The following is a 72,089-nucleotide window of genomic DNA, read 5'->3' as shown; positions in this document are numbered from 1 at the left end:
CCTTCATGGGTAAAGGCTCCTGCTGGAAAGTCTGCATTGAGTTTGATTCCTGGGACCCTCATAGTGGAAGAAAAGAACTACTTCTGTAAACTGTCCCCTGGCATCCATACGTAGAACATGGAAGGCATATGTACACACAGACACACATACAAATCAAAATATGTATGTACATATGTATGTATATACACAATTAAAAGTTAAAGATAGGATGCTTTCTTCTATTCTAGATGACCAAAGGTTTTACTGTATTTTATTTTTACAACTGTTGAGAAAATTCATCAAAAAGATATTTTAATAGAAACACCTGCCATTGCTGTTAGTGCAAAGGTCCCAAGGCAGGATGCTGCTGTGGTTTCTTAGAAGCAGGACACAGAGGATGGAGCTTCTGTGCATACCACCATCCTTTAATCGAATTCCTGTAGAGAGTGCAGCTGTAGTGTTTATTGAATGCATACATCACAGAAGAACACACAAAAAGGGGGGTTTGGCTTCACTAAACCCTGCCTTTTCCATCACACTACCCTCACTCTGGAAGATGAACCCTTACAAGACTTAGATCAGTCTAACAAGACTAAAATAGATTCTGTGAATGAATGTCCATTAAGGATTCTGCACCAAGTCCCATCAACTGTTTACCTCTCCATGGACAAATATCCTTCCATGATCATTTACAAGAAACAACAGTGACACACAGTGGCTGGTGGTGTGCACCAGTCATGGTCTTTTTACAGATAGCTCAGGAGGTATGGCAGATATTTCTCAGAGTTTCTTTCTTTGCAAAGTTGGTTGCCTTGTTAATTCAGGCAGGTATTAACTACCCAATATATTCAGCATGTCCCTCATTGTAAGCTGTCAGCCCATGACACAACATCACATAATGTGACGTTACATGATACATAATGCCCGAGTTAAAAAAAATCCTAGAGACACTTCTTTCAGTGAAATAGGAGGTAGGTAATCTGAATATTTGGGGTAATTGGCTCTAGGAAGAGAGAGGCATCATTATCTCAGGCTCCCTAGTGAGCGTTAATTAGCCATATTGCTTCATTGTGTGACAAAGAGAGGCCCCTAGTAGTGCTAAATCTATAATGACACCCTGGCCTTAGGAGACCAGGTATTTTAAACTACCTTGACTGACTGACATGTACAGTTGGAAATGCCTCTCCTCTGAGGGGCAGGAGTTTGTTGCTGTGATGCAGGGAGGGTCCTTTCCTTATCTCACCCCTCCCCCAAACAACCCCCCACCTGGGGAAATCATCGGTATTCAGGGCAACAGGGCTGCATTCTACCTGCCCTGTGAGAACACTGCCTGTGCTTCTGATGCATCAGGTTCTGCAGACAAAGCTTCAGCAGCCTTTAGCATCTGTCGAGGGACCATGCCAGCTCAGAAGGGCTTGTTGGGGTCATACTGGCCCTTTGAATTCTTTGTGTCTCCCTATAGCAGGAAGGCTATTTGCAGGGTGGAAATGTTCCTAATGGTGGACTAGAAATCAGCATTTTAAACTTTAGTTCAGTAAAAGTAATTTCAGACACCGGCTGGTAGCAGCGGACAAGGCACCAGCACAAAGGTTTCGCTGTTTCACCCAAGATAAGATATCATGACTTTCACACGGGAAGGTAATGCTACTTCTGAAGATGAGGAAATGCTCCATGATTCTAATTTTAGCCATACTGCGACTGAATTTCCATACACCGTTGTGTCCTTCAACTGCTGTTCCTGGATAACAAACTCGAAGCCTAGAAAGACAGATGGCCAAGGTCATAGGACAGTCTGAAGCCAAGGGCCAGAGGAAATTGCATGGATGGGTTTATATATGACACCAGACTCTCAGAATGATGCCAGGACCTGGAGGGAGTCAAGATCTGTGCTTTCTAACAGGGTGAGCTCAACATCTCTCTAATTTCCAGCATCTGCCACTCAGTGACCCAACTGATTTTAATTAAAGGTGGACCATTTTCAGTGAGTTCTGAGTCTATGACCGATGGATCCAAGGTCTGAGTTAAGTGTATAGCTGACAGCAGCATTAGCTGGCTATCAGTAGATGGCCTAAATACAAGAAGGTAAAAGAACTCAAAAGAAAGCAAGATACAAAATCAAATCGAGACTTCTGACTTCGAATATCTTTTGGTGATATAGCATTTAGCTGTTTAAATTTTTTTTTGCAAGCTTCCATTTGTAAGAAAAAATGCTAGGAAATGAATACATTATAGCAGGACTTGGCCATATTCTCTCTGTGTCCCCTTATACAGGGTATAGGGAATTCCCCATCATAGGTCACAATAGGTGCTCATTTCTATAACACTGATGTGCTCTCCACATTGGGATTACACCTTTGTCATGTTTTTCATGTCCCCAGTCCTGGGACTGCTCTGACAGATCTAAGAAATAACTAGGTTATCACAGGGAAGATTCATGTATATTTAGTGACTTCCGCAAGTGAGCATATGCTCTTCCGAGCCTACTACCCTGCTTCAGGGTTGTATCAAAATCTCAGATGCATTAGGCAGTTCAGTTGTTTGGACATTTGTGGTCACTGTCAGAAGTCGTTGGCTTAGTTCCTATGTTTCTTGGTTGGCATTAAGAATGAAAACCACATGTGTTCAGCCAATCTTATTTTATTACATACATGTATGAAATTCCTAAGAATGGGGAAAATTAAAAAAAAATGAAAACCATGACTAAATTCTCCTCTGTTTCAAAAAGAGTGAGGTACTTATGTACCAATGCTAAGCAAAAATATGTGCTCTCCATCCAACCAGTATAGTTCTAAGCCATGTTTATATACATACATACATACATACATACATACATACATACATACAGGACAAAACAGTGTCAACTCTTGGTGTGGTTACTACTGCTTCAAGATTTGATTTGCAGAGCCATCTCTGCAAATCTACAACGTAAGTCACTCCTACCAGAGAAATGAAACAATTTTGAAATGTAGTTGCAGAACAAATATCACTCAAAATATAGGGATTTAGATTTTCTATAATAAGAGATTTTTCTTAGTTCCTTTGGATGTTAGGCTGAGGACCTGTGTGAGAATCCTTCCTGATGTGACTAATTTAGACATCAAAACATAACAAAGGCCTCACTGTTGGGGCAAAAGCAACACAGTGATCTTCAGGAAAAGGTCATTTCCCCCACTGTTGAGCCCAGGAACCACCAGCCTTCCTTAGTTCTTTCAAAAGAGAAATTGAGAGAGGCTGAGAAACAAAGTATCATTTGGCTGCTGCATATCCTTCCTGGGGGAACACGTGTTTACATTTGGCTGAATTACTCAACTGCACAGTGGTTATTGAAGAGGTAAAGATGCATTAATACTGAGCTGTAGGCAACCACATGTTGATAACGAGCCCATTGTGTCTTGGCTTGTGGAAAGGAATGTGAAGCTGCCTCTTTCTCTGTCGTTTTTCCTTCTGACAGTCCTGATGCACTGCCGCAGGCTGCCTAAAAATAATAGCATGGGGTTAACTGACAATTGCAGGTATGTTTACACTGGTATGCTAATATTAGCATGCTGCCTAATAATATAGCTGGAGCTGATGCAGTATGCACACAAGCAACATTTATTTCTTCATTAGAGATGAACAAGTATTAAAAAAAAAAACCAAAGGTGCTTTTTTCTCATGATTGATAGAAGGATTTGGAGCCATCTCAATAATTTGACACCAAGAACTGATTTTTTTCAAAACTTTTTCTATGTGAATTGACAGAAAAATAGCCTGAAAAAGATATCACAGAACACTCATACACTCTACGTTTTCATACAAACATCCATGGACACATGTACATGAGTGTGTGTACTTAATACCTATATACACACATATGCATGCACACATTTGTATGCTATACCCACATGAAAACACCTCTATGTGTGCACTCTGCAATTATATGCATGCACTCACCTCTGTGTGTATCCAACACATGTGTGCATGCACATATATGTGTATTCCACATCAATGTGTACACACTTACCTGTGTGTACCCTACACTCTGTGTGCCCATGCTCATATGAACAAACTTATCACTTGTGTGTACTCGCGTACATATACTACAAACATTGTATGCCTGCTATTAGAAACCTTTCAATCTGGAAATGTAGTAGATAACCTCTTGTCTTGGTATCAGTAAATCAAGTATTAGAATCATTCCTGGTTACTTTTCTAAACTGCTATTTGATTTTGCCTCTTGATTTCAGTTCCCTGTAAGCATCATTCTTTTGTTTAAAATTTTGGTTGATTGATGCAATCAGTTTCCTTGCTTTCTGCACCATTATGCTTATATTGGCTCTACTTATAGACTCTGTTGTTTTGTCTTGGAGTTAATCAATGGGAGTCACCAGCATAGTATCTGAGTGACTTTGCAGAATACATATTCCCCAGCCACGTCACACCACAAAGTCCTCTAGCACACTATGTGGTCCCGTCTCAAAGCTGAGTTCTCAAGCAGGCCTAGACCTCTCATCCCTGGTCAGGATCAGGGAACAACTTCCCGTTGTTAGTAGTCCATGGTTTTCTTCATGCCCTATTTTATTTTTATTGTAACCCTCCTGTTAACCTTGTAAATCATTCTTTGTGGAACCCTCTTTAGTTATCTGTGTAAGTGTGATTTTAGTTTCTTGAGTTGATGATGATGTTGCATTCAAGCACTGTGGTGGTCTTGTATTATGGAAGTGAATAAAACCCAGTTCTTTTCTCAAGGAGTAGAACCCAGTGAGAGTATTATGTATGGGTCCAGGGAGAAGCTTTGACAAAGACTACTTCAAATTGAGAATAAAGCAAGGAAAGGCTTTTGGAAGGCATGGTGCTTGATGTGAAACTTTTGTAAGGTACAGATACGTAAAAATAGAAAGAACATAAGAAGACATAATAAGCATTACTCTGTTTCAACTGTAACTTTACCAACTTAAAAACAGTTCTCCTAAATCCACTTCCACACCTCTCTCCTTGCATTGATCTGAAATTGTCTAAATGACATACTTTTACCAATATTTAGAATATCAACACACTATCACCATCCTCCCAGGCAGCAATGAGTGATCTTCAATATGGTATTCAAAACTGTATGTTTGTAGAATAAATGTTCCCTTTCCAGCCTCTTTGTTTGGGCTTCTATCAAGTATGACCAATCTATTTGATATATGGATAATTGCTTCTACTCTTTAGTTTCTTTCCTTGTGCATAATTGTTTTCTTTAAATGTCATTGTGGGAGAAAACGTCTGTTATTTAAAACTAAAGAATTTCCTTCACTTTAATTTCTAGGCTAAATTTGTGCTTTTCTGTATTTTCTGTAACTTGGAGGCTAAGGCTAGAGTCTAATATGACCCAGTTCACTTTTGGCTTTGGCAGAGGACAGGATGTCGTCAGACATTGTTGGTATACACGTCTGCCAGAAGAAATTGAAGTCTAACTGAGCCCTACTCCCTGATGTCAAGAGCCATTGACAATCATTGCCCTGTGGTTTCTGAACTTCAGTGTTAATCAGTGTCATTGAGGACTTGTTAGATCCAGGGTTGCTGTACTGACCTCAGGGTTTCTGATCAGTAGGTCTGAGGTGTGAATGAGAATTGGGTCCAGTTGCTTCTGAGGCAAAGACTCCTCACATGGTGAGAACTACTCAGCTGAACTAACTAATTCATTAAGGGACAGTGTCATCATTTTCCAGCCAAGACTGAGTTGGGATTAGAGACTTCCCCAAGGATCCTTAGGGTCCATAATTGGGAATTCTTGTTTGTTTGTTTGTTTTTTGCTGGTGACATACCCAACTTAGAGTATACATTCTTAGGGATAGAAGCATTTATTATGTCTAGTCAAGTCATTGTTGATAGACATTTTGGAAGACAGGTCTAGAAGACTTTCAAAAAGCAAAATAATTGTGAGGCAATACTGATGGTCAAAATACGAATTCAAAGACACATCTCAGTGTTGGGGAAGTCCTGTGTATATGTCAATAAATTACTGCTGGCCAATAGGAATCTAGATAGGTGGGGCTAGGAGTCCAGGAGGATTCTGGGAAGGAGAAACACAGAGAGTTCGAGATGTAACGCCATGGGGTAGGAGGCCCGGAAATTTCTCCGGTAAGAGACGTACTTAGATTAACAATTATGGGGTAATTACTTAAGTCAGAGCTAGCCAGTAAGAAACAAGCAAGGCCAACAGCTTCATAATTAATATAGCCTCCTGTGTGTTTATTTGGGGACTACAAAGCGGCAGAGCCCAGGTGACTGGCGGGTGATAAACCAAAGTGGCTAGCAAAGAAAAAGCTTCTCTTAACATAATGGGATTCCACTTCTGACACCAAACTGTAGCTCCAATTGACGCTGTAACGATAAGTGACACACAATTACTGAAAGTAAAACTAAGTATTTATTGTAGAAATTACTCACGAGATACCAAACAAGTAACCCAGATGAGACAAGCAGTTTTCCACTGCCGAACCGGAAGCCGAACTCCGGGAAAAGAGACCGAGACTTCCTGTGTGCTGTCTTTTATACCTTCCCCCGTAACACCCCCTAGCCATGCCCAAAAGTGGGCCTGGCTAGTGACGTAGTTCCGCCTACGTACATATATGTTTTTATGTCCAGCCGTATACGTCTTTAGTCCTGCCTAAAGTGGGTGTGGTTAGCGGTGTGGTAAACCGCCCTTTTATTACCTCATCTGTATGCGCCTCTGGTAAGTCACACGTTTAATGGCGGCATACAGACTTCCTCCTACATCTCAGGACTACTTATTTCCTATTTTACAACTCAGACTTTGGTGACACCATAATTCTTATTAGCTTGTCTCACATCAGTGATGCAATAACGCCAGAATCACAATACTAACACATTCAGTAATGGTATAATTTTCCACTCTAGTGTAATTTAAGTTATATTTTCTTATCTTACTCTTGTCATCCTGGTGATTTACAATCAAATCACAACATTTTAAAAGTCACTTGAAGATGGGTAGTGGTGACCACACCTTTAATCCCAGTAATCAGGAGGCAGAGGCAGGAGAATCTCTGTGAATTCAAGGCCACTCTGGTCTACAAAGCTACACAGAGAAGCCCTGTCTTGACAAACCAAAAAAAAAAAATAGTCACTTGAATTGGGTTATAGTTAGGTCAGTTTTACACTGTTAATTTTTACTTTTTAGAGACTGCATTTTATAAATTAATCTTTTTGGGGATGGAGAGAAAATTCAATGGGTAAGAGTGCTTGCTCTGTCACCATGAGGTTCTGAGTGTGAATCCTTAGCACTCAAGTAAAAAGCTTGGCAAGGCTATGTGTAGCTCTGATCCCAACACTAGCAAGAGGAGACAGGTGGGTTCAAAGAGCTTCCTGATCAGACATCTGTAAAAGGAAGCTTTCTCCTTGAGAGAAGCCTTCCCGCCAGCCTGGTTCCAGAGCCGCTTCCGTCCCAAATAAACACACAGGAGGCTATATTAATTATGAAGCTGTTGGCCTTGCTTGCTTCTTACTGGCTAGCTCTGACTTAAGTAATTACCCCATAATTGTTAATCTAAGTATTTCTCTTACCAGAGAATAGTTCCGGGCTCCTACCCCATGGCGTTACATGTCGACTCTCTTGTGTTTCTCCTTCCCAGAATCCTCCTGGATTCCTAGCCCCACCTATCTAGATTCCTATTGGCCAGACAATGCTTTATTGACATATACACAGGACTTCCTAACATCTTCTCTTTTCTGTTTAAACAAAAAGAAAGGTCTTAACTTTAACATAGTCAAATTGTATATGACAGAACAGTTATCAAGTAAGAACACAGTTACAACATTTTGTCTATTAACATTTAGCAAGATCTAAAGAAAATATCATCCATCCCATCCTTGTGAGTCCAAAGTCCTATATGTAGCTTATCTTTTATCATAACTAAGGAAAACTATAATTATAACTATCTGTCTTCAACTCTATCAAAGACCACAGAAGGATAATATATAAACACTAGGATTGACAGAGATATCTGTCTGGACAGTCACCCGAAGTTCCTCTGTAACGTTGGGGCATCCATCTTCAGCCCATAGGCCACAATGTGTCTGGAACACTTCTCAGCAAAGCAGGAAATTTCAAACCGTCCATCTGCATTGGCAGTCTGTCAGTCATTTTTCTGTGTCCTGCAGAATGTCCTGTAGACTCTTCCATGAAGCAGGAACCCTGTAAGACTGAGTTCAGCAGTCACTTTTCTGTGGGTCCTGCATGTTCAGTTTATACAGCAACAGTCAAACAGTCTAGGCAAGAGCAGTTTCTTGCCCAAATGGCTAATCTTGCCATGTTGAAAGCAAACTCCATAACAAGTTTCTTCAATGCCCATTTTCCTCTCAGACGTAATTGGTGCTGCCAGGAGCAGACATTTCTCATTGTTAAGAAAAGCCCTAAACCATTTTAAATGTTATTTTCTGAAGGTCTTTGAGAGGTTTGAAGACTGTTTATCTATCTCAAATATATTTCTGTATATCTAGAAAACCTAACTTACCTAACTATAAATTTTGACTATTATAAGTAACTATCTATAGTCTGTATTCAATTATGCATTACGTTTTAAAAGATCAGTATAAGCACAATACTTAATCAAGGGGAGAAATATACATATCACAAAATTGACCTTGAATTCATATCAATAAAGGAAAAACAATACCCATAACATAATTCCCCTTTTTACCATTAACAAGAGATCGGCTGTGATCATTAGCCAATTATAAACAATCCCATTTAAATGAAAACAAAGATTTATAAACAAGATGGGAATCAGGACGTCGCTCATTCCAAACTGCTTCATGCTGGAAGGGGGCACTGTTCATACCATGGGGATCATGACAAAACTCAGAAACCTGTATAAGTCCGTATTTATGGGGTCTGTAAAACTCCATCATCTTACCTGTTTCAGTTGTTGGAACAACTGGTCCACTGCTGATGAAAAAGGACAAACTGCAGCAGAAACCCACTGGAATACAGAGAAGACTTCTGAACTGAACCAACCGGTGTATTTTAAGGATGTTATGACCTCAGTCTGGAAACCAGGATATGTGTTACGTTGGGGAAGGGGTTATGCTTTTGTTTCCACAGGAGAAGAAAAGCTTTGGGTTCCTGTGGGAACACCAGACCTTGAGCAGAGACCCACTTCCCCTTCTGCCTGGGAGTAGGCAGCTGTAAGACAATGTTTAGTAAAAACATGTTTACTAAAAATGATACAATAGGTTCCTGGCCACTTCCCCTTCTGCCTGGGAGTAGGCAGCTGTAAGACAATGTTTAGTAAAAACATGTTTACTAAAAACGATACAATAAGTTCCTGGGAAAGGCCTTCCCACAGAAACCGCCCTGACCTCGACCTTGTCCAAAGACTAACCGCACCTTCAAAAACCCACACACATCCACCTCTGGTGAGAGCAGAACCAGCCAGGGGAGAGGAGAGAGCAGAGGCTTCTCTGGTGGGAGCCTTTCTTAGGAGGTTTTCTTGAACCTTTTTGGAGCCTGTTTAAAGTTCTCTTTATATCATTGAACGAGTCTCTGTGTTATCAATACCCGACACCCTCCGCACGTTCTCGGACACAGGCCGCGCAGCAGACGTGACAATTGGAGGTCCCACCGAGATCGTGAAAGCGAGGTAAGTGGACGGGGTTAAGAAACTATGGGGAATAGTTCCGGGAAGCTAGAATCATTACAGTATCAACTAAAAAAGTTACTTAAAGAACATGGGACTGCAGTCAAGTCTAAAACCCTAGAAGGCTTTCTAAAATCGATCGAACGAGCCAGTCCATGGTTCATTACTGGGGAAGCTTAAACATTCCAGATTGGGAGGAGGTTCGCCGTGATCTTCATAGACTTTTACGAAAAGAGGGATCTGAGTCCTTGCCCCCTACGACATTCTCCTTATGGAGATTAGTGAGGGGAGCACTTTTGACAGATAAGGTTCGTCACCGCCAGGTAGTTCAGGACACAAAAGAGGCTTTTTTAGAGTTACAAGAGACTGAGACTCAAGCCTCCTTGAGTTCAGGGGCAGAGAGTGATGATGAAGAGACCGTGACTGAAACTAGAGGCTCCATTGTTAGTGAGGATGAGGAGGAGTCTCTTAGTAACAACAAAAAACGGGTAGACATCTCCGGGCGCGACCCAAAAGAAGGACTCCGGTCAGAATCGGTTATATCCTTCTCTATCAGATCTAGAAAATGGAAGTAGCTCAGACTCAGACTCGTCACAGTCTGAAAAAGAACGGTTACTTGCTGAGATCGCGGCCCTTAAAAAAGAACTAAAAAAGATTCTAATTAAGGAAAGACAGGACAGGGAGAGAAACCCTTCCCCATACTCTGAAAAAGGGACTCCTCCTATGAGATAACCCAGTCCTTCTTGGACCTGGAGGGAAGACCCAGAGGAGGGGTCCAATGCTGCCCGGTGGTGGCCCCGGTAATGGAAGTTCCAGACCCGAACAATTCTCGACAGGTCATTCGGCGCCATGACCCTTTAAGTTTCAAAGATATAAAACAACTGAAAGAGGCAACTTTAAATTATGGAGCACAGGCTCCCTTTACACTTTCCTTAATGGAATCTTTTGCGTTTCTTAATTTGACACCTGGCGATTGGCAGCAGCTTTGCAGAGCAGCTCTGTCGGGGGGAGATTATTTGATTTGGAGAGGTGAGTTTCAGGAAAGATGCAGCCAGACAGCCCAAAGGAATGCACAGGCCGGACAGCCCCAGAGAAATGTGGAGATGCTTACCGGGAGTGGTCAATATGCCACCATTCAGCAACAAATACAATATGACATCGCAGTCTATGCCCAAGTGGCAGCAGCGGCCCAAGGGGCTTGGAAAGCATTGCCTTCCAAGGAAGGAGGGGATCATCTGTCCAAAGTCCTTCAAGAACCTTCCGAACCTTTTCAAGACTTTGTAGACCGTCTCAGTCAGGTAGCAGAAAGAATATTTGGGGGCATTGGGCCTGCGATGCCAGTCATAAAGCAGATGGCATTTGAAAATGCAAATAAATATTGTAAGGAAGCCCTTCGTCCCTATCGCAATAAAAGTCTAAATGACTATATCCGGATCTGTAGGGACATTGATGGGAACTTCATCCAGGGCCAAGTGTTAGCTGCTGCTATTCGGCCCCAAGTGGGGAAAGAAAGACCTACTCTGGGAGGGAGAAAAACATGTTTTAGCTGCGGTAGGGAGGGACACTTCCGTAGAGAGTGCCCTCAAAATAGTACTACGGGTCTCAAGAGACCTGGTTTATGCCCCGTTGTCGAAGGGGATATCATTGGGCCAATAACTGCTACTCTAAAACTGACAGGGAGGGAAATTTCCTTTCTGCTAATAATAATCAGGGAAACGGGAGGAGGGCCCCGCCCCAGGGCCCCAAAACCAATGTGTACGGGGCAATAACCCCTGCTCTGGGCAGTGGCAGGACTCATTTTCTCCCCCAGAGCAACCCCTTCATATCTCAGACCTCCTTAGAGCCACCTCAGGGAGTGCAGGATTGGACCTCGCTCCCTCTGCCCGGGCAATCCTAACACCGGAAATGGGGATCCAGGCCCTCCCTACTGGGGTGCATGGGCCATTGCCCCCAGGCACGGTCGGACTACTTTTGGGACGGTCCAGTACTATTCTTCGAGGCATCCAGGTACACCCCGGTGTTATAGACCAGGATAGTGAGGGGGAGGTTAAAATAATGACATCAGTGGGCAGTGGGGTTGTTGCCATCCCTGCAGGAGAACGGATTGCTCAGATACTCCTTCTCCCTACAGCTCCTTGTGAGGCTAGAAAAATTAAAGAGAAAAGGGGCAACCAAGGTTTTGGAAGTACCGGCCCGGCAGCATTTTGGGTAGCCACTATGGAGAACCGCCCCAGCTTACATTAAAGATAGAAGGCAAGTCCTTTAGGGGCGTCTTAGATTCTGGGGAAGATTTCTCTGTCCTCTCAGATAAATTCTGGCCCCCCACCTGGCCGAAAGAGGAAGGGACAGTGACCCTCCAGGGAATAGGACAGGCTGTGCCCCAAAAAAGCCTCAGAATCTTAAAGTGGCAAGACTCTGAAGGCCACACAGGGCTTTTCCAGCCATATGTTTTGCCTGGCCTCCCTATTAACCTCTGGGGACGGGACCTCATGCAAGAAATGGGAGTGGTCCTCACCACTCAGGCACCCAAGTCCAAAAGCAGGGGCCCCCAGATGATGCAAGGGAGGGGCTGGAGCCCGGGGAGGGAACTAGGTAAACTAGAACAGGGAGAGGTTTGCCCTGTGGCATCCCTCCCTTTGGAGACCAGGGCCCCAGGGGATAGGAAGGGTTTTGGCCATTTTTGATGAGGGTCACTGTTGCGCCGCCAGCCCCCATACCCATCACATGGCTATCAGATGATCCGGTATGGGTGGAATAGTGGCCCTTACCAGCAGAGAAACTAAGGGCGGCTCACCAGCTAGTTCAAGAACAATTGGAGGCAGGTCATTTGGTTCCTTCCACGTCCCCTTGGAATACCCCTATATTTGTAATAAAAAAATCTTCAGGGAAATGGAGGTTACTACAAGACTTGAGGGCCGTGAATGCGACCATGCAGCCTATGGGGGCTCTGCAGCCTGGCTTGCCCGTGCCTGTGGCCATTCCTAAAGACTGGCATTTGATTGTCATTGATTTGAAGGATTGCTTCTTTTCTATTCCCTTGCATTCTCAAGATAGTCCTCGGTTTGCGTTTAGCCTTCCTGCGATTAACTTTAGGGAGCCTGCCCTTCGCTTCCAATGGGTGGTGCTCCCCAAGGGATGGCTAATAGTCCAACTATATGCCAGATTTATGTAGCTGCCTGTTTAGATCCCCTCAGACGTAAGTTCCCTGATCTTTACATTATCCACTACATGGATGATATTCTTTTGGCCGCGGCCGAAGAAAGACAATGTTACATAGCCTTTGCAGAGCTACAGGAACTTCTGGAGGCTCAGCGGATTTATTTTGGCTCCTGAAAAGATCCAAAAGAGACCCCTTATACTTATTTGGGTCATCAAATTCAACAAACTGGCCTCCGGCCACAAAGACTCCAAATCGATTGTTCAAATTTAAAAACACTTCATGATTGGCAGAGATTCTTGGGAGAGGTGCAATGGTTTCGCCCTTCTCTTTCTATTAAAACAGGGGCTCTTAAAGCGCTTTATGATATTCTTCCTGGAGATCCTGCTCCAACTTCCCTAGACAGATTACCCCAGAGGCCAGGGAAGCCCTACAATTGCTGTTAAGAAGTATAGAGCAAGCCCACCTTTGGCGTATAGATTATGGGCAGCCCCTTGTTCTGGTTGTACTTTCATCTAGCTTTTCGCCCACTGCCGTGTTTTGGCAGACTGGTCCTATTTATTGGGTACATTTGTCAGCCTCCCTAAGAAGGTAGTGACCCCTTACTATGATCTCATTTTACAATTGTTGTGGAAGGCACACAAGTTTAGCATTCAAACCTTTGGAAAGAGTCCTGATAAAATTATCCTTCCTTATGGTAAGGAGGAGGTGGAACATCTACAGATCTTCCATGATGGGTGGACCCTGTTTATTACATCTACAGGCGCACAGTTTGATAACCAATATCCCAACAGCCCCTTGATGTCTTTTTTCAAACAACACCCTGTGATCTTTCCCAAGATTTTAAAGGAGAACCCTCTAGTTGGAGCTCGCTCAGTCTTTACAGACGGCTCCTCCAAGGGTTTCGCAGTGGTGGTTTCTTCTCAGGTGCAGAAGAGGGTACCCATAGGGCAGATGTCAGCACAAGCTGCCGAGTTGTTTGCATGCTTGATGGCTTTCCAAATATTTGAGGGAGAGCCCTTTAATTTATATACGGATAGTGTTTATGTTGCCAACATTGTTAGACCTTTAGAAACTTCTCCATATGTTCTTCCAACCTCCCAGGTTCGTTCCTTATTAGTTCAGGTCCAACATCTTATTTGGCAGCACATCCACCCTGTTTATGTGGGATTTATTCGTGCACATACTAACCTTCCAGGACCCCTTACCCAGGGCAATCAAATTGCTGACTCCTTGACCCGCCCTAGGGTCTTATTTACTCAGGAGCAGCTGGCCCACCAGCTCCATGAGAGGTATCATCTAAATGCCCGCTCCATTAAATTTCACACTGGGTGCCCCTTATCCATAGCTACACAGATTACCTCTCAGTGCCCTGATTGTGCCCCTTATCATAATTCTCCCAATGAGGGGGTAAATCCCCGGGGCCTCAGGGCCAACCATCTCTGGCAAATGGATGTCACTCACCTGCCGCAGGCAGGGAAATTAAAATATATGCATGTCTCTGTGGATACGTATTCTAAACTGATTTTTGCCTCTCTCCACTCAGGAGAGAAGATTAAAGATGTTATTTCTCATTGCCTGCAGGCCTTTGCCTACATGGGCGTACCCGATGCCCTAAAAACGGACAATGGCCCTGCCTATGCCAGCAATCGCTTTGCTGCCTTTTGCAGGGACATCACATTGTCCATTCTTTTGGTATTCCTCACAACCCCACGGGACAGGCTATTGTGGAGCGCACCCATGCCACTCTCAAACAGTATTTTAAGAAAATAAAAAAGGGGGAGTATGTTACCTCCCCAATATTCAGTTATCCACCATACTTTACATTTTAAATTTTTTGACCATAGATCATAATAATTTGTCTGCTATGGAGAGACATTGGAACAAACCCTCCCAGTCCTTGGGATGGGTCAGATGGAAGGATTTGATTACAGGAAAATGGCAGCCACCCACTCCCCTACTAGCTAGGGTCCGAGGGGCTGTTTGTGTTTTCCCTCCAGGAAGTGAGAAGCCCATTTGGGTCCCCGAACGGTGCATCAGGCATGTCGACCCCAATACTACTCCGGATACTAGTAATGCTCACCATGCTAAAGATGATCCAACCATTGCTGAACACTCAGGTAAGGGAAATATGGGCGTTGGTGAGGATTCCCCCCCCATGTTGATGCCAGTTAGTCATTCCAGCTCCCTGTTCATCAATTTTTATAACACCAATAATACATTGGAAGCGGCTGCTGCCAATGAGATTAAAAAGTCAGAAACTAGACATTCTGAGTTTCCCCCCTCCTAAGCCTGATACCAGGGTCAGGAAGTAGGGGAATCCAAGAGATTCCCAGCGGCATATGCTTTTAATCCCAACACACCTTTATGCAAGTCCCAGGACAGCCTCCAAACAATACAGAGAAACCCTGACTCAAAAAAAAAATTGGTACTGGTATTAATTAAAGAAAAAGACAAAGACAAAGGTATATGGAATGGAAAATTTTGTTTACATTTAAGTTCTATTTTGTGAGTCATCTCTAAAAACTTTTGGCCAAAAGCCTGGCCTCTCTTCCTTGCATCTACAGAGTTACAAGGAGTAGGTACGGCTGTACCCCATGACTGTAGCTCAAATGGAGGAATGATAAAGAACATACAGGACTTTTTAACCCTTTTAGTTCAAGGATTTGCTGGAGTTGTTCTTTTACATAGATTTCAATTAAGGGAGCTTCATTGCAACAGACTAATCATGACCTAGGGAAAAAGGATGACTGAAAGATGCATGTATGTTCTGAATGTATGGTGTGGCCACACCGGTATGTATGAAATGGGATTGCGAATGCGTGAGTGTGAACTGCTTATATGATTAAAAGGATACTTAAATCCCTTCAAAAAATAGTTCAGAAGCTACCTAGATTGCTTTATATATAGCCAAAAGGAACATCCAGCCAGTCTGTTAATGTTTTAACAGAAAAATTTAAGATGCAAATGAGGCCTTGTCAGCTAGTGAGAGCTCTACAGGTTAGATTGGGAAAGACTGCTTACAGACTTCAAATAATTTTCAAAAGTTATTTGGACACAGTATAGTTTACAATCTTTGAGTGATTTTCAGAAGTTTTTGGGAAATATTTAATGGATATGTCCTTTTTAATGGGCATCTACAAATAATCTAAGTAGTAATCCCAATTTACCTAGATAGTTAACCAAGGAGGGTAGACAAATCCTTCTACTGTTATGGTCCAGCTTCAACAGTTCAAAAAAGAAAAAAATTTTTTAGAAAATAAAAAAGGGGAATAATGCCCCCAGTCCCCACATGACTCATCAAATAATACACTCCTCATTTAAAAATTTTATAATGTGAATGCCAGTGAGCTTCAGACAGATTCTGGCATGATGGAACTTGAGCAACCATTGCTCAGGTCAAATGGAGACATCCATACACTAGACAGTGGAGAAGACCCTAATTTGGGGTCGAGGGCATGTTTGTGTTTTCTTGCAGGAAAAGAATAAAGCTTCGGCAACTGTCAGACCATTTAGTGAGATGCATGGAGCAGAGAAAAACTGGACCTGAGACCATGGGAGCCTACCTAAGCCAGTTTGAGTGAGATCTCCTAAATCAGTGTTCCTGATCCTTGATGTCATCAAATCTACAGCCCAAGAAAGAAAGAAAACAGTCGGTTCGAGATTTCCAGTTTCTCAACAGACCTGCTGCATCAACCTTCCGGACCCATGAGTTTTCATCATGAAGCCAACAGAGAAAAAAGGACCCATTTAAAGCATTTGGACATTGGTATGGACTATGATGAGTGGCAAAAGCCTCTTTTCAATATTTGAACAGGACATGGTCACTTGAAATATCAGACTTGATGGTTCCTATTTCTGGAATCACGACTAGGCCAGTGTATTTTTCTGGAGAAATGCAACTTGTCCTAATGCGACAACTATTGTTCATATTTTTCGTAATGCTACATGTGTAACATCAATGATTGTACCTAATGTATCTGTGCAAGTGCACTTTCTAAATGCTTTCCTGAGCAGATCTTGAAACGATTGGAAACTTTATCAAATTGTAAATGTAAATCACATGCGGGTTACCCTTGTAACAGATGAAGGCTGGTAGAATGTTATGGCCCAGATCTGGTGATGGGTATGGTGATGGAGAGGCGCTATGTCAATGGGGGTCCTGGAAATGGTGGCAGTGGCAGTAGGCATTCTGGCTTTATGCCGAGCTCAAACGTGCCTTGTTCCAGAGGCAAGAGATCCGTAACCAAGTATTGCTTAGCTTAGCCCATGGCAATCCCGATAGCCATGAAGGTTGGTTACAGATGATTTAAGGTTGGGGTATCTCCGATGACGGGCAACCTGTGGGGAAGACCCCTCCCACCTAAAACAGGGGTTCAAGGTCCCCCAAAGACGGGAAAGGGAGGGTGACCCTACTTGACCTAAGCCAGGAGTGCCTCATTTGAAAATAAAAAGGGGTGAATTGTGGGAACACCAGACCTTGAGCAGAGACCCACTTCCCCTTCTGCCTGGGAGTAGGCAGCTGTAAGACAATGTTTAGTAAAAACATGTTTACTAAAAATGATACAATAGGTTCCTGGCCACTTCCCCTTCTGCCTGGGAGTAGGCAGCTGTAAGACAATGTTTAGTAAAAACATGTTTACTAAAAACGATACAATAAGTTCCTGGGAAAGGCCTTCCCACAGAAACCGCCCTGACCTCGACCTTGTCCGAAGACTAACCGCACCTTCAAAAACCCACACACATCCACCTCTGGTGAGAGCAGAACCAGCCAGGGGAGAGGAGAAAGCAGAGGCTTCTCTGGTGGGAGCCTTTCTTAGGAGGTTTTCTTGAACCTTTTTGGAGCCTGTTTAAAGTTCTCTTTATATCATTGAACGAGTCTCTGTGTTATCAATACCCGACACCCTCCGCACGTTCTCGGACACAGGCCGCGCAGCAGACGTGACAGGTTCCATCAAAATTAATTAAAATTCGATCAGAACAGAAAACATCTCAGGAGGAGGAAGATAACAGCCCATCTACAAATTCATAGTCCACCATGGGTAAAGTGACCTCCTAAAAGGAAAGAGAAGTGTTTTGTTTTTTGTCTTCACAAGTAAACTCAGCAAAGAATACTGGACATATGGATTCCTGTAGAAGAATGAATAGCTACCCTGAGGATCATCAAACAAACAGTAACTCACTGTGTGGTATCAAAGTCTAAATCTCTCTATATTGTTTTTTCATAGTACCCTTTTATCTTTATTTCTTCACATACCTCAGTCCCCATTCATTTAACTGAAGCTGTCTTTGGAGTTGGATTGCCTCTCCTACTCTAAACTCAAGCATATTATTTAAATACAATTCAGAATTTCTGTATTATATCAAAGAGCCATTGATATAAGACAGAAGAAAATAAAATTAGGGACTGTTATCTGTGGATTTCTTTTTCTGAACAGTCTAATTTCCTCCAGGTTTTCCATCTTCCCTATTGTCACCTCTTCTGTATGCATACATATGAAAGTTAAAATATTTCTTTGTTAACATTAATGTTTGAGTTTTCCAGAGAATAAGGGATTTCCTGACAGCAATCTTCAACTGCTTCAGAAAGGGAATGAGGATCCACTTCTTTGACTTCACCTGATTCGACTGGAGGCATCTGAACTGCCCCACATCATTGACTCCACCTGACAAGCACTATCCTGAAATTGGCTTGAAACTACATCACTCTACACAACTCCGGATCAAGAAACTGAAACAGCACATCTTCTACAATCTGGCCAGAGCTTCAGATGAGAGCTTCAATCAACACTAGAACCCCAGTCAGGAACTACAATCAAGCATCTCCTGCCATACAGAGACTGTCTGATCTACGGAGATTTTGTTATACTAACATTTTTTTCTCACAGGTCCCCATGAGATTATCATCGTCCCATCTCAGCAGGAAGTAGTTTTGAAAATTCCACTCCCCCTCTCCCTACTATTGATATTATAAGATAGTTTACACCTGTTAGTGTTAGTTTTCAATTATTTTAGAGTTGGGATTGGAAGGAGGTGTTCATATTTGGGTGTTTCTTTCAGATAAGTTTAGGTTTAGATAGAATAGATGTTTGATACATTTTGTTCATGGACACAAGTTAGTTGTCCTTTTTTAGACTAAAAGGAGGAAGTCTGTATGCCGCCATTAAACATGTGACTTACTAGAGGCGCATACAGATGAGGTAATAAAAGGGCGGTTTACCACACCGCTAACCACACCCACTTTAGGCAGGACTAAAGATGTATACGGCTGGACGTAAAGACGTATACGTACGTAGGCGGAAGTACGTCACTAGCCAGGCCCACTTTTGGGCATGGCTAGGGGGCATTACAGGGGAAGGTATAAAAGACAGCACACAGGAAGTCTTGGTCTCTTTTCCCGGAGTTCGGCTTCCGGTTCGGCAGTGGAAAACTGCTTGTCTCATCTGGGTTACTTGTTTGGTATCTTGTGAGTAATTTCTACAATAAATACTTAGTTTTACTTCCAGTAAGTGTCGCGTATCGTTACAGTGTCCCTTGGAGCATACAGACATCCTTGCCAATGTGATAAATATCCAGGTTAATGAGAGACACTGTCTCAAAGCCATAAGGCAGGGAGCTATAGAGGAAGACTTCTTACATCATTTTCTGGCCTCCACATGTACCTACACACTTACATGCACATATTATTCATGAATACTATCCGCATACAAACATGAATAATTTAAGCCTGGTTCATAATAATGTAAAGTCTCTATATACCCTTAACATGAAATCTTTTGATAGGGTCACTCTCTGTGTAGCCTAGGATGGCCATGAGCTTGCAATGTTTCTACCTCAGGTTCACTGAATGCAGGAAATATAGGAACCTACTTGCCTGGTTGAAAAAGAAAATTTTAAAGTAAGGTGTAATCAAAGAATATGTATTGTCTTTCTCATCTCTAATTGTTCTTTTACTCCTAAGCAAATTTAAGTATTTAAACATTTTTTACACTTTTTATTATATATTTAAATTAGAAACAAGCTTGCTTCCCTTGTCAGTCCCAGCTCCCTCTCCCTTCCCTCCATGCCTGCTCCCTCCCTCCAGTCCCCCGGGCCCCCACCCAATCCCCACTCCATTCCCCATGGAGGCTAAGGCCCACCCCAAAGTGTCCAGATTGAGAAATAATCCTTCATTGTGGGATGGGTCCCCAAAGTCCATTTGTGTGGCAGGGATAAATACTGGTCTACTATCCCAAAACCCCATAGATTGCCTGAGTCTCCTCACTGACACCCACATTCAAGGGGCCTGGATCAGTCCCATGCTGGCCTCTGAGCCATCAGTCTGATGTCCAAGATCTCCCCTTTGTTCAGGTCAGTTGTTTCTCTGGGATTCACCAACTCAGTCTTGAACCTTTGCTCATTATGCCTCCCTCTCTGTCACTGGGTTCCAGGAGTTCAGTTCAGTGTTCAGCTGTGGGTGTCTGCCTCTGCTTCCGTCTATCACTGGATGGAGGTTCTAGGATGGTATGTAAGATAGACGTCAAAATTATTATTAGGAAGGGGCATTTAAAGTAGTCTCTTCACTACTGCTTAGTTTGCCAGTTGGTGTCATCCTTGTACATCTCTGGAGTTTGCATTAGTGTCAGATCTCCCCTCAAACCTAGAATGGCTCACTCTATTATATCTCTCATCCTACTCTCCTCTATTCTTCCCTCAACTCAACTTTCCTGCTCCCCCATGTCCTCTTCTCCCTTCCTCTTGTCTCCCTCTCTTTTTCCCGGCTCGCTTTCCTCTTCCCCACCTTGTGCTCCCAATCTGCTCAGGAGATCTTGCCTCATTCCACCTTCTCTGGGTTACCATGTATATCTCTCTTAGGGTCCTTCATGTTTCCCTGCCTCTTTGGCAATGGGATTGTAGACTAGCACTCCCCTGATTCATGTCTAAAATCCATTTATGAGTGAGTACATACCATGTTTGTCTTTTTGTGACTGGGTTACCTCACTCAGGATGGTTTCGTCTAGTGCCATCCATTTGCCTGCAAATTTCAAGATTTCATTGTTTTTTTTTTTTGCTGAATAGTATTCCATTGCGTAAATGTACCACAGTTCTCTATCCACTCTTCAGTTGAGGGGCATCTAGGTTGCGTCCAGGTTCTGGCTATTACAAATAGTGCTGCTATAAACATAGTGGAACAGATATCCTTGTATGAATGTTCATCTTTTGGATATATGTCTAAAAGTGGAATTTCTGGGTCTTGTGGTAGACTGATGCCCATTTTCCTGGGGAATCTCCATACTGATTCCCATAGTGGCTGTACAAGTTGGCACTCCTACCAGCAGTGGAGGAGTCTTCCACTTTCTCCACATCCTCTGCAGCATAAACTGTCGTGGTGTCATTGATTTTAGTCTTTTTGACAGGAGTAAGTATCTCAGAGTTGTTTTGATTTGCATTTCCCTGATTGCTAGGTATATTGAGCACTTTCTTAAGTGTCTCTTGGCCATTTTAGTCTCCTCTATTGAGAATTCTCTATTTAGTTCTGTAGCTCACTTTTAATTGGATCCTTTGGTGCTTTGGAGACTTGCTTCTTAAGTTCTTTGTAGATTTTGGAGATCAGCCATCTGTCAGATGAGATATCTTTTCCCATTCTTTGGACTGCCTTTTTTTGTCTTGTTGACTGTGTCCTTTGCCTTGCAGAAGCTTCTCAGCTTAAGCAGGACCCATTTATTAATTGTCGATCTCAGTGTCTGTGCTACTGGTGTTATGCTCAGGAAGTGGTCTCCTGTACCAATTCGTTCAAAATATACCTCCCACTTTCTCGTCTAACAGATTCAGTGTGACTGAATTTATTTTGAGGTCTTTGATCCATTTGGACTTAAGTTTTGTGCATGTCGACATGGATCTCTCTGCAGTCTTCTACATGCCAGCATCCAGTTATGCCAGCACAATTTGTTTAACATGCCTTCTTTTTTCCATTGCATAAATTTTAGCTTCTTTGTCAAAAACCAAGTGTTCATACGTGTGTGGGTTAGTATGAGGATTTTCAGTTTGATTGCATTGGTCTACCTGTTTATTTTTGTGCCAATACCAAGCTGTTTTCAGGACTATAGCTCTATAATAGAGCTTGAAGTCAGGGATGATGACGCCTCCAGACGTTGCCTTGTTGAACAGGGTGGTTTTGGCTATCCTGGATCTTTTGTTTTTCCATATAAAGTTGAGAATTGTTCTTTCAAGGTCTGTGAAGAATTGCTCTGGAATATCAATGGGGATAGCATTGAATCTGTAGATGGCTTTTGGCAAGATTGCCATTTTTACTATGTTGATCCTACCTGTCCAAGAGCGTGGGAGATCTCTCCATTTTCTGGTGTCTTCTTTAATTTCTTTCTTTAAAGACTCTAAGTTATTGAGATACAGGTCTTTCATTTGTTTGGTTAGGGTTACCCCAAGGTATTTTATATTGTTTGTGGCAATTGTAAAGGGTGATGTTTCTCTCATTTCTTGCCCAGCCCTTTTATCATCTGTATATAGTAGGGCTACTGATTTTCTTGATTTGGTCTTGTATCTTGCCATTGTGCTGAAGGTATTTATCAGTTGTAGGAATTCCCTGGTAGAGTTTTTCGTGTCACTTATGCAAACTATCATATTATCTGAAAATAGTGCAAGTTTGACCTCTTCCTTACCAATTTGTATTCCCCTGATCTCCTTTTGTCTTATTGCTCTGGCTAGAACTTCAAGTACAATACTGAAGAGGTATGGAGAGAGTGGGCTGCCTTGTTTTGTTCCTGATTTTAGAGGAATTTCTTTGAGTTTCTCTCCATTTAGTTTGATGTTGGCTGTTGGTTTGCTGCATATAGCTTTAATTTTGTTTAGGCATGTTCCTGTTACTCCTGATCTCTCCAAGACCTTTATCATGAAGAGGTGTTGGATTTTGTCAGCATCTAGTAAGGTGATCGTGTGATTTTTGTTTCTTAACTTGTTTATATGGTGGATTACACTGATAGATTTTCATATGTTGAACTATCCCTGCATCCCTGGGATGAAACCTGCTTGATTATGGTGAATGAGTTTTCTGATGTGTTCTCGGATCTGAATTGCCAGTATTTTATTGAGTATTTTTGCACCAATGTTCATGAGGGATATTGGTCTGAAGTTCTGTTTCTTAGTTGTGTTTTTGTGTGGCTTGGGTATCAAGGTAATTGAAGCCTCGTAAAAAGAGTTTGGCAAAGAACCTTCTGCTTCTATTGCATGGAATACTTAAACATTTTTAATGGCATTTAGAAAGGTTGTAAATTTTACTTTAATGATGACATCTACATGGACACTTCTGTATAAATTCCTCCCCCTCCCTTCTCTTTTGGCCATTGTATACACTAACAGAGTGTACCATGGCTTCACTATCCCTCTTTGCTTCCATTCATCCAGTAATTTTTGTTACATCCTCACAGATTCAATGAATCTCTGTGGAATATGCTGTTATATTGTCTCTCTTTTTATGCTGGCGACAGACCTGTGTCTTTATAGTATATAGCTATTTTATTCTCACAACCATCAGCCTTGGTTCTTCAGGAAAACTTTGGATTCTTCCATTAGTCCATATTTCAAAGGCTGATACTTAGGTCTGTTCCATGAAATTGGTCTTTGATAAATTCTTTAGAAAAGATCTTTGTGAATAGGATTCACTAAGTACTTGAATATTCATAACAAAATTTAGCCTGTATATATTAAAATTTATATATTTGATCATGTATTCTGCTATTAGACAACTCAAATGTAAAACATTGTTATGTTCAGTAGATTTATTGCTGAAATGCCTGATCATAATTGATTTTTCTGTCCACTTTTGAGGTGTCTGGATGTCCAATATCATCTATCTATCTATCTATCTATCTATCTATCTATCTCTGTATCAATCTCTCTATATCTCTCTATCATCTATCTTCTATTAAGCACTTACCACTTATCTTTTAGCATTTTCAATATTTTTGATGTCTCTCAATGTTGGTCATGGTGGATTTAACTCAGTTTTGTGGTTTGTTCTTTCAATATTTAGTTTCAAGTTCTTCTAAAAAAAGTCCTTGATGTATTTTGTATCTATTCTGCTTATTGCTTTTGTTTTGTTTTTCAGAGGCTACTATACTTATGCCAGACCTCTACTCATCACTCAAATTTGAATATATTTTAATCTATCTTCATCACTTTTGCTATGTATAAAAGTTTCTATATTTCCATTAAGATATATTTTATTGTGCTTGTTTGCTTTCTCATTTACTCGTAACATTCAAGAAATAGATTTCCTTTTGATTTAAATCCTTTTTGAATTTTTAATGTCTATTTTCAAGTAGTCCTTTTCTCAAATTACTTAGCATGTAAGTTTTGAAATTCTAGCATGTTGTGTAATGGGTTCTATAGTTTTATTAATTTTTAATATTTTGGGATGCTTGTTATTCAGTCTCATAGGCAAATCTTCCTGTTGTGGCCCTAATACACAGGGGATTCTGTTCATTATTTACTGTTGTTTTAGCATCCGTTTTATTTGTTATTCCCTACTGATTCTTTCCTGTTGTTCATTAGGAAGAAAATTGCTTTCCCTGCACTTTCAGAATGTAGAACAGAATAAGAGTCCCTTTCATCATTATGAATATGGCTGGTCTTAGACTACCCTAAACACCACTACTCTTTGAGTCTTCTCAGTTTTTGTGTGTTTGTTTTATTTTTGTGTTTTAGAGACAAGGTTTCTCTGTGTAGCCCTGGCTGTCCTGGAACTTGCTCTATATACCCAGCTGGCCTCAAACTCAGAGATTCACCAACTTTTGCCTCCTGAGTGCTGGGATTAAAGGTGTGCATCACCAGGCCCAGCTTAGTCGTCTCAATTTTTATCTTGATCTTGTCTTCTATGATACTCTAGCCTCTGTTCTTATGGTCTTTAACCTACTAGCAACTACTTAGTTCTAATCTTTAATAAGAATCCTCTTTATAGGTCCTAGAACCTCAAATTTTCTAGGAACACTGGGTCATACTTTCAATTTATTGCAATAATCCTTAAGTGGGAAGTTTTCAAAGCCTCCTTCCCCCCCTTATCCCTTCCTATGACTCCAGAAAATACGTCGGAATTTTTAGCTGCTGGCAGATTACACTTTCTCAGCATCTGCACTCAGAGTTGTCCCGTATATTCATTACACTATGCAGGTTTTGTTGTTTTTATGCTTTACCCCACCTATATATATATTGAAGTCAGTGGATACTCTAGCTTCTTTTCTTGTTGTCGTCACACATTATCTGATAAAAGTCACTTAAGGAAGGAAGGTTTTAATTTGGCCTGCCATTTGAGGAACGAGAGTCAACCGAAATTTGGGAAGATCTTCTTTCATCATTTAGAACTCTCTGGAGACCTTTTCATAAATATGCCAAAGTTTGTAATTTAGATGACTCTAGTTCACATCAAGTTGTCATTTAAGATTAGCCATCACATTGGGTGAGTTTGGAACCTATGTTTCTCTAGAGTTAGTCTGCATAGTGTTCTTTTTCTTATTGTAGCTCCCTTGACTATCTCAATGGAAGGATTCATGGACCCGCTGGTCTTCTAGAATACTGCTGCAGCTGTTGGTTGGCAAACTGATGAGGTGCATTGGAAAGGAATCTTGGAAGGAGGGGGTAGATGAGAAAGGCAGGGCTTCCAATTAAAACAAGCATAAGGGAAGGTATTAAAGTGTGAAACACCTTGACACAATAGTAGGGCTGTATTCTGTTCAGCATGCTCTACTAAGAGGTGAGTGTGAGGTAATGGAAGGAATGAATGTCTGAAACAGATGGGCCTTCATCACAACGAGTCATGTGTGCTAACCTGGCAGGTCTGAACATTAAGTTATAGGGAGCCATTGAGGATGTAAAGTGAGGAAGTGACATTAGATGAATAATTTTAAAAAACTTTCTCTGTCAAGAGGTGTTGAGAACCATCTTGAAGTTGTCTGGGTGATAGGCAAGACCCTTCCACTTACCCTCTGTTGGGCAACTAGATTGAAATGAGAGTAGTGAGGAACTAAACCAGGGCAGTGCTAATGGAGCAATGATGCTGCTTTCTTGGTGAGAGCTGAATGTGAAGAGATGACTTTGGATGAACCAGGAAGCATAGGATGGGTTAGAGTCTTGCATAATATTGTTGTTTCTATAATATTAGCAGTTTCACTTTTTTGGTTCTTCTTGTTTGATTGTTGTGATGCTTCTCAAAGTGCCACTGCTGATTAGTTCCCTGACTTTTATCAAAATTGTGTATAAAATGTGAAGGCTTGATGTTATTTTTTATTTATGCACACCTGAACTGACTATGAATGAATTATGTTACATAGTTACATAAGTACATACTACTAAAAATGTCAACATTCCAGTTTTCTTCGTTGACGCCAGAGAGAAATTAGACAGAAGCGGAAGGAGGCAGAAGGTAGCAATGGATATACTGAGCTAAATTATGACCTCACACAAATTTAGGTGTGGAAAGAATTGCACAAACACAAACTATATTCTTATTCCTCTCTATCTCAGGTAAAATCCCATAGACAGGCTGCTCAAAATATGGTTAGTGCAGCCACACACCCTTGCTTTAGAACTTGTTAGAAATGTAAACCCTTTGGCCCTACCTCAGGCACCTGACTCAATATTTGCATTTTATAAAAGACTCCGATATGAATCATCTGAATATTAAAGCTTTAGAATCACTCTACCAGTTCATGTAAAGAATCAACTTTTTGCTATTTTTAATTGAAAAAAAAACAACGAAATGATTCCTAATGATGTTCTGCTATACGCGTAGATCAGTGCTTTGTCCAGTCATTATCAGGGAGACTTCCTTTTACAGCAAATGGGAGCTGAGAGAATCTAAATTGGAGATCTCCAACTGATTCCCCCCTCTCAGAAATTGGGGAACCCTGTAGAAGAATGGAAAAAATATTGTAGGAATCAGAGGACATTGAGGACACCAGGAAAACATGGCCTGACTAATCATCTAGGCAGGGCTCACCTGGGCTCACAGAGACTAAAGTGGCAAGCACCAGCCCTCCATGGGATCACACCAAGTTTTCTGTGTATGTGTTATGGCTGTTAGCTTGGTGTTTCTGTGGGACTCCTAACAGTGGGAGCAGGTGTATCTCTGACTATTTTACCTGCTCTTTAGACTATTTTCCTCCTATTGGTTTGCCTTATTGTATCATGATTTGTCCTGTTTGGCTGCTGTCTTTGGACACCTGCTCTTTTCTGAAGAGGAACCAGAGAGGTAGCAGATCTGGGTGGGGGGAGGGGTGATGGGATATATGGAGGAAGCTAGGAGGAGTGGAGAGAGGGGAAACTATACTTGGAATGGACTGTGTGCGAGAAGAATCTATTTTCAATTTTAAAATTGGTAATTTTTATTATTTGAAATTAATATGTAACTACTTAATTTCTGTCTTCTCTCCCCTCCTTACAGCCCTTCCCATGGATAAAAAGACCCTTGATCTTTCTCTGATTTCTGGGCTAACCTTTTGGTGGATCAACTGGAGGTCTTCTCTGGGGAAAATGATTCTACCCCATCATATTTTAGTTATCTGTAGTTCTTTATGTAGGCTTGGGGACCTCTTGTTCAGGTCTTGTTTAGGCAGCCATGTTGGTTGAGACTTCATGGGTGTTGGTTCCCTGATATTTATAACAGACACAGTTTCACCACAGACTTCCTAGTCCTCTGGCTCTTACACTTTTTCTTCATTCTCTTCCACGAAGTTCCCTGAATCTCGGGTTCAGGATAAGCATAGGAAGTCAAATTTGTATGACAACATAACAACAGCCTCTATTACTTCAAAGCACAAATATACTTCCTTTACATTATTCCGTGCAAAGAAAAAGAGTTGATGTAAGGAGAAATGGCAAAGCAGATGAGAAATTCTGCTCTTTATGGAGTTAATTTACTTAGGTCAACATCTGGCTTCACTAGTAGTTCATTAGGTGACTGTAGGAGAGGCGCTTAAGCTTTCCACAGACTGGTGTGTTCATCTGTAAGAGTAAATTATGAATTCTTACCTCAGAAGGTTTCTGTGTGGACCAAATGAAATGGGGTGTATAAAATAGTTAGCTCAGTTCCTTATGCACAGGAACCACATAAATATTAACTATTTCATAAGCACATAATATGGCTTTCCCACTCTTGGGTGTATTTAATGCCATGTTAAAAAGACACCAAGTCATTTTTCTCAAATGGCCAGTGTTGCTGTTTTAGATAGCACTGCCCAAGCATTTGAAGATAATTCTCTGAGAAGATACACCTTTGTTTTTGTGTTATTTTTTTAATGCAGTCTACCTTATTTACTTATCGAGGAATCCTTTAATAAAAATGAAGTTCTTGTATTTCTGATAGATCTGTTCTCAGTGAACTACGCAGAAAAAACTCCTATTGTCTTAGAAAAATCTGAAATTTCAAAACTTGAATCTTTTTTCTTGTTTCTCTTCATTCTATTTTATGCTGTTTGGTGTCTGTGTCCTGATAAGTTCTGAATTCATGTTACTATAAGCACTACTGACTGACCTAGTCATTGTTTATGCATCTTGAAGCTCTCTAAAGCAAGCAAGTCAGCAAGCAGCAGTCGCTGTATTGAACATTGCAGTTGCACACAAACACAAATAAAACACATACTACAAACCCCTCCATTTTATAAGCTTTAGGAACCTGTCTGATTTATTCTATTATTGCCCACACATTTTAAAAGCCATGTATTATTCCCTGGCAAGCATTTGAAACTAGAGAGGACCACACTATGGAGGCTTAAAGGGGCTGGTGAAATTGGCTCCAGATTGTATTTATTTCTTATTACAGAGCCCAGCATCCTTATGTTCCCTCATCAACAAAAAGACTCCCCCCTACACACTCTTGGTGCTCTCTGTTTATGTTCACCTGCTACTCAATTAACACCCCATCAAAACGCACACTTGCTGGGGGTTTATTGTCGGACCACTGCATTGCAGCCTTTAACCCTCTCTCTCACCTACATTACGCATGGAGTTAGAAACAGTCCCCTGACTGTGCTTAGAAAACACATCTTTTCATTTGGTGTTTATGTAAGGTTTTCCTTGGGCGTATTACCCTGGGTGTTCATAACACTGTAACTGAATCTACATGTGTCTGACATTTATTACCTTCCATAGGACTGTAAAACTCACTTTTCTCTTTTAACTGTGACTGCTGACATGTTACATAAAATAAACTTTAAATATTGCCTATAAATCAATTAGCATTTTCCCTGTATTAGTAAAAGCCAGTGAAGGCTTAGAAACATTGACCTGGTATATTTAGAAAGCTTAATTGGACTGAATGCTAATGACAAAGGGATTATTCTTACTCAGTTTTGTTTTTCATTAGTTGTACTTACATTTATATTAACCAACTAAAAGACAATAATTTATAGAAAATTAAGGGACCATGATAAATCTCAAGAACAAAACTTAAAACTTCTACTTCAAAATTATTTCATTGATACCATAGTTCCAATTATTTTGTGTTTCTTAAATATGTAAATTACTATTAACTCTGTGTGTGTGTGTGTGTGTGTGTGTGTGTGTGTGTGTGTGTGTGTGTGTTTCTGGGGATTGAACTCACACATGCCAGAAAAACACTGCCCATACCACTTTTCCAGTCCCCATTAACTCTTATAAATAAATAATGCAGCTCTACATTATATAAATGCTTATAAGTATTGTGCTTTTGTACATAAATAATGATTTTGGGGAATATACTATTTTACACACATACATTTTTATACAAAATGTGGTATTGAACTTATATTTTTACATATTTTGTATCCTGTCTCCAATACTCATATTCTATGTGATGGCTAGTTTTATGTCAACTTGACACAAGTGAGAGTCATTTTGAACGAGGGAGTATCATGAGACAATGCCACTACCAAATTGGCCTGTGGGTTGGCTTGTGCTTACTTGCTTTCTCTTTCTTTCTTTCCTTCTTTCTTTCTTTCTATGGTAGCTTGAATAAGAATGGCCTAAGGCTCATATATTTGAATGCTTAGTCACCAGGGAGTGGCATTATTTGAAGTGATTAGAAGGACTGGGAGGTGTGTCTTTTTGCCTGCATATCCATAACAGTGGCCACGCCTTTGGGCGTGGTTACAGGTGCAAATGTAACAGGTTAAAGGGAACGAATTGGGGCTGGGGGACCCCTGAGGTTGAGGAGAGAATCAAGAAGGCAGGGTTGTGTCCTTGGAACAGGAGCACCATGACAATCACTTGCTGCTTTCTATGTAAGTTCTTTTACCAATAAAACTCTGCTATCCTTCAGACTCCATCTGGTGAATCCCTAATTTCCACATCATTAGAAATGTGTCACTAAGGGGTGGACTTTGAGGTTTCAGAAGCCCATGACAAGCCCAGAGTCTCTCTGCCTGTGGATTTGTAACTCTTGGCTACTGCTCCAGCCCCTGCCTGTATGCTGCCATGTTTCCCATGATAACGGTAATGGTAAACCTCTGAAACTGTATGCAAGTTAAATGTTTTCTCTTATAATTGTTTCCCTTATCATGGTGTCACTTCACAGTAATAGAACAGTGACTTAAGACGCTTTATTTTTACCTTCAGGTTTGGCAGAATACGCAATCTATACTTTTTTGAGATTATAATATAATTTTTATTGATGAATGATGTAGAAGGGCCCGGTTCACTGGCTGGTGCCAGCCCTAGGCTGGTGGTCCTGGGTGCTCTGAGAAATCAGACCGAGCTAGCTATTAAGAGCAAGTCAATAGGCAACACCCTTTCACGGCCTCTGCATCAGCTCTTGCCTCTGGATTCTTGCCTTGTTTGAGTTTCTGCCCTATCTTCCCTCAGTGAGGGATTGTGATGTGGAACTGTAAGCTGAAATAAACTCTTTTCTCTACAAGTTACTTTTGGTCATGGTGTTTCATCACAGCAATAGAACCCCTAAGACATCCTGTAATTAGATGCATTTTAATTCACATGGTGACTTCTTCACTTACTTAGGCAAAGCTAAGATTCTTGTCTAATGTTTCCTCAAGTGCAGACAGTAATATTGGCATCTGTTTTATATAATTGATGTCTAAGTTAAAAAAGATATACTTGGTGCCTGTCATAGTATGTTAATCAGCTTTACAACACTTTCAGGGATAGATAATTAACTTATAAATAGAAAAAAACATGCCTTTGTCTTGGGGTATGTTAGATGCTCCAATTCTTGATTAAATACACCCATTTTTTTTTGTCTTTAGTAAGGGTACTGAATGACATTGGACAGGAGGGTATGTGACAGAGGAAAAATTATCACTTCCTGGCTGGAAGCAATGGAGGGGAAGGAACTGAGGTTTTACAATCACTTTAAAGACATGCTGCACCTTTTAAAGACTCATCTCTGACAGTAGTTTACTTCTGTGCTGTCTAATTGTTCTTTTTTGTAGTTCATACTATATTCTTTTTTATTTAAATTAGAAACAAGCTTGTTTTGCATATCAATCCCTGTTCTCTCTCCCTTCCCTTCTCCCCTGCCCCCACCAACACCCTATCCCATCCCCTTTCTGCTCCCCAGGGAGGGTGAGGCCTTCCATGGGGGAATCTTCAAAGTCTGTCATATCATTTGGAGCGGGGCCTAGACCCCCTCCCCGCGTGTATAGGCTGAGAGAGTATCCCTCTATGTGGAGTGGGCTCCCAAAATCCATTCCTGTACTAGGGATAAATACTGATCCACTACCAGAGGACCCATAGATTAACAGACCTCCAAATTGACCTTCTTATTTCCTCCCCCCAGTCTCTCTCAGGGCCATTCACTTTTATAGGATCTCAGAGATTCTTAGAAACCATATTTCAAGTTTGTTCTGATTCCTGCTCTCTTAATTCAAGCTTTAGCTTAAGAATTTTTGTTAGAGGTAGAACAGAATGAAAGATGGATTTGGCCTGCTCTCTTAATTCAGGCTTTAGCTTAAGAATTTTTGTTGGAGGTAGAACAGAATGAAAGATAGATTTGGCAGCTAAAAGCACAGTTGATGGTAACATGTCTGATATTGTTTCATGGTGTGATCTCTATGGACAACTGCAGAAAGATAAGCTTGGTACACCATGTGCATTTCTCTTAGCCCTCACTCATTGGCTAGGGCCTTTCCTCTGTTATCTTCTGGCTCTAAACTGTTTTTTAAAGAAAGACTTACTTACTTAGTTGCTTATTTTTTGAGACACAAACAGAGAGAGAGAGAGAGAGAGAGAGAGAGAGAGAGAGAGAGAGAGAGAGAGAGGGAGGGAGGAAAAGAGAGAGACAGAATGCTTTCTTAATTACTAAGAAATCTTTTCAGCTTCCTAAACTTTTGGTTGCTCTCATAGAAACATTGTTCTAAAGCCAGTATTTTTATATCTATGCATTTCTGTGTTTGAATGAAAATGGAAAGATTAAATGACTTAGCAATTATTGTCTTATTTTTCCATTTTCTCTGGTCTGGGCTTGTATTGAGGAGACAAAAATGCACCTGGTCTATCAAATTATTAATGCAGATCCATTTAAGGAAAAGAACTAGTAATAGTCTTTGCTAAAGGGAGTGAACCTAAAGGGAGTGAACAAGGAAACTTCATATTTTTCCTTTTTTGTGCTGAGCAAACTTTTTCCACTTTGTCCTTCTTATTGTTAGGATGAATTTCTTCAGGTCTAACAATAACTTTTCTTTCATGATTTGATTTGGGTATTGGTCTGAGATACTTTGTTTCATTTTAATTTACAAGGGGAAGCTTCAATATATTTTTAAAGGATAACATGAACTTGGAAGAGTATTTATTAATTAAATTTTTATTTCTGTCAAGCATTGATTTTTTCAAATATTGAAGACTATATCTTGAGTATAGGTTTACTAACAAATTTCTCCTCACATGTTGTCCAAAGGGATATTGTCAGAAATTTCTCTAAAGCTCCATCAAGGCCCTTGTTTTTCTTTGTCTTTCTGTCTACGTGTGTTGGGTGGGGTGATGGTGCATGTATGGACCAGTGAGTGTAGGTGTGCATATGCATTTATGGAGGTGAGATGTCAGTGTTTAGGTTCTTCCTCAATATCTACTTTATGGTGAGGTGCATTGCTTTCATGTGGCTGCTTGGAATCAGATCCTATATCTCTCCCATCCCTAATGATAGCCACTAGTCGTTACCAGTCTGTCTCCTAGATTATGAGTTTTTGTTTTGTTTTGAACCCATTTAGTTTAACTAGGGTCGTCTGTGTGAACAGTGGATTGGAACTATCCTTTGGAAGCTAGTGGGCTCACCAGTGAGTTCACAACTCAGTGCAATGAATAATTCCTACACAAACTATGGACCCTGTAAACCCTTCCTCCATCCATACTTGGCTGTTGATAGACCAATTTTTGTGCTGATAGCCTAAATTGCAGTTAGTTCACTATAGTAATGCATCTTACCCAGATGACATTATGCAGTTCTTCACTCTGGCTTTTGGCTTTTATATTTGGAATGTTGTTTTGAGCCTTGAGATAGTATGTATGTCTTATCTAGGGCTAAGCTTCTATCTTTTACTTATTCTCAAGGTTTTATGCATCAATGAATCTCCAAATTTATCTCCATTCACTGAAAAGAGAAACTTATAAGATTAAGGCTAACATAAATGTAAACATTTAGAAAGAGGTTTGATGCTATGCCCATTTAACCAAATGATGCGTTTTTGACCTGGTATTGTTTCCCTTTTATGGAGTTGACCTAGGAGACAATCACAGAGTGATTAGTTACTCTCATAACAGTAGTGCCATTATTGCATAAGTAGACAAATTTTGCCTAGCAGATTTTTCTTACAGTTAATAAGGTTCACATTTGACCATTAATGCCCTTTCTATCTCATCAACCTGTCTAGCATCTTCTGGGACTAGAAAAGCTAGCCAGAGTAAGGAAGCTTCCAGCCCAGTTCCATCTTGCCTAATACATAATGACAATTTGGAATGTGGATTAGGTCCATTAGGCATGCTTCAGCTACTATCTTTAATACAAAACGTATTAACCTAAATAGGTGTCATTGACCCATGGCTTTGTTTCCCTTTTTGCAAAGTGGAACTGAAGGTAAATGTAGTTCAAAGATATTGAATGATTTGACATGATCATTTCCTGAAGCAGAAATCAGGACTGAGCTTTTAAGTCATCACATGTATTGCAGCAAGAACATGACAAGCTGATGACTTAAAAATTCTGTGGACGAAGTACCCATTTCCTACATTAAAATTAGCCAATGGCTATAATAACCGTGTTCAGCGGTGTGCTCTGAGGTAAGCATAACTTAACATATTCGTGTAACAGACTCTAGGCAATCGGAATGGGAATAAATAAAGCATGCCATTTCTTTTTATTATGCATCTGTTCTTTCATCTCTGTATTCTTTAAAAATAAACCTCCCTTTCAATAAAACTACCTTATGATGCAGTTTACTATGTTTCCATAATATTATGATGCAAATATTTCTTTACAGCCAGATTGGAGTAAGCAGAGGCAGAATCCACAGCTGAGTTTTCTTTTACATTCTCTCTACTTCTGAACTTCTCCAATGCAGGTGGGAGTCACTCGGAATCTATACAACTCAAAGCAATATGTGGGGACTCATAAGGTTGTGTCACCTTTTTGAAAGGTTTTGTTATTATTTTTCGCGCATGAGAGGTAGTACAGTATAGATCATTATTTCTTTCTAGAACTCATTTGCTTGGATTTGATTCCTATATCACCATATGTGATTATTTTGAAACTTCATTTAATAAATAGATCAAAGAGACTATGTTTTTACCAATCTTGCAGTTAATTATACATGTACACATCTCCCCACAATTATGCAGGTATATTTGTAAATACTAAAGTTAATGATTTTGAATAAATTTAATAATCTAGTACATTAATCAATATTCTTACATACTAGTCACGTGTTTGTTTTAGGATGGGATACTGTCAGAAGCTGATATGAACAGTAGACCACTGAGTGGCCTCTTTGCTGGCTAGTATTTTCCTGTAGTATATATCTGCTTGTCAGAGAATTTTAATCAGATGAGGCATCTATAGAGCAATAATATCATTTTCCAATTGCTTTTTAAAATATCATTGTGTAGGGTATGGAGAAAGCAGGTTAAAAATGACCAACATGGGTAAAGCAATACCGTGAAAGGCAAGGATAGCAAATAAACTCATTATAAAGAGCGTGGTTATTATTGTACTCTAGGCTAAACTGAAAGTTGCAATTCTTAGTAGATACATAATGGACAAAGAGAAACCCTAAATTTAATTACTATTAAAGTTTTTGCTTTTGTATCTGATATTGATGTGCTATTAATGAACACATGAAAATAATGAATACTTAAAGATAGGTAAGGTGATATACATATATACCTACAGGCTGCTTTCATCAATGGAATAAGTAAATAGAAACTGTAATTGCTTTAATCTTTTGCAAATCTTGATTGGTCCAGTCTTAGGGTACTTAATTTTGATGATAACATTTTAAATATTTCTGAAGTTTTAATTGCACCAATATGAAGATCCTTAATTAAACTCACAAGAAAAATAATTATTTGCATCACCTATAATGCCCAGTACTATTTAATTGTTGGCATGTGAATCAATAGAACAAGATGCCTGATTATCTAAATGTGATCATTAATTACTTAGTATTGACAATTATGCTCAATCCTGGTTTGAAGAGCATATATTATAGAATTTATGTAGCAGCTTTGAAAAGAGCTTAAAATGTGGTTCAATTGTGGCTTCTATGTGCACAGTGGTGATTCTACTGAACTGCACAGAATGCTTTGATTATCCTTCAAATGATAAGAATGAATGAGTAGTATCTATCAAAGCCATGTTGAGAAGCCAGACCCTATACATTTTCACAAGTCTTTCTGAAATTTTAGCTGTCCTCAACTCTATTGCCCTCACTCTAGTCAGATTTCAACTTTCAGCCATTTGTTCCTGTCTTCCACACACCTTGTTCACTCTATACACTGAGTTATAATCTCTATTAAGTGCCCAAATATCAACATGTACTTCCAATATAAAAACGTGAATTCATATGACTTTGATGCCACTTTTGAAATTCTCTCCTGCTGGCTCAACTGTCAAGACGAAGCAGTGTAGCACAACCATGGGATGTAAGAAATGTGTCTATAGCATTCTTCTTGTTCTCTTATGCAGAAGATGGGAGACTTAGATATTTACTCGATCATAAATGGAATGCCTTTATCAAATCCCTTCCCTCAAGACTCAGGGAATTTTGGAGAAGAGGAGGCATAAAGATTATAAGAGCTAGAAGGGATGAATTGCAGACACAACAGGACTGATGTGTGTATGAATTTACAGAGAATGTGGCAGCATGTACCTGGTGCTTCTATCAGAAGGCCTGATATAGCAGATGTTGAAAACTATCGTTGTAGACTACTATACTACAGCATTTGCTTACTGTGTGAGAGCATCTAGTTTGATTCTCAGTCATGAAGAGGATATTGTTGATATATTTATGAAAATTTCCAGATATATTCTTCTCAACAGAAAGAAAGGCCCAATATATAGGTTTTGGCTTAAAGTCAGCAATTAGATAAAAATAATTAAAGGTATAGATTTTGTAAGAATTAAGAATATGTGTGTTATAAATATTACAGTTTTCCCCTTTTATCCCTCACCTTTCCCACTTTCTTCTGTCCATGGGCATGGTCTGTACCTCAGGTATGTGAGATCTCCCCTACAATTCCCATTTTAGTCTAAATAAAAGATTTAGACTTGATAAAAAACTCAAATATATACAGCATATATACTTAGAAGATGATAAGCAAAGCCTCATAATTAATATTATGTCCTGTGTGTTCATTTGGGACTGACACAGCACTGGGACCAGACTGGAGGGAAGAGTTCACATTACATAGGACCACAATGTCCAAGTCATGCAACTGTTTGGGATTCACATAAGGGACCTGGAGAGCAGAAATGGCATTTTCTTAACCTCCTACTTTCTTCACTGAATAGAGAGAGAACACTTCCATTTCTATAGGTAACTGATGTAAATGTGTAGCAATCTCTGTAAAATCCAAGAATTTTTACTTAATAGATTAGTACTGCATTTAAAATAATAAATTAATGAAGAGTCAAGTGGTACCTTAGCATTTATAAGACTCATCATCCCCGTTGTATTTCCTCCTCTCAATAACTCAGTGAGTTAAACATCATACCACATGGTAAATTACATTAACTCTCAATCAAACCTCTTGGTTCACATCCTGGTTATCTTACTATATTGAGATCTGACATCCTCATCTCTCTTTGCTTCTGATTCCTCATTCATAAAATAAAGATTATATTGTCTGCCCCATTGGATCATCGTTAGGATTAATGTGACAAATTTTCATAGAATGACACAGGCATGGACTGTTTAGTAAGCAATGATCATAATTATTTGTATTTAATTGGTTAAAAACTCCAGAGAGTTTAAGGGACTTCAGGATGTTGAAATGGATAAAGTAAATATAAGTCTCAGTTTAGAAAATGATTTTCTAATTCTAAACCATAAGATATTACCATTAAAAATGTCTTTAATCCAGAAACCCCCAGATGAACCCCATGCAATATTAAAGTGATCACTGACCATCACATGTTGGTTGATTTTACTCTGGTTGTGTGTACAGATGAAACATAATAATCAAGGAGAATCATATGGCCCTAGTCCAATTAACTGGTTTAAACATAATGAAATATTAGGTAATGTTTATTAAATGAATAGATAAACCAAGTGATTTGTTTAGCATTTCACTTTCACGGTAATATTTTCAATGGTGTATGTTACACTTTTCTGTCAAAGTAGATGTGATTCAAAAATGTATATGATTTTCTTAATGCAACATGAAAGATAGAGTATGCTCTGGACCACTGCAATAATTTTTCAACACACTGGCATTGTTTCACTTTGCCATGCAACTGTTTGTGGGAAGTGGGTTTTGTATAAAGCAGATGAAGAGAAGTAAATTCATTCATTTGAATTAAAATCTCCTCATTCTAGAGAAATGACTTTCTGGAAATTTATCATTGTTTTAGAAAATTCTGGGCTGGCAAGACAGCTCTTAATGGGTAAAATAATTACTATGAAACCCTGATGATCTACTTCAATCCCTGGAACTCATATAAAGGTAGAAGAAAAGAACTAACTGCAAAAAGTTGTCCTCTGACCTCCACTAATGCACTGTTGCATGTAACACACACATTAATAATTAGTAATAATAATATAAATATTTTAAAAATCTGTTGAGAAAAAGCACACACTTGTTCTTAGTTGATATTGCATTGAATGTAAAGTTTACAGGACTGAATGAACACAAAGAACAATTATTCACACGTAAGAAGCTGCCATGATGAAATCTACCACTTGGAAATGCCAACATTAAAAATTAAACAAAAATCTGAAAATTTATAAACGTATATTAGTCTTAACTTTGCTGACTTGGTCTCAAATTTAAATCCTCTCTGGATCTTGGAAATTTAATTCCTTATGTGATAGTGTTTAGAGAAAGCACCTAGTGAAAGTTCACTTTCTTCAGGAGAACTTATTGATGAACTCATATTGTTATTACAGGGATAGGTCAAGTGTGTGTGTGTGTGTGTGTGTGTGTGTGTGTGTGTGTGTTTGTGTGTGTGTTTGTGTGTGTGTGTGCGTGTGTGCCTGTGCATGTGTGTGTTTATTATAAAAGTGAGTTCTTATGCTTGCTCACTCCTGCCTTTCTGCTTTCTACTCTGGGATGATGTAGCATGAAATCCCTTGTCAGATATGCCATGCTCTTGGATTTCCAAGCCTTCAAGCTTACAAGAAATAAACTTAACTTCTTTATAAATTTCCCAGTCTATTATATTGTGTCATAAAAGTGAAAAACTAATGAAAAGAGCCACAATCTGCTCAGTTTTTTAATAGTTTAGTGTTCTTTTAATCAACATTAAGAAATTTGGTTCTATCACTAATGAATATGGAGAGACGATGTTTAGAAAAACAAAGGGCAGAAATCCAAGGAAAATGAAAGAGAGCGCAAAGACTGAAGAATGATTGTCACAGAGAAGATTTGAGAACTATCATAGTCCCCTAGGACCTGGGATATAGGGTTCAGATGCAGCCAAGTGCTGAAGTAGAGGACTGAGCAACTCAATTCCTGGAATGCATCTAAAAGAATGGAACTCAACAGCAGGTAGAGGTGGTGGGTCTACATGACAGACCCCAGGCAACAGTGCTTTATAATTTTTCTTTTAGTGAAATTTTCACAATTAAAATATAATTACATCAATTTCCAACTTTTCTGTCCTCTCTTCAATCCCTCCTCTGTTTCCCTTCCCTCTAAAATTTGGACTGGATCTAAAGTTATCAGGCATGACTCATGGTCAGTCTGGGGACTTTGGTTTGGAAGAGTAGGTGGCTGTAAACTGTCTAGACAAGCAGTTTAAGAGTTGAAGGGATGGCTAAGGTGGAGAGAGAACATTAATTTGGGCCATAAAGTAACCATGTCACATTTATTTGTTCAGTCATTGTAATGCAAAAGTCACTAGAGTCTTGATGGACTTAGAATCTTAATTTCAATCAGAAATAAATGTCTGCTCTACTGAGGGCAAAGATGTAAATGAGAGGAACTGTATGGGAGACTGAGAGCCACGCAAGGGACATCTACAGAAACTGACCTTTAAAAAAATCCAAAAATGATTATTCTGTCTAATCTTCAAGTGAGAATGCACTTGATATACTTTGTGTAAACCAATTATCAATGAAAATGCCTTGTAAAAACTATTAGTGCTTTTAAGTGTATTGACAATCTTGGTTGACAATATGCAGATTTCTGCATCCTTCTCTTCTTTATAACAGTGAAAACACTTGAGTAGTGGATTAGAAGAGGCATTTTTCAGTAGAAACACTTCTCATTATTTTATGAACTTAAACCTTCCCTTTGCATTTATCCTGGACTGAATCTTAATCTATTTACTTAAATCAATAGTAAATAACACATAATCTATCAACTTAGAGGTGGATATCACCATCTAGATTTGGTAGTGAAATGTTCTTTTTAATTAGGCACTTAATACTTTTATCAATTAAAAGTTTCACAACATTGCCAAATAGGTAAAACTGTCATTTATACATGGTATATATTTTATGCAATAATATCTTCTTTCCGCAGACCCAAATTTAAATTATTTTCATTAACTCAAGTACATTTAGCAATACGCTAAATCATATTTTTTGATGGCTCGGGTAGAAAGAAAAGAAATTTATGTTTTATACCATTAATCTACTTTAATGGATATATAATTTCGGTGGGCTTTTCATTGTTAGTGAAGCCAGACTTTCTGTGTAACTCATTTAAAATATTTGTATAGCTTAGAGTTGAAAGCTTCTTAAATTTGTTTTTGTATTTTAAGCTTTCCATAAAAATGTATGTGCTAATAATTTTGAAGGAAGAACAAAGCCCCTGAGTTATAATGTAGACGTTAATGACATTGTTAAAATGATGACAGATTGCTTTAATGGTGGATATGTAGTTAATTGGAGGAAGTCTAACAAAATGTGCCATTTCATATTACTTTAAAAAGTCAGTCAAGAGCCATCACCCACTTATAGTCGTGTCTTAACCCAAATCATAAAACATGTATAGTATTAAAACTGATAGAAATAGCAAGACACATGTATTCATGCACTGTACATTCATCTAGACAACCCATTAAATACTATTTGTTAACCTTTAATTCAGATGTCTGCAATGAGATAAAATAATGTAAAACACAAGTCATTGGAGGGTCGTAAAACTGTTTCTGCAACTGTTTTTATTAGCCTGCTGTTTGATGCTGGGACACCCTGAAGCAAGTCTTATGTACAAGTTTACAGTCAATATATTATGATACAAATTTAACCTATTAACTATGTGACAATTGTTATGTTTATTGCTAAGGCCCATGAAAACATAGATGTGCTTGTTGACAAATGTCACCGTAGACTGCTATGTATCATGGACTTGCCATGGCAATTCAGAGGACCTGTAGTGCTCTTAGAGCCACCCTGAAATTTACATTACCATATAACCCAGTGTTTCAGAGTACTTTCGTTTTATTTTGTATGTTACCTAGATTATTTTAAAAGGTATGTAAGTATACATAGGTATGATTTGCATGGATAAATGGGAAGAATATTCTAGTAAAATGGGTTCATTTACCTGAATTCTGTTTTTTTTTAACATAAGGATCAATGATTCTTGTGAACTAAATTATTGTACATTAGGTTTTTTTTATTTAATAGAAGATGGTGATGATAAGCCCAATTCTTACCTGCTTGTGTTTACAAAATGTTAACCTCCATTCCATCAACGGATAAACCATCTGCATTATTCATTCAACATTGATGGAAAGTATTTTCTCATATTCCTCTGAGTACAGAAGTTCACAGTGTGGATGGATGCATAAGTAGTCACTGTCCATGAATTTATACTGCCTCCAACACAGCAAACTGGCACTCACTCCCAAACTTTGAAGACAGCCAGAAAATGTAGTGTATTTACTTTCTGTTTGACTTCTTGCTTCCATAAAAGTTGATGAGCATTCTGGAAAATGTGGCTTTTAATTAAGAATAAGTAGGGATGGGTGAAATGTCTTACCTGGTCAGAGCACTTAGTACTTTTTCCCAGGATTGTGGTTCAGAACCCAGCATCCCCATTAAGCAACTCACAATTGCTTATAACTCTAGTTCCAGAGGATCCAATGCTCTCTTCTGACCTCCACAGGCAACCATGCACTAATGGTACACATAAACTCATGCAACTTCAAATATAAAAACAGTTTTTAAAATGAGTAAGTTTCTACAGCTAGAAGACTGCAAAACATGGCCCCTCTGTTAAATGACATATTTAGAGAAGACTGTAAACCAACTTCTCTTTGCTCCAAAAAGGAATATATTTCATGTAGCTTCTAAATTTATTTAAGTAAGGGACAGAGAGCCTTGGGTAAATTTCCATATAACTCATTTCCAACTTTCCATTAATAGGATATGCACACTTACACATGTTTACATTTACACACACACACACACACACACACACGTTAAGATTTAAGCTGTCTTCAGCAGCTGTGGTGTGTGTGTGCCTCTGACTCTTTTTTTTTTTGGTTTTTTACAAGACAGGGTTTCTCTGTATTGTTTTGGAGGCTGTCGGTCCAGCCTGGCCTCGAACTCACAGAGATCCTCCTGCCTCTGACTCCAGAGTGCTGGGATTGTGCCTCTGACTCTTTAATTACATTTATTCATAGATACAGGTCCAGCATATTTCCTTAAGAAATTAACATCAACTATCATATCTTTTTCTGTTTGATGACATTAAGATACAAGGCCACTATTACCCTAAACTTTATGATGACCTCATACCTAAAAAGGCATACTTCTATATCTGTCTATTTCATGTAAACATGCACAGTTTCCAAATAAGCTTATTATGGTAATTCTCTAGCTCATTTTCCATTTTCTCAAAGCTGTTACTCTTAACATGGAGACTGTGTAAAGTTTTCAGGTCATGTTTGGAACACATAAATGTCTGGGGACTTATTCTCAAATAAGTCATGGAATGTAGAAAATCTTAATCAAATGTAAGGATTTACAATGAAGCCCATTATTAACTCTCCCAGGGTTCCTTATCATTTATAATTACTTCTCTAAGATCATTTAAAGTATTTATGCTGGTAAACAGTCATTTCTTCCAATTAAACTGGCTGTCTCCTGATGCCTGCACCACATTCTTAGAATAATGGTCAAGTTGCTGTGTCTTTAATTAAGAACCACTCTAATTTGGCCTGGCTTCCTTATTGGAAAAGGCAAAATACTCCCCAAAGTGATGGGAAACTAATGTTCTCCGTCAACAAAATATATTTTTTGCCTCTCAACTTCATTCTAATAACTGAATGCTTGCAAACTTTGAGCATGCTGAACGACTTGCCCACTGAAGTCATTTTATTTCAGCCATCTTCTTTTAGTGTTGACAGAATCTCCTACTGAGCTACTATATGAACATCCTGGCATAATAGGAACAAAACAGTGTGTATGTGTGTGAGTTTTTTGTTACATTATAGCAAGTTACCACGATGTCCACAACTTAATCCATACCTTTCTTGCCTCAGTTTCCATGTCAGGAGTCTCCCAGACTGGGAGGAGCTGGTAGGCAGACCTTAGAGTGCATGCCACCTTTCAAGATTCCCTGACTTTTGCTAGAATTCTGTTCTTTGGAGATGTAGGACTGAGCCACTTTTCTCTTGCTAGGTGCAGGTCATAAGCTCTCAGGTTCTGGAGGTCACCTTAGTCCCTCCCAGATGATCATCCTGCATCTATTCACAGAGCTGAAGTGCTTGCTCCCAGTAAGAACACCATTCTGATCTCAGAAGTCTAAGCCCTTACTTAAAGACTTGAGCCTGATGACATGGGACCAGGTTGACCTCCCTTCTGAACCTTTGATCTGAAACTTTCATCATAGCCACAGAAGCTCTTTCACTGTTGTCAAAGAAAGGAACTGAATCATGGGGTCAACTCAATTGGTGGAGGCCACATGGTATTGCAAAATTCTGCTTGTGACATTTTCATACTTTAGGTATTTGAGGAACTGAAAATAAGAGAAGTTTAAAATCAATATAACTGTCAGATGTTTTAGTTTTCATCCTACAGAAAGTATAATTTATGGTCTAAACTCATTTTGTTTTACTCTTCATGACATATGGCAGACTGATTTCATGGGTGATTTTTAATGTGAATGCTAATGGAGGGCTCCTGCTCCTAAGAACTGTGGCATCTCAGTTGCCATTGTTAGGAAGCTATTGTTTATAAGTGAAAGCTGTGGAGCCAGGCACGATAGCACAAGTCTACCATGCTAGGTTTTAGGATGTGGAGGTTGACCAGTTTGGGGCCAGTCTGTGCTACATAGAACCATCTAAAAATGTTGATGGAGTGAATGAATGAATGACTAAAACATACTGAATATCTAATGTGTTAGCACATAAACACTTTAATTCCTAAAAAGCATGCAAATTTAGCCAGGCATGGTGTCTTATACCCACCATCTCAACACAAGGGAGGCTACCTGGACTAAATAATAAGATCCTGTCTCAAAAATCAGCACAAACAAAAGCCTGTACATAGAGAATATTGTCATTACTGTTTTCTAAGTAAATAAACCAAAGATAAAAAAGTGCCCATTTTCTGGGTGTCACAGTGATTTTTGGGATGGAGGAATAAAGGTACATTGAGTCTTTCTAATCTAAAAATCATGGCCTTCAATGAATCACTCATTCACATGAAAATATCACAAGGATGTGGTGGTATCTTGCTTGGGGAACCAGCAATAGACAGAACCAGACCCCCCAAATATGGGTGTCAGTTTGGGGCCTTCGGCAGTCGATGGGCCTCTAGCAGTAGAACCAGTATTTATCCCTAATGCATGAATGGGTTTTTGGAGCCCATTACTTATGTAGGGGTACTCTCTCAGCTTAGATACAGGGGGTTGGGCCTCGGTCCTGCCCCAAATGATGTGACAGACTTTGATGGCCCCCCATGGAAGGCCTCATCCTCCCTGAGGAGTGGATAGGGGTGGGATTGGGGGATGGTGAAGGGGACTGGCAGGACAGGAGGGAGAGGGAACTGGGATTGGTATGTAAAATAAGATTGTTTTTAATTTAAATAAAAATTGTTTTAAAAAAAGATTCCTTATGGGCAATGCAATACTTATGACATACTATTTGAACACAGCATAAGCAAAAGTAGAAACTAAATTTATGCCACTGTGACTCTTCATGATGACTCTTAGCTCACTCTCTAGCATGATGAAAAGATATGTCAGTGTTCATGGCAGCCACTCTCCTTGCTTATTTGTCACAATACCATGAGCAGGATGTGATTTCCCTTGTGTTGGCAAGAATGAGCATGAGCCTGTTTTCATAAGTATAGAAGGGTCTCCATGGCAAAGTATGATTCCGGCATGATATAGGTTTAAGAGAAATCTGTTGGATTCAACTTCCTGTGTGTTGAAGTAGCAACAAACATCTTTGTATTTCAAAAGAATCAACCATGTGTTATTCCTTTGAGGCTGTGATTGTGAGACTCGGGCTTGATTTCTATTTCAACTAGCCATTACCTCAAGAGAAATTAGCCATGCATAATCACTGAGTACATTTGTCACATTGACCTGCATAGAAAAGAAGTGTTTTTTTTAAATGTGCTTTTGTTTTGGGGGCAGGGATAATGTAAAATGAAATTCTGTCCTTTATTCTTCTGATTAGAACTACTCTAAATAATTCTATCACTGTATTGTTTAGTATGCAAATTGTATTGTTGTACATAAATAAAATAAGGTAAGTTCTGAAAAAGAAGCATAAAATATGAGGAAATTTGTAGAATGACTGAACTGGCAAATACCTGTCTCACCCATCTAATGATGTGCTGCTGTCCTGACCTGCTTTTGCTCTCTGTGACTTATGAAGTGAATACACTATTATCTTGCAGGTTCACTATTCCTTTTTTAGAACCAACTATAAATCTCAGATATCCCCTATGTCATGCCGCTTACCTCTTTGATGCACCAATGCACTTGGCAATGATACAGGGTGCAGTGGTGCTTTGCTCTCACAGAGAGCTCTCACAGTTTCCTCCTTCCCTATTCTGATGGTCATTGCTACAGTTCAAACCGGTTCCTTTGTTTTTGGGAACTACTGAGTTACCTTTTTGTAATGCCTGTGGTTCTGATTTTTAAATCCCCACTCCATGTTCTACATTATACTGTTTTGTTCTGAAAAAGAAAAAAACAACTTTATTATTTATGACTTTAAAATCATTCAGCGTTTTTCTCTAGCTTAAATAATTATGAATAATATGCTGAATGGAGCAAACAACAGCAAAATATTCCACAATGAAAGGTCTGGTAATAAATATTTACTTCTAGTTCCACCCTTCTAGCATTTCCAAGAATCTTTCATTACCAGTTCTTCTTGTTTTTGCTTTATATGTAGCCTCTTTTACTTGATTAGAACTGTGAATACTTAAATATAAAAACAATTTAAGTGCTAAAAATCATTTAGATACTTCTTATCCCCTCAAGACAATAATTTAACTTCTACTTTAATTACTAATTGTCATTCTAAAATTTTATTATAGTTTGTGTGTATATACACACATGTGAGGAGGGGACATGTGTATGCCATGTTACCCATGTGGACATAAGAGGACAGCCTAGAAGAATCAGTTCTCTCCTTCCACTATATGTATCCCAAGGACTTAGTGCAGGTCCTGAGGCTTGGTTCAAGCTCCTTATGTGCTGAGCCATCTCACCAGCTACCCTCTCACCTTTTCTTGCTCTTCTGTTCCAATGACCTGACTTTCATTACTTTATTCTACCAGCACAGTTTGTATGACCTCCCTGTAACTACCTCCAGGGTTTAGGATACATCTTCCTTACATCCTAGTCAGATCCGGTTTTTCAGATCACATCCTTTTCCTCCTTGGCAGATTCCCTCCTTTCAGCTTAGAGATGTCATCCCTTGTTTTCTTTCTATTTCTCTAGTGATCTATTTTAGATTCCATCACAATCTCTTCGTCCTCTACTAGGCGACTAAATGATAGAAGTTCTCAGAGCAGTCATAAACTCTCCTCTCATTTGACATGTGTATTAGAGGGAAAAAAGAACTTTGTGTGTTTGCTGCATGCTTGCTATCTTTCAGGTACAGTGAGAGAAGTAAAATGCAAAGTCAGAAAGCTGATCTTGATGTCTAGCAGGTCAGCTGACAAACCATTTGAGGTCATGTTCACCCCCTATCATTGTACAAGGTCACCTGAGACCAGAAACATAACAAGGCCTCTTTATAACTTTGTCTAAGCATGGTTAAAAATAATATTGCTGTCCATAATGTCAAACATACCCATGTCCTAGCCTTACAAAAGAGCAAGAGTCACTGGGGAATCCCCATCATAGGGCTGTGTGTTGCCCTTTTCGTATGTCATCCCTGCCTAATGGAAACCACTCCTTGTTTTAAGTCCCTGAATTAAGGCCCAATCCTGTAATAGATCATTTATCCTCCTTACTTAGTAGTCCTCAAATGCTTTGGTGTATGTTCTGTTCCACTGTAATAAACCAGACGTACTTTTCCGGTGCACTGTGCAGAACCACCTGAGGCCTGGAGACTGTACCGCAGTACCCCATTCTGGTGTAGGCAACCCACCCAGAGACTTCCAGCATCTTAGTCCCTTTCTCTATAAATAGGACTAGGTAAACCTGGGTCTGTTTCCAGCCTGAGTTCCAGTGCACTTCTTGGAGTCAATTAAGGATTGGGAACTGAGCACTGTGGATCCCATCCTGACAGGGTCCAGCCCACTCTGAGACTGCAAAGGCCCTCAGACTAGGATTCTTCCATCCACTAGGAGAAGAGAGCTAACAGAGTATTGGACCAGCTTGCACCCACCAGAAGGGAACCTTGGTCCCATACCTACCAGGAGAGGAGAGACTCCTTCTGTGCCCACTGGAAGAAGGGATGGGAAGGAGACAATATAAAAACACACTCAGCAACAGAAAAACCAATACAATACAGCTGGAGTCTAGAAATTCTACACCAGAAAGACCTGAATATCATAGTACTGATGAAGCAGAAGAGAATGACTATAGAAACAAATTTATGAAAATGATAGAGACCCTCAAAGAGGATATAAGAAAATCCCTTAAAGAAATGGAAGAAAAAACAAACCAAAAATTCAAGAAATGGAGGAAAAGACAAAGAAAAAATTTCAGGAAACAATCCAAACAGTGCAAGGGTTGAAAGGTGAAATAGAGACAATAAAAAAACACAGTCTGAAGGAATGTAGGAAATAGAAAAGTAAAAGGTCAGGTACTACAGATGCAAGCATAACAAACAGAATACAAGCGATTGAAGAGATAATCTCAGATATTGAAGATATACTAGGAGAAATAGATTCATCAACCAAAGAAAATCTTAAGTCTAACAAATCCCTAACACAAAATATCCAGGAAATATGGGACACCGTGAAAAGACCAACCCTAAGAACAATAGGTATAGAAGAAGGTGAAGAAACCCAACTCAAAGGGGCAGAAAACATATTCAACAAAATCATAGAAGAAAACTTTCGCAAACTAAAAAAAGACATGCCAATGAAAGTACAAGAAGCCTACAGAACACCAACCAGAGTGAACCACAAAAAAGAGTTCCCTAGCCATATAACAATCAAACCCTAAACATACAGTACAAAGGAATAATACTAAGTGCAGCTAAGAAAAAAAGTCAAGTAACATATAAAGGCAAACCTATCAGAATTATACCTGACTTCTCCATGGAAGTCCAGAAGGTCCTGAATAGATATTTTACCAACACTAAGAGACCATGGATGTCAGCAAAGACTACTGTACACAGCAAAACTTTCAATTACTATAGATGGAGAAAGCAAGATATTCCATAACAAAACCAGATATAAACAATACATATCCATTAATGCAGTCCTACAACAGGTTCTGGAAGGAAAACTCCAATCCAAGGAATTAACTACAACCAGAAAAACATAGGCAATAAATAATCCCATTTTACCAACAGTCAAAAGAAAAAGCAGGGTAAATCCACACACAATTCCACCACGACCAACAAATCTAAAACAAAAAAGAATTAACAATCAATGGACATTAATATCCCTCAATATTAATGGTCTTAACTCTCCCATAAAAAGACACAGGCTAACAGAATATATATGAAGACAGAATCCATCCTTCTGTTGTATATAAGAAACACACCTCCGTTTCAAAGAGAGATGCTACCTCAGAGTTAAAGGTTGGGAAAAGATTTTCCAATCAAATGAACCCAAGAAACAAGTGGGGGTAGCAACCATAATATCTAACAAATTAGACTTAAACGAAAATAAATCAAAAGAGATGAAGGAGCTCATTTCATACTTATCACAGAAGAAATCCATCAATATGAAGTCTCAATTCTGAACAACCATGCCCCAAATACAAAGGTATCAACATTTGTAAAAGAAATATTACTAAAACTCAAATCACACATAAAACCTCACACACTTATAGTGGGAGACTTCTATACCCCACTCTCACCACTAGACAAGATTACAAGACAGAAACCTAACAAAGCAAAAAAAAAAAAAAAAAAAAAGAGGAACTAACAGAAGTTATGACCCAATTGAGTTTAATAGACATCTATAGAATATTCCATCCAAACACAAAAGAATATAACTTCTTCTCAATGCCACATGGAACTTTCTCAAAAATCTACCATATACGTGGCAACATAGCAAACCTCAAGAGGTACAAAAAATTGGAATAACTCCATGTATATTATCAGACCACCATGCTGTAAAGATAGAATTCAATAACAACTAATTGCAGAAAACCTACAAACAAATGGGAATTGAATAATACACAGTTGCACCATTCTTGGATCAAGGAAGAAATTTTGAAAAAATCATAGACTTCCTAGAATTCAGTGAGAATGAAGACACAACATACCCAAACTTATGGGACACTTTGAAAGCAGTACTAAGAGGAAAGTTCATAGCACTAAGTGCCCACATGAAGAAACTAGAGAATAGTCACACTAGAGAATTAACAACACAATTAAAAGCTCTAGAACAAAAGGAAGCAAATTCACCCTGGTGAATTAGGCTCCAGGAAATAATCAAATTGAGGTCTGTAATCAATAAAGTAGAAACTAGGAAAACAATACTAAGAATCAATGAAACAAAGAGTTAATTCTTCAAGAAAATCAACAAGATAGACAAACCTTTATCCAAACTTACCAAAAGTCAGAGTGTGAACATGCAAATTAACAAAATCAGAAATCAAAAGAGGGACATAACAACGGACATTGGGGAAATCCAGAGAATTATAAGGTCATATTTTGAAAGCCGGTACTCCTCAAAATTGGAAAAAAATCTAAAGGAAATGGACAATTTTCTGGATAGATCTTACCAAAATTAAATCAAGAACAGACAAGCAATTTAAACTGACTTATAATCCCTCATAAAATGGGAGGAGTTTCCAAAGTATTCCACCCCCCCCAAAAAAAATCAGAAAACAACAACAACAACAAAACCTCAGGGCCAGATGGCTTCATTGCAGAATTCCACCAGAAATTCAAAGAACACCTAAATACCAATTCTCCTCAAAGTAATCTACACAATAGAAGCAGAAGGGTCATTCACAAACTCTTTTTATGAGACTTCAATAACCTTGATACCCAAACCACACAAAGAGAAACTAAGAAAGAGACCTTCAGACCAATAACCTTCATGAACATTGATGCAAAAATACTCAATAAAATACTGGCAAATCAAATTCAAGAAGACATCAGAAAAATCATCCACCATGATCAATTAGTCTTCATCCCAGGGATGCAGGGATGGTTCAACATATGAAAATCCATCAATGAAATCCATCATATGAACAAGCTAAGCAATAAAATCACTAGATGCTGAAAAAGCCTTTGACTAAATCCAAAGGTCTTGGAGAGATCAGGGATCACAGTAACATACCTAGACATAATAAAAGCAATATACAGCAAACCAATAGTCAACATTAAACTACATGGAGAGAAAGTCAACATGATTCCTCTAAAATCAGGAACAAGATAAGGCTGTCCCCTCCCTTCATGTCTCTTCAATATTGTACTTGAGGTTGTAGCTAGAACAACAAATGGAGATCAAAGGGATACAAATTGGAAAAGAAGAAGTCAAACATTCATTATTTGCAGATGATATGATAGTTTATGTAAGTGACCTGAAAAACTCTACCAGGGAACACCTAGAGCTGATAAACAGCTTCAGCAAAGTGGCAGGATACAAGACCAGCTCAAAAAAGTCAGTAGCCCTACTATGTACAGAAGATAAAAGGACTGAGAAAGAAATCAGAGAAACATCACCCTTTACAATTGCCACAAACAACATGAAATACATTGGGGTAACACTAACCAAACAAGTGAAAGACCTGTATAAAAAGAACTTCAAATCTCTAAAGAAAGAAATTAAAGAAGATAACAGAAAATGGAAAGATCTCCCGTGGTCTTGGATAGGTAGGATCAAAGTAGTAAAAATGACAATCTTGCCAAAAGCAATCTACAGATTCAGTGCAGTCCCCATCAAAATCCTAGCACAATTCTTCACAGACCTTGAAAGAACAATACTCAACTTTATATTGGAAAACAAAAGACCAGGGTGGGTGGCCAAAAGAACCCTGTACAATAGAGGAACTTCTAGAGGCATCACCATCCCTGACTTCAAGCTCTATTATAGAGCTATAGTCCTGAAAACAGCTTAATATTGGCACAAAAATAGACAGGTAGACCAATGGAATTGGATTGAACATCCTGATATTAACTCATATACGTATGGACATCTGATTTTTGAAAAATAAACTAAAATTATACAATGAAAAAATGAAAGCATCTTAAGCAATGTACCTCTTAAAAGATAAGTCAGGTGGTACCCTTGAACAAATTGGTACAGGAGACCAATTCCTGAACATAACACCAGTAGCACAGACACTGAGATATAAATTAATAAATGGGACCTCCTGAAACTGAGAAGCTTCTGAAAGGCAAAGAACAGAGTCAACAATACAAAACAGCAGCCCATAGAATGGGAAAAAATATTCACCAACCCCACATCTGATACCGGTCTGATTTCCAAAATATACAAAGATCTCAAGAAGCTAGTCATCAAAACACCAAATAATGCAATTAAAAAGTAGGGTATAGAACTAACTAGAGAATTCTCAATAGAAGAATCTAAAATGGCTGAAAGACACATAAGATAGTGCTCAACATCCTTAGTCATCACTGAAATACAAATCAAAACAACTCTGAGATGCTATCTTACTCCTGTCAGAATGGCTAAAATCAAAAATATCAATGACAGTTTATGCTGGAAAGTATGTGGAAAAAGGAGAACACTCCTACACTGCTGGTGGGAGTGCCAACTCGTACAGCCACTGTGGAATTCAGTATGTCGTTACCTCAGGAAAATGGAAATCAGTCTGGCACAAGATCCAGAAATCCCACTTCTAGGCACATACCCAAAAGATGTATATGCATACAACAAGGACATCTGTTCAACCATGTTCATTTGTAATAACCAGAACCTGGAAGCAACCTAGATGCCCCTCAGCTGAAGAATGGATGAAGAAAATGTGGTATATTTACATAATGGAGTACTACTCAGTGGGAAAAAATTGGAATTTAGAAATTTGCAGGCAAGTGGCTGGAACTAGAAGAAACCATCCTGAGTGAGGTAACCCAGTCACAAAAAGACAAACATGGTATGTACTTACTCATGTATGGATTTTAGACATAGAGCAAAGTAGTACCAGCCTACAATCCACACCGCCAGAGAAGCTAGGAAACAAGGAGGACCTTAAGAGAGACAGACATACATGGTCCCCCATAGAAGGGGAAAGGGACAAGATCTCCTGAACTAATTGGGAGCATGGGGGGAAGGAAAGGGAGTTAGAAGAAAGAGAAGGGGAGAAGAGGAGGGAAGAGTGCAGGAAGATTGAATCAGGGGTATAATAGAGAGCAATAAAAGATATACCATAATAGAGGGAGTCATTATAGGTTTAAAGAGAAATCTGGCACTAGGGAAATGTCCAGAGATCTACAAGGTTAACCCCAACTAATAATTTAAGAAATAGTTGAGAGGCTACCTTAAATGCCCTTCTCTGATAATGAGATTGATGACTACCTCATATGCCATTCTAGAGTCTTCATCCAGTAGCTGATGGAAGCAGAAGCAAACACCCACAGCTATACACTGAGCTGAATTCTGGAAACCAGTTGCAGAGAGGGAGGAGTGATGAGCAAAGAGGTCAAGATCAGGCTGGAGAAACCCACAGAAACAGCTGACCTGAACAAGGGGCAGCTCATGGACCCCAGATTGATAACTGGGGAACCAGCATAGGACTATTCCAGACCCCCTGAATGAGGATGTCAGTTTGGAGGCCAGCCTGGGCAATCTATGGGGCCTCTGGTAGTAGTTCAGTGTTTATCCCTGGTGTACAAATGGACTTTGGGAGGCCACTCCACATAGAGGGGTACTCTATCAGCCTAAACACATTGGTGGAGGGTCTAGGCCCTGCTCCAAATGATATGACAGATTTTGAAGTTCCCCCATGGAATGCCTCACCCTCCCTGGGGAGCAGAAAGGGGATGTGACGGGGGTCTGTTGGGGGTAGGAAGAGAAGAAGGGAGAGGGAACTGGGATTGGCATGTATAAGAAGCTTGTTTATAATTTAAATAAAATAATGGAAAAAATAAACCAGACTTATTCATGTAGAAGTATAGTTGATAATTATTGGATGCAAAACATAGATAAAGATAAACATTTTAATCACATTATCTCTTTTAATAATCCCTGTACATTGAAAACACATGAAAATAGACTGAGGCTTGATGATGTTAAAATATTTTAACCAAGATTATTCATTTGGTAAAATATTGAATTAAAACCCTTGATATTAGAATGAATGAGACTTTCTAAGTTATGTTATTTATTATCTGAATAGAACTGATGAAGACATTTCTACTCTATCTGACCTTCCCCTAACTTCAGATATATGCAATCCCTTGGTCTTTTATGCTTTGATTAGTTTATTTAAGCCATTGAAACTAAAATATTGTGATTTCAACATGTAATCAGTATGAGAATTTTCAATATAAAAAATTTACTTCAAAAAAAGTATTGAGGTCTCTTGTGTATCTTATACCATCTCTCCAATTACACCAAACACATTCGAAGTCCTCAAATGCATCAAAAGATACATACTACTAAATAGTATAACTTGGAACATGAAAATATTTCTGACTCTAAGGAATATTTAGTTGTGCCTTTTTAATCCTAGCAAAGATTTTCACCCACCTGAGATAAACTAGTTCTATAATGACAACAAATATTCTCTGACTTTCCAATATACCAGATGGCAGGACTAAACATTCTTTCTATCTTTAAAATATTAGCCTTCTTAATAGCAGCTTAGCTAGACTGTGACAGATTCAGTTAGCACAATATAATCCATGCATATGTACAGTGTATTGACTTGGCTTAAAGGGCTGTATCTTGCTGTTAGATTTCAATACCATGGACTGACTGTAACTACAATTTCATGAAGGAATTTTATAGCTTATCTGAACTTTCATATTTTCTAGGAGTAGAATAATGTAATTGCAGAATGCATAGAATACAACTGAAATTTTCATTATTTTCTTTTGGGAGCAATCACGTATCATCCTCTTATCTTAAAAACAGGAATAGGTAAATTACATCCTGAGCTCCCAGATGAACTTATCATTAATTGAAAAACATGAGTTGCTGAGCTCAAAAATATTAAAAGACTATTGATATCTGTTGGTTTCAATTAGGAAGATGGTAAGACCAATAAAGTCATCTTTAAAGAAAGCCATGAGAGGGATATAAAAATAAAATGTAACTTTCTTACTCCATGAATGCACATTTTGTTGGAGGTGATGTGTCTATCTCAGATGTATTTGTGTAGGAGTCTTAGTTGACAGAAACCATCATGTGTCAGGCATACTTGGCATTTATCAATATCTTTTGAAGACATTACAGTTTTTATTTATAAACTGGTAATCTCAGAAATAAATAAGAGAACTGCAGTTCTATCTATGCATGCTGATATCATTTATAGGTTTTTGTTTATGAAATACAGCCCTGTGTATCCAGGGGTAGCATTGAACTCACTAGGTAGCCTATGATGGCCTTGACAAAAGCAAAGTAGGAGGCAGAAATCTAAAATAATATTGATTTAGAAAATGGAGAAATGGGAACTTTAATGCATGGTTATAGCAAATTAATATAGTCAAATTGGTACATCTACTATAGAAAACAACATCCGATTCTTTATAAAATATAACCACCATATTTATTTACCAGTCCCAAAATAGGTACATAGGCAAGCGAAAATGAAATAATTATATCAAAGCAATCCCTGCACTTTCATGTTTACTACAACATTCTACACAATAGCCAGATATGTAACCAGACAAAGGTTTCCTACCCACTGATGGATGGGTATAAAGAAAATGAATTTATGTCTACCATGGGATATCAGTCAGACACAAGAGAATAAAATTCTCTCATTTGTCCCTGAATCTTCTCCATATCCTGTTGTCAAACGAATTACAATTGATTTTGACTAGATAATGTGGTGTCTAGAAGGTAATTGGCCCCCCATAAACTCATAGGGAGTGGTATTATTAGGAGATGTGACTATGTTGGATTAGGTATGTCCTTGTTGGAGGAATTGTGCCACCATGGGGGTGGGCTTTGAGGTAGCAAAATATGCTGAAGCCACACACAGTCTTTCAGATCATTCCTGTTGCCTGCAGGTCAAGATGTACAAACTTGCAGCTTCTTTTGCAGCACCATGTATTGCTGCTTTGCTTCCTGCCTTGATAATAATAAACCTAACCTCTGAACCATAAGCAAGCCACACAATTAAATTTTTCCTTTATAAGAGTTCCCATGGTCATGGTGTCTCTTCAAAGGGATAGAAACCACAACTAGGACAGTATCATTGCTGATGTGATGGATAGATGTCCTGGTCCTCTGTTTGATGATAGTTGCAGGAGAGGTTATTATGTAGTTAAAGAAACCAGACTCATGTTCTCATCGTTTTGTGTACATGAAATATCCATTTCATAGAAAAATGAATAGAACTGTAGTGACTATAGACAAATAAAGGATTAGAAACAATTAGTAGAAGCCATCAACCATCAGAGAATGAATTCATTCTGTTTTTTTGACAGAATAACAGGATAACTACGGTATACTACTGTATATAACAGTCTACAATATATAATATAACCAGGAAAAGAGTGTAAAAGTTCCCAGTACCAGGATGTGGTTAACACTTTAGGAGATGTGTATGCTTATTTCCTCACCTGATCAAAACATTGTGCCGCAATTCATAGATATGAGTACAAATCTCAGTTACAAAGATGACACTTGAAAATGTTATGATGAATTATGGCTTGTGAGACAGAAAAACATAGTACCACAGGATATAATTTTGGTAAATTAATAAAATCACACTTGGAAATAATAGAAAAGAAACAAGAAATAAGGTAGTATTTCTAGCATTTTATGTTGTCTCTATAAATACCCAGTGTTTGAGTGCCCCCAAATCCATTCAGCTAAAAACAATCCCAGATTGATACACACAGAGTGTATTTGAGCATGCACACCTGCATGTCTGTGAGAGTGCCAGAGCTTGTGCATGTGTGTGCATGTGACCGTGTGCACACACACACATTCACACATACACACATACAATATTTTATTATTGTCTCAGTTTCCTTAAAGATATGTTTTCATTTATTTAACAACCTTTTCCTTTGGCAAAAAACATCAGGTGACTGGTGGCTTCACATAAGTACTGGCAAACAAACAACAATTAAACACATGTGCATACAACATCTATTCCCTCTTCACTGAGGAACCTGGCACTAGGACAGCTGACTGACAGCCACCACCTGGCCACTATTTCCAGAAAATGGCTTGTGGTTCTTGAGAAAACATTACGAGCCGTGATTTCGTATCAGCCCCTTTAACGAGTGCCCAACTTTGTGAATCAGGAGCTCCAGAAGCCGCAGAGCATGTGTGTTTTCCTCTGGGTTTTCAGCGGATGGTCAGATACAGAAGAATTAAATTACCTCATATCTAAATCCATTCCAAATGGATCAAATACCTCAATCTAAAACCCTAAACTCTGAAATTGCTAGAAGAAAATGCAGGTAGTACCCTACAGTATATAACTGTGGGAAAGAATTTTCTGAATATGACTCCATTCACTTAAGATTTAAAGCTAAGAAATGACACATGTGGCCTCATAAAACCAAAAAGCTTCTGTGCAGCAAAGGAAACAATCAACAGAACAAAAAGGAAGTCCACAAGTAGGAGAAAAACTTCTGTTAGCTATATATCTGATAGAGGATAAATATGCAGAATATACAAAGAACTCAAAAAGGAAACACCCAAAATTGAGAAAAATGAAGGATCAGTCAAAACAACTGAAAATGGGATATCCATCTAAACAGAGCCTTCATTTTGTCTTTTGGATACTAATTGATCTAAATGTTAAGAAATGACATCTTGTAATTTTAATTTGTATTTTCCGATAATTAGTGACACAGACTTTTTTCCTATATTTGTTGTTGAAATGTGTTTCTTTTTAAAAAGGGGTATAAATCTTTAGTCTTTCTTTTAATAGTATTATTTGTTTTTGAGCATCTGAGTTCACTATATATTCTGAATATCAATATCTTGTTGGATGAAGAGTTTACAAATATTTTCTCCATTATTTAAAAACATATTTTATGTAAGTCTTTGAGCATTTCACACATTCTCTTTCAATCACATTCATATTCCATCCCCAATTCTTAGATTCATCCACATACCATATGTACTCAACTTTGTGTTCTTATTGAAAACAGATCAAGTCTAAATTGTACAGTCATTGGAACATAATTGGCAGGAGCCACACATAAAAGCTGACTGTCCATCTTCCCAAAGCTATCAGTGACCAACAGTACCTTCGAGGCATGGAGAATAATGCCAACTTTCCTGTTTCATTCTGGCATTATTTGTACTTTAGGTTGTATCTCAACACTGATTACTTTCCTGATGTACAGAAACTAACTGGATTTATAGAGTTGCATTTGTTTTTAACTGTCTTCATTTTTAAAAAAATCAGTAAAATAAAAATCCAATGTAAATCTTTTATTAAAAGTTTGTGGTCATTTATCATAATACTCACTTAAAATTCTTACTGCAATTTTTCTTTTATAAATTTCTATGTTTTTATTTAAATTAGAAACAAGCTTGTTTTACACATCCATCCCAGTTCCTTCTCCCTCCTTGCCTCCCCTGACCCCCACCAATCACCATTCCTATCCCATCCTCTGTGTGTCTAGACTGGGAAAGTATCCCTTTATGTGGAGTAGGCTCCCAAAGTCCATTTGTGTACTAGCGATAATGCTGATCCACTACCAGAGGCCCCATAGATAAACCAAATCTCCAATCTGACATCCTTGTTCAGGGGGTCTGGAATAGTCCTATGCTGCTTCCCAAGCTACCAGTCTGGGGTCCATGAGCTGCCCCTTGTTCAGGTCAGCTGTTTCTGTGGGCTTCTCCAGCCTGGTCTTGACCCCTTTCCTCATCACTGCAAATGGTTCTAGAGTTCAGTTCAGTGTTTAGCTGTGGGTGCTTGCTTCTACTTCCATTAGCTGCTGGATGAATGCTCTAGGATCACATATAAGGTAGTCATCAATCCCATTATTGGAGAAGGGCATTTAAGGTAGCCTATCCACTATTGGTTAGTTTGTTAGTTGCGGGTCAACCTTGCAGATCTCTGAACATTTCTCTAGTGTCAGATTTCTATTTAAACTTGTAGTGACTCCCTCTATTATGGTATCACTTTTCTTGCTCTCCTCTGTTCTTCCCCTGACTCGATCTTCTTGCACTCCCATATCCTCCCTCCTCTCCTCTTCTGCCCTTCTCTTTCTCCTAACTCCCTCTGCCTCCCCCCATGCTCCCAACCAGTTCAGGAGATCTTGTCCATTTCCCCTTCTCTGTGGGACCATGTATGTCTCTCTTATGGTCCTCCTTGTTTCCTAGATTCTCTGACGGTGTGGATTATAGGCTGCTATTCCTTTGTTCTAGGTCTAAAATCCATGTATGAGTGACTATATGTCTCTTTTTGTGACTGGGTTACGTCACTCAGGATAGTTTCTTCTAGTTCCATCCATTGCCTGCGAATTTCAAGATTCCATTGTTTTTTTCCTCGGAGTAGTACCACATTTTCTCTATCCCTTATTCAGTTGAGGGACATCTAGGTTGCTTCCAGTTTCTGCCTATTACGTATAATACTGCTATGAACATGGTTGAACAGATGTCCTTGTTGTATGAATGTGCTTCTTTTGGGTATATGCCTAAGAGTGGAATTGCTGAATCTTGTAGACTGGTTCCCATTTTCCTGAGGAATCACCATACTGAATTCCACAGTGGCTGTAAAGTTGGCACTCCCACCAGCAGTGGAGTGTTCCCCTTTCACCACAACCTCTCCAGCATAAACTGTCATTGGTGTTTGTGATTTTAGGCATTCTGAAGGGAGTAAGATGGTATCTCAGAGTTGTTTTGATTTGCATTTCCCTGATGACTAAGGATTTTAAGCACTTTCTTAAGTGTCTTTCAGCCATTTTAGATTCCTCTATTGAGAATTCTCTAGTTAGTTCTGTACCTCACTTTTTAATTGGATTAGTTGGTGTTTTGGTGACTAGCTTCTTGAATTCTTTTTATATTTTGGAAATCAGCCCTCTATCAGATGTGGGGTTGGTGAATATCTTTTCCCATTCTATGGGCTGCTATTTTGTCTTGTTGACTGTGTCATTTGCCTTACAGAAGCGTCTCAGATTAAAGAGGTCCAATTTATTAATTATAGATCTCAGTGTCTGTACTATTGGTGTTATGTTCCCTTGTACCAATTCATTCAAGGGTAACACCTGCCTTCTCTTCTAAGGGGTTCAGTGTGGCTGGATTTATGTGGAGGTCTTTGATCCATGTGGACTTACATTTTGTGCATGGCGATAGATATGGATCTATCTGCAGTCTTCTACACACCAGCATCCAGTTATGCCAGCACAATTTGTTTAAGATGTTTTCTTTTTTCCATTGTATAATTTTAAATTATTTGTCAAAATCAGGTGTTCGTAGGTGTGTGGGTTAATATCAGGAATTTCAATTTGATTCCATTGGTCTACCTGTCTGTTTTTGTGCCAATACCAAGCTGTTTTAAGGACTATAGTTCTATAATAGAGCTTGAAGTCAGGGATGATGATGCCTCCAGAAGTTCCTTTATTGTACAGGGTTGTTTTGGCTACCCCAGGTCTTTTGTTTTCCATATAAACTTGAGAATTGTTCTTTCAAGTCTGTCAAAAATTGTGCTGAGATTTTGATGGTATTGTTTTTGGCAAGATTGCCATTTTTACTACACTGACCCTACCTATCCAAGATCATGGGAGATCTTTTCATGTCTGGTATTTTTAAAAATTTCTTTCTTTAAAGACTCAAAGTTCTTGTGATACAGGTCTTTTACTTGTTTGCTTAGCCTTACCTCAAGGTATTTTATGCTGTTTGTGGCAATTGTAAATGCTGATGTTTCTCTGTATATAGTAGGGCTACTGATTTTTTTCAGTTGATGTTGTATCCTGCCACTTTCCTGAAGGTGTTTATCTGCTGTAGGAGTTCCCTAGCAGAGTTTTTTGGGTCACTTATATAAATTATCATATCATCTGCACATAGTGAAAGTTTGACTTCTTCTTTTCCAATTTATATTCCCTTGATCTCCATTTGTTGTCTTATTGCTCTAGCTAGAACTTCAACCACAATATTGAAGAGATATGAAGATAATGGACAGCCTTATCTTGTTCTTGATTTTAGAGGAATCACGTTGAGTTTCTCTCCATTTAGTTTGATGTTGGCTGTTTGCTTGCTGTATATTGTTTTTATTATGTTTAGGTATGTTCCTGTTATCCCTGATCTCTCCAAGACCTTAATCATCAAGGGGTTTTGGATTTTGTCAAAGGCTTTTTCAGCATCTAGCGTGATGTTCATGTGATTTTTATTTCTCAGTTTGTTTATATGGTGGATTACACTAATGGATTTTCACATGTTGTATCATCCCTGCATCCCTGGGATGAAGCCTACTTGATTATGATGGATGATTTTTCTGATGTGTTCTTGGATTTGATTTGCCAGTATTTTATTGCCTATTTTTGGATCAATGTTTGTGACAGATATTGGTTTGTAGTTCTCTTACTTAATTGTGTCTTTGTGTGGCTTGGGTACCACAGCTATTTAAGCCTTGTAAAATGAGTTGGGCAATGATCTTTCTGCTTTTATTGTGTGTAATATTTTGAGAAGAATTGGTATTAGCTGTTCTTTGAATTTTTGGTTGAATTCTGCATGAAGCTATCTGGGCTAGCCTTGTTTTTTTTTTTTTTTTTTTTTTTTGGTTGGGAGACTTTTGATGACTATTTCTATTTCATTAGGATTTATAGGTTTATTTAAATTGCTTATCTTTTCTTGATTTAAGTTTGGTATGTGATATCTAACTAGAAAATTGCCATTTTCTTTAGCTTTTCAAATTTTGATGAGTACAGGTTTTCAAAGTATGACCTGATGATTCTCTGGATTTCCTCAGTGATCATTTTTTGTCCCCCTTTACAATAAATTTCTATGTTAAAGAACTTAAAAGTGTTATTTTTATCTCAAATATATGTAATTCTGTATATTTCATCCCACTTTTTTTAAGTATTATAATTTAACAAGTTGTTTTAATGTTGGGGAGAATTGGTAATTTGACCTTGCCATTTGTCATAAGGTATAACTTTTATGGAACTTTTGCTTTCAAATTTTATTGCATAATAATTAGCTTTATTTCTGAGTTTCAGAGCAGCATTACTATTTTTATTGATGATATAGTAAATGTCTAACTTAGTATGGAAAGAAGTTGATCATTATAAAAGATATTTATCTTTCTCATTACAGAGACATCATCAGATTTATTAATATATTTATAAATATATACCATGTAAAATATTGTATGTAAGTCCCCTAAACAGACATGATTATGGTTATTCCAGAATTGGCAGAATATTGCAGAATCATCCAGAGCATTACACAGTTAGACAAATGTAGTCTTCTCTCTTAGTTCCAGGATAATGGATTTTTCTGCCATCAAATCAGAATAATGAATTCTATTACTTTTTTAGTTCATTCCTATAGACTTTCTAATTATACAATAAGATTTTATAAATAGTTATTTTTTCTTCATTATCAAGATTGATATCACCCACTTGTACATGCACTGGCTAGTGCTGATGACATGGTAATAATTAAAGGCAGCAATTAAAGCTGTTTCTCCTTTGGATCCCAGCTTTCCTAAGAATAGTTCTAGTAATTCAATGTGAGTTAAAATAGATGTTTTTATCCAATTAAGATGTATGATTTTATGCCTGTTTGTCGTGTTTGCGGAGATATGTAATTATTAATCAAATCATCCTTTTTGTTTGTGTTTTGTTTTCTTTATTCAGTGTATAAACATTCTGTTTTAAGTAGGCTAATCATAAGACTTGAAATCAGAGAGTCTGTCTCTCTCTCTAGAATTCAAGCTCTGGACACAGGGGAAAGAGAGTGTGTGCCATCATGCTGGGTCATTGTGGGAACTACTCCAGAGAACTTAACATTGATGAGAGGTGTTTCATGTGAGAACATCTCTAGCAGAGAAGGAAGCTGGACATAAGAAGAGAAATCAGAACAAAACAGAATTGACAGGCACAAACTGGGACCTGCCTCTGTCTTTCGCTTTTTCCAACTGTGTTGCAGCTAAAGGAATCAGAGCCTTCATGGCAAATTCCACGTGTTTAGCTAGGACTCTGTGCTGTTAAAGTAGATGTAGTGGGAACTGGAGGTGATTTAGCAGATGAATTGAGCCCCAGACATTGTGGCAGCTGGTTGTCTATGCCAGTATAATGCTCTATGTATTGCATTCCACTTTGGTCTATTCTCCTTTAGCCTAACCCTCGCCAAGTGGTCCAAGTTGGGTTCACTGAGACCATCAGCGTGAGATATGCAGTGGTTCCAAGGCAAGGTAACAACAGTACCCCAAGATAAGGAAGCAGTATTACTCATAGAAACTGACTTGGATTATTGGAAGTTGAAAAACTGGTGTCTTAGATAAATAGCATTGTACTCAATTTGTTATTTATTTTTGTGTGAGTTAGGATGGGGACCAGTTGACAACTTGCAAGAGTCAGTTCCCTCCTTACATTATGTGTGGTCCTGAGGATCAAACTCAAGTGGTTAGGCCTAACAGAAAATGCCTTAACTTACTGAGCCATCTCTCGGGTACTAACATTGTGGTTCTGACAAAATAGTTGATATAAGTGATAAGATACTTTGATGCCCTGCTGGGTATTGCTAATATTTATTATTTAGTATCTCTAAACTATATCAACTGACACTTGGAATGGATGCCATTTGATATTCAGAGATCCTGTTAACCATTGATTTAAAAAAGTTTCTAAATATAATTCTAACTCTTAAGTATATTATGTATTTGTAAAAACAGATCACAAGGCAATAATAACAGCAACTAAATAATTGAGATGAAAGAAATTTACCTGAGTAAATGGAAAAGGATCCTTCCAGAAGACATACGGTTGCTAGATGAATATCCCAATGTCAGTGTCAGAGGTAGACTACCTCCCAGTACAGCTTTGGTCAGAGAGGTCTCTGAGGACCCACAAATTGTCATTGTACAAGAGAGAAAAACACTATTGCTGAAGATGCTGTGTGCTTTGCTTGCAGGACCTGGATAAATACTGCTGGGACTGAGTTGAAAGCTGCCTCTATTTTGGTTGGCACTCATAGTGCTAGAAGGTTCTATGCAGTTCACTGGGTATTGTACTTCTTTGTTATATTGACAACATGTCAGGAAAGATGTGTTCATTGATATATTAGTGGTAAGACTGTTAAAGAGAGAAGTAATTGCTTTCCTATTGCTGCTAAGTCTAAACTCTATGATACTGTGACCATGACTGGTACTATTGAACAATGTTCTATGACTGAGATAAAATAAGAGACCTGAGTGAGGGAGACTTACTACTTTTTTGATCAACATGAGATATACCTGCCAATTTATATTCTAAATGTTTATGTTTATTACCACTATTTTCTGCTATCAATATTGGTGGTGGAATAAATCTTACTTTTCATAATAGACAGTGGTTACTGCAAGATTAATATTTAGTAAACCTTTTGAGAATAAATAACTGTATCTGTGGTATAATTTTCAATGCCCAGTCATAAATGAAATAAAATAATGAGGTATCTCATCCTCTCCAAGACTCAGAGTTGGGAAAAAATTTAATAATTGAAGGGAAAATTTAAATTGTAGAGATATTTTCTTTTAAATATAAAACATTTACTCCTGGAGAGATGACGACTTTTAATTTCATGAAGTAGAAGAAACTTACAAAGCTCACACAGATCCTAAATTTTACAGGATTCATAAGATCTTCATCCCATGTTTATAAAATCAGTAACAATTGCTTAAAAAGAGATTCCCTAATTAGCCAAGTTGCCTCGAAGTCATGGAGACAGCTTCTAGGTACAGTTTTTGTGATTTGTTACCCATTCCTTAGTAGATGTTTTAGTGACATAGCTGCTTTTGAGCCATCTGTGCTCCTGTTAGTGCCTTCTCACCCATATCCATGCATATAAGCTCAATAAACTCACTGGTTGATTGAACTATATTTGAGTAGAGTCATTTATTTGCCTATAGTATGTACACTGTTTAAGTTAAATATATGTACAAACAACAATACTTCCCCTTGACCATGGTTTATCTGGAAGGGAAGGGAATTCTGACAATTCTATTTATACCTTAGCTAAGCCAAAACAGAAAATAAACACACTTTATTTACTATATAATAAGATAATGTTATTCATCAATCAGAGTGCCATGAAAATCACAGATATATAATGTGATGAATACATGTTCAGTTAATGGTGATAATTTCTATTACTCATATGGCCCATACCAATAGGCATTTAATGCTGTAGATTTTACTATTGTTTACTATTGGTAGAAGATCATACTATGTTAGCTGTCACTGAAATTGTTCTTACTCATTTTTAGTAGTCATCTTTTTTCTTGTGATATAATGATACATTCATTTTTGATAGGAAAGAAGTCAACAGGCCAAGATGTTACTCAGATACCAAGTCAAATACTGGCTAGTCTGTTTTGTGAATGGATAGGTTGCTTAAACTAACATATCATTAGTTTAACTTTGCAGTTGGAGTAATATGATAGATGAACTTCTTTCCATACTTCACATGTGATTTGATATTGTTCTTATAGTTTATAGATTATTTAATGGAATTTTGGCTTTGTATTTTCTTTTATTTTTATTTTTAAATTTAAGTTTAAATTAGAAACAAGGTTGCTTCACATGTCAATCCCCAGTCCCTCTCCCGTTCCATCCCCTCCTCCCATGCCCTCCCACCAATCCCCCAATACTCCCCTCATTTCCCCAGGGAAGGTAGGCCCTCCATGGGGGTGTCCATAGGCTGTCATTTAATCCAGGGCAGGACCTAGACTCTCCCCCAAGAGTCCAGGCTGAGAGTGCATCTCTCATTGTTGGATGGGCACCCAAAGTCCATTTGTATGCCAGGGATAAATACTGATCTACTACTCAAGGCCCAATAGATTGCCTAGGCCTCCTCACTGACACCCACATTCAGGGGGTCTTGATCAGTCCCATGCTGGATTCCCAGCCATCAGTCTGGCATTCAAGAGCTAATCCTTGAATAAAACCAGCCAAATTTAATCTCTTTGCTCATTAGTCCTCCCTCTCTGTCACTGGGTTCCTTGAGTTCAGCTCAGTGTTTAGCTGTGGGAGTCTGCCTCTGCTTCTATCAGCCATTGGATGAAGAGTCTGTTCCCCAGACTCTCTGGCCATGGGGTTGTAGGCTGGCACTCCCCAGATCTATGTCTAAAATCCATATATAAGAGAGTACATACCATATTTGCTTTTATGTGACTGTGTTACCTCACTCAGGATGGTTTCTTCTAGTGCCATCCATTTGCCTGCAAATTTTAGGATTCCATTGTTTTTTTTCTGCTGAATGGTACTCCATTGTGTAAATGTACCACACTTTCTCCATCCATTCTTCAGTTGAGGGGCATCTAGGTTGCTTCCAAGTTCTGGTTATTAAAAATAATGCTGGCATGAACATAGTGGAACAGATGTCCTTATTGTATGAATGTGCATCTTTTGGATATATGCCTAAGAGTGGAATTGCTGGGTCTTGTGGTAGGCTTATTCCTATTTTTCTAAGGAATCTCCATACTGATTTCCAAAGTGGCTGTATGAGTTGGCACACCCACCAGCAGTGGAGGAGTGTTCCCCTTTCTCCACAACCTCTCCAGCATAAACATAAGACTATTTTCTTTTTTTTTATTAATATTTTTTTTATTTTCCATTTTAAATTTAGATAAGAAACAAGGTTGCTTCACAAGTCAGTACGAGGCCCCTCTCCCTTTCCCTCCCCTCCTCCCGTGCCCTCCCCCCCATCCCCCCCGTTATCCCCTCATTCCCCCAGGGAGGGTGAGGCCCTCCATGGGGGTGTCCATAGTCTGTCATTTCATATAGGGCAGGGCCTAGACCCTTCCCCAAGAGTTCAGGGTGAGAGTGCACCTCACATTGTTCTATGGGAGTCCAGAGACCGTGTGTATACTTGGGATGGGTACTGATCTGCTGTCCAAGGCTCAATAGATTACCTAGGCATCGAAGAATGGATAGAGAAAATGTGGTACATCTACACAATGGAGTACTATTCAGCAGAAAAAAATAATGGAATCATGAGATTCGCAGGCAAATGGATGACACTAGAAGAAACCATCCTGAGTGAGGTAACCCAGTCACAAAAAGAGAAACATGGCATGTACTCTCTCATATATGGATTTTAGACATAGATCTGGGGAGTGCCAGCCTACAATCCTATTGCCAGAGAGTCTGGGAAACAGAAACTTCATTTACTGGCTGGTTAAGTACTGAGCTGAACTCAAGAAAGCCAGTATCAGAGAGGGAGGACTGATGATCAAAGGGATTAAGACTGGGCTGGTTGAACCCCCAGAAACAGCTGACCAGACAAAGACTATTTTCTTAATAGGCACATAGTAACTCTAATAAATGACTGAGTTTTACTGTGAAGTTTCATACATGAATGTGTCAAATATTCATAAACTCTTCAGCATGTGAGATGTCTCCTTTAGGCCATAATAATAAAACTATGACACTACTAACTTTATACACTATCAGTTAATGCTTAAAATTATAATTTTTCTTGATTGCTCAAAATTCTTACAACTAATTTTCATTCACTGAAGTTAATGATGTGATTTTTTTCAGTTACCTTAATTTCATCTACAAAGCATTTGAGCATACACAAACTTACTATGAAAAGGAAACTATATCTGATGCCTTTGTAATTCTTTGCCCTGTCCTGTCAATGACACTCTATTTTTTCTCCTAGTCTTTGTCTTCAGAAGATCCAGATCACAACTCATAATACAGGTTAGTGCTTGCTCAGTTGAGTTAATGTGCAAATTTTGAAATGCTTATAGAGTCATATTGACTAATTTTTGAGCAGACAGAGTCATTTCATGCCTCTGTTCTGTAGATGCTGGATGACTTTTCATTAATGATAGCTATTTAGTAGCATATTTTGATGGTGGTTTTGATGAAAATAACTGTTTGAGGCTTGCAGAGTGCTCCACTTTTTAATTCTAAGATGTCACCTGAATGAAATAGACTATTTCTGCTTCAAATGCTGATGTTCAGATGTCATGATAAAAGATATCAAAAAGTGCTCTCCTACAATTTGTCAGAGATACTTATCTCATGCCTACTGTGTGCACAGCAGTGAGTAATGATACAAAATACCCATTGGGGTCTTTCTCCTCAGTCACTTTGTGCTGAGAGCAACATAACCCTGGTTCCCGGGAGTTCTTGGGAAAGGGTAAATGAAGTGATAGCACACGGTTTACTTTAACAACTGAAAAAATGTGTCAGATGTATTAATGTCAACAACTGGAATCTTACCTCATTAGGCAACTTCTGGATCTGAGGCTCTGATTATTATTCTAGGCAAAAAATATGCTAATTATTCACTCTGAACATAGAACGGGGGAAGGTGTAAAATCTTCCGTTAGCCGCGTGACCACATACTAATTGCGTGTCATGTGTCAAAATAATGCAGCTCACTGTGCCCAAAGCAATTAGACACACAGAACTCCATTAATGAAGCACTGTCTGTCACCAAAAGTGTTTTCTGTGCTATAGTTGAAGATTAAAATATTAACTTCTCAAATATTTATGATAGTTACTGACAGCATTTCAAAATGTTGCCTTTTAACAAAAGCTTTCTATTAAGAATTAGTTTTTAATTTTGATTTTATGAAAAGACTATATTAACATATGGGGGCGATGGAATCTCAGTGTCTGGAGAGAGTTTTATTTTATAAAATAAAGATTACTTTCAGATATCTTTACCATGCCTTTATGTTTTTAATATTTTTCCTCAGAAAGGTGCTTTCTGGGTTTTGATTCATGTCTTTTCTTTTCATTGAAGAATCTACTGGAAAAATCTTGTGCACTTAACACACATAAATTCTCTGTTTTGTTCAAGTTAATCAGTTCTGAACTCATTATAATAAGCAAGGTATCATGGTCAGATATTTTATAATTTATGTGTTGTCTGATGATGTAAGAAGTGTCCAGAAGAGAGGACACCAAAACTCCTAGTGGTCTTCTCCATGAACCTGCCCTGTAATGTGGCTGACCACACTGGATCCACTTATCCGATTTTGCTCACCAGCTACCATGCTGAAAATTCAGCATTTTGTTTGTTTGTTTCTTTGATTCTTGTGAACTCCTTCTATGTTTACTTACTCCTTTAAGCCATCTGATTCTGAAATAATTAGCATAGTAGATATATGACTCCACTGTTGTTTGTACCTCAATTTGTTTGTGGGTTATGTATATAGTGTATGGCATATGTGTGTGTACACATGCTTGTTCACATGTATAGGTACACATTGTAGATGATTCATCTGTGTGTGTGAGTGTGTGTGTGTGTGTGTGTGTGTGTGTGTGTGTGTGTGTGTAGGCACAAGGGTGACTTCAGTTGTCATCCCTTGTCACTCTTCACCCCATGCATCAATGCAGGGTCTCTTGCTGTACTCAGAGTTGGCCATGCTGGTACTCTCACTAGCTTGCTGGCTCAGAGATCCTCTTTCACCCTTTCCCCACCACTGGGGTTACAGACAGACTACTCCACTGATGTGACTTCTAAGTTGGTTGTTTCGGGCACCTGAACTCTGGTCCTCATGGTAGGGTGCAAATGCTTTACCCACTGAACAACCATCTCATCTTCAATTATTATAGTTTGGAAATGTTTGATCAAACTAGAGCCTTTTAATGTATTTTAACATTGTTTCTTTATAAACATTTTACTTCACTAATTATATGGATGAAAATATTGTGTTCTTTCTTGATTCCTTGATTCCAGTATATCTAAGATCAGTTATTTTGTAAAATGTTTAATTTCATACCTAAACAGTGTAAATCTTATTTCAGATTTTTAAAGGATAGCCAGTTTTAAGTTTAGCAATATTATAAAAGGAAATATACACTGTTTTTAAGTTTTTACATTGATGGTGTAAGAATCACTTGAAAGTTTTATTTTAGGCACTATTTTTTTCTACTCCCCATATCCCTATTTATATACCTGGACAGCCTTGCTACTGAAAAACATTGATTTGTGTTATGTGTTAGGAGAAACCCATTTTGTGGCTGCTTCAGTAATTTTTTTCTGTCTGGTCAGCAAGTTCTCCACAGTTATTAGCTGAGCCCTTACTCATTAACACCTTGAGTACAGTGATGCCAGATTCTCAACTGTGAGGTAGTGTAAGGTGAACACTAACAAGTGTTGGCTGCTGGGGGCTGACAGAGTTCCTGAGGAGATGACAGAAGCATGATGCTTATAACCATGCTAAGCTGGTCCATATTTTGCCAGCACTGAAGGTAAAAGAGCAATTATTTCAAACCTTTGATACATGAACATTGGGTAACGATGGGAAAATTCAATGGATTTTCAAATATTATAAAAATTAAATAGAAAATAGCGTCTTCAAACACCCACAATGATAATTGACTCAACATGTCTCTGAAATCAAACCCTTTGGTCCTCTCCAAAGCTATACTTTTTGTGGAATAAGTGGAATAAGATGAAAATTTTGGAGAGATGTGACTCACTAGACGACTTTTGTCGCTTAAGGTAATTATTTTCAGGTAAAGTCTTACCAGCCATTTTATATTTATTTTCTAGTTTCCTCATAGTCCTTATCTTTCTTTCCCTGTCTCACTGTCTTTCTTTATGGTTATTTAGCTCACTCTGGTATCATGTATTGTTGCCTTGCTTATTATCATTCTTTAGTCCAAATTGCTCACAGTTTTTAAATGCCTTTTGATTTCAAGTAAGAATCACTGACTCATTTTTGTTTCACTTTTAGGTAAATGTGTAGGTGTGTACATTTTGCAATTTTATTTAATAAGTTAGCTCAATTGAAGATGGTAGAATGTACACTCTATGAATACAGGGACATGTTTCTCTTGTTTAACATTGGTGCATGCTATAGCTAATTCATGGTATGTTTAATAGTTTTGGGAATTAGCAATATTTGCTAAGTATTTTCAAAATGAATAGGTATTTAAAAATTTTTTCTTTCATTTAGTGTAATATATGATATGTTGTAACACTTAAGGATAAATATTAAAATTTTATTACATATTTGATATACATTACTTTTATATTCTATTCAAATGTTATCAATAAAACATCAGGATATAATTAGACTCATAAGCTCTGTATTTAGTTTGGGAATTAGGAAATTTCCAATGAGTCACATGGTACCCATTTCTCTTCTTTCATAAATATCCTTTGGATTCACTTCCTCAAGGAACAATGAAAGCATTTCTATTATTCCATTTCTCTTATTTTAAATATGATGATTTATTGTACATACTAGATGCTTGTAATGAGGTCACTCAGGTTTTGGTTTGGCAGACTCTATGATAGTGGCCAAATATTACACACTACTGTCTTGAATTTGCCTTCCTAACCCAACATTATGCTTTGGTGCTGACTGGTCTTGTTACGGGTTTCATGCTACTCTTTCACTGCTGTTTAATAGTCAGGTGGATATGCTATCTTGATAGAAAATTTTTAATCTTCCCCCTGTTGCACTCAAATGAATAATGTTTCTACCCATGTTCATGCATAGTTCTTGTATGTGTGCATATTATGGGAAATATCTAGGTTGTTGGATTCCTGAGAGAAAATGTTGAATTATCTTCCCAGATACACTGGAAAATGAAGTTGGCATCATGACTTTCAAACAGTACTTGATGTGATTTGCCACTGCTACAATGCTACCTTTCCCAACAATACTGCAATCAAAATCCTCAGTTTGTGTTTAATTGAGTATTTTTGTTGTTTTTTATTTCTATTTTGTTATTTATTACATGATCACAGCAGGATCCTTAGAGACCTCTGAGTTTAAGATTTATCAAAATGTGTTTTGCTGAGCTCATTTTATCTGTAGTAAAAGAATCAACTTCACCAGAATTGAATCTCCTTTGCTCATTTACTACTTGACATATTATCCAAAGGTTGCTAGATACATGTTCAATATACAAAAACCCAATTACATGGGGCTGGAAAGATGACTCTTTAGTTAAGAACCAGTATTACCCTTGTAGAAGACCTGCATTGATTAGACAACACCCATGTGAGGTGGCTCACAGCTGTCCCTGTGACTTAAGTTCCAGAGGGCTCTGATATAGCTGCATAAAGACACACACACACAATTAATGATAAAATAGTTTTAAAAATCAGTTGCAGTTTTTATATACTATCAAAAGCCTCAGACTATACTATTTAAAAATAGTCTTTGAATTAGTAACCACAGATATAAGCCAACAGTAGATGTGTTAAAGCTAATAGGAACATATATTTATTTGTGTGGTACATGTTCCATGGTGTGTGTGTGTGTGTGTGGAAGTCAAAAGACAATTCTTTCCATCATGTGAGTCCTAGTGTCAATCCAGGACCACTCAGTAGCAGAATCTTAACCTGCTGAAAAACTCCACTGTACCTGCCCAGACATCTCTAAAGCATAAGCATCAGGTTGGAAGATTTCTCCTATTACATCTCAAGACCCATAAAGCTAATAATTAATATAATATGGCAATACTTGTTGAAAAACTAGATGAATAAAATAATTTATTGAGCAAGGAAACCCAAAAATAATTTGAAAAATATTCAATAATGATCATAGTTTTCTCTGATATCATTGGGGAAAAGAAAATCTGTTCATTAAATACGATTGGGGTTGATTATTATATCAAAATATTTTATTGCATCATATCATGCATAAAAGTAAGCCAGACAAATAAACTGACAGGGAAATATTTTAAATTTTAGTAATCAAATACATTCACTTAGATCATGGAATAGCTTTAAAAGTAAAGACTATAAAGGAGAAATTGATAAAATCAATAATATCAAACTTAAGAAATTCAGATATATAGTCAAGGTATATATTCTTTTAAAGACAAATAAAAGAATATTGAA

This window comes from Mesocricetus auratus, unplaced genomic scaffold (assembly GCF_017639785.1).
Source record: "Mesocricetus auratus isolate SY011 unplaced genomic scaffold, BCM_Maur_2.0 Super-Scaffold_100004, whole genome shotgun sequence".
Taxonomy (NCBI): Eukaryota; Metazoa; Chordata; class Mammalia; order Rodentia; family Cricetidae; genus Mesocricetus; species Mesocricetus auratus.
This window is presented reverse-complemented; position numbering follows the sequence as displayed.